Source organism: Piliocolobus tephrosceles, chromosome 4, assembly GCF_002776525.5.
Source record: "Piliocolobus tephrosceles isolate RC106 chromosome 4, ASM277652v3, whole genome shotgun sequence".
Taxonomy (NCBI): Eukaryota; Metazoa; Chordata; class Mammalia; order Primates; family Cercopithecidae; genus Piliocolobus; species Piliocolobus tephrosceles.
Window position 1 is genome coordinate 112,914,640 of NC_045437.1, and position 71,037 is coordinate 112,985,676.

At 47.2% G+C, this 71,037-nt stretch overlaps 2 protein-coding genes and 1 pseudogene across 4 annotated transcripts; all 3 read right to left on the reverse strand.

Annotated features, from left to right (window-relative positions):
• Positions 1 to 16,995: 16,995 nt before the first annotated feature.
• On the reverse strand, positions 16,996 to 33,641 carry LOC111521630 (annotated as a pseudogene).
• On the reverse strand, positions 33,380 to 43,433 carry B4GALT7 (beta-1,4-galactosyltransferase 7). Of its 3 annotated transcripts, none has more exons than XR_002724999.3 (6): positions 43,271 to 43,433; positions 38,698 to 39,060; positions 35,858 to 36,083; positions 34,762 to 35,044; positions 34,367 to 34,471; positions 33,380 to 33,887 (listed from the first exon to the last, which is right to left on the reverse strand). XR_002724999.3 is itself a non-coding variant. In XM_023185020.3 (6 exons), the coding sequence occupies exons 1-6, from the start codon at positions 43,318 to 43,320 to the stop codon at positions 33,732 to 33,734; spliced, it is 984 nt and encodes a 327-aa protein (XP_023040788.1). In that variant the 5' UTR covers positions 43,321 to 43,432; the 3' UTR covers positions 33,380 to 33,731. The 3 variants fall into 3 exon arrangements, 1 of the variants encoding a protein (XP_023040788.1); XM_023185020.3 differs by having other exon boundaries at positions 34,762 to 34,845; positions 43,271 to 43,432; XR_002725000.3 differs by lacking the exon at positions 34,762 to 35,044 and having other exon boundaries at positions 34,367 to 34,689.
• Positions 43,434 to 47,365: 3,932 nt separating this feature from the next.
• Positions 47,366 to 51,501, reverse strand: TMED9 (transmembrane p24 trafficking protein 9). Its single transcript, XM_023185019.1, has 5 exons — positions 51,256 to 51,501; positions 50,979 to 51,079; positions 49,855 to 49,980; positions 49,198 to 49,344; positions 47,366 to 48,228 (listed from the first exon to the last, which is right to left on the reverse strand). Exons 1-5 carry the CDS (start codon positions 51,437 to 51,439, stop codon positions 48,079 to 48,081), a joined length of 708 nt encoding a protein of 235 aa, XP_023040787.1. The 5' UTR covers positions 51,440 to 51,501; the 3' UTR covers positions 47,366 to 48,078.
• Between the last annotated feature and the right edge of the window lie 19,536 nt (positions 51,502 to 71,037).

Below are 71,037 nucleotides of genomic sequence, written 5' to 3' on the forward strand. Positions count from 1 at the left end.
GGCCCTGAGGGCCACGGTTCTTCTTCTGGCAACTTCTGGATGTTTTGTTTCTTGGTAAATCTCTGCATTGGGAAAGTTACAGATGCACAGGACCTGTGTGCTCACTCTCACGTGCAAGTCAAGTGGTTCTGCATGCTTCGGTCCCAGTGCAGGCCCTGTCCTCTTGTGGACACCCACTCATGCCACGTTTACTGGCCTCAGGATTTGGGCCGGTTGCTCCATGGGGCTTCTGCCGAGACACCTCCAGAGAGTGTAGCCTAGTCACAGTCCCAACGGCTCACACAAGTGTCCCCACAATCAGAGACACCACGTCATCCTGGTGTTGGCGTATCCTTGTCAGCTTTCACATGCTGGCTTCTATTTTCGCTTTTTTGTTTGAGATGGAGTCTCACTCTGTCACCCAGGCTGCAGTGCAGTGGCGAAATCTCGGCTCACTGCAAGTTCTGCCTCCCAGGTTCACGCCATTCTCCTGCCTCAGCTTCCCCAGTAGCTGGGACTACAGGCACCCGCCACCGCACCCGGTAATTTTGTTGGATTTTTAGTAGAGACGGGGTTTCACCATGTTAACCAGGATGGTCTCGATCTCGTGACCTCATGATCTGCCTGCCTCGGCCTCCCAAAGTGCTGGGATTACAGGCGTGAGCCACCGCGCCCGGCCATGGCTTCACATTTCCTTACTCCTTGCCCATCACGGGTGATCATTAGAGGCCTTAGAACTCTTAGGTTCTTCTTTTGAATTGAGAGGGTAAACACAGATGACAGCATCTACAATCCCCGTAATCTCTCTGTCCAGTAGAGATTTGCAGAGTGCCATTTTAAACATAAAAATCCACAATGATCTTAAATTAATACTGGTGCTGCACTGGAGAATCTATCAATGAAATGATGTGCCCCCAAAATATGCACAACGTTACCGAAGAATTAGTTCTCCCCCTACCAGTGCACTTTTTAATTTTTTTTTTTTTTTTTTTTTTTTTTTTTGAGACAGAGTCTTGCTCTGTCACCCAGGCTGGAGTGCAGTGGCGCAATCTTGGCTCACTGCAAGCTCCGCCTCCCAGGTTTGTGCCATTCTCCTGCCTCAGCCTGCCGAGTAACTGGAACTACAGGCACCCACCACCACACCCAGCTAATTTTTTGTATTTTTAGTAGAGATGGGGTTTCACCGTGTTAGCCAGGATGGGCTCGATCTCCTGACCTCATGATCCGCCCGCCTTGGCCTCCCAAAGGGCTGGGATTACAGGCGTGAGCCACGGCGCCCGGCCAAATAAATCTTTGAGAGAGTCTGAAGAGCCTTCACAAATTTTATTTCAATGTGGATATAGCTAATGACTCACATACATTAGCATATATATTTTTGATAATTCAATAAATTTTATCCCCAAGTACATAGAGATTTTATTTCCCAGATGACAAGAAAACCGGAAGATGGGAAATATGTTTTTTTAGCAACATGATTTTTCACTTGTATTTCTTTTAAAACCCTGGGGCGTCACATAGAAAAGCAATGGTGTGCAGGCTCCCCCTCCAGAAACTGCACATTTTCTTTTGTTATTGTATTTGTATAAATGTATGGGGTACGGGTGTAATTTTGTGAAACTGCTATGTCGTATAGTGGTGAAGTCAGAACTGCAGTGTCTCGATCACTGGAGTCATATTGCCGTTGCATCCGTTGAGTAAGTTCTTATCACCCTCCCCCTCCCGCCCCCAGCGCCCTCCAAGTCTCCACTGCCTGTCATTCCACATTCTACCTCCAGGTACACACATTATTTAGCTCCCACTTATACGTGAGAACGTGCTGTTCTTTCTGTGTCTGAGCTGTTTCACTTAAGATAATGACCTCCAGTTCCATCCATGCTGCTGCAAAAGACATGATTTTACTCTTTTTCATGGCTGAATAGCTCTCCACTGTGTATATAGACCACATTCTTGATCCAGTCCTCTGTTGATGGGCACGCAGGTTGATTTCATATCTTCATCTTTGTGAATAGTGCTGAGGTAAACAGAAGCGTGAACCTGCAGATATTTTTTATGTGGTTGACCCTCAGTAAGATTCATGATTACATGGACCAAGAAATATGAAGGTGGGCAAAGAATTCAGCATTGATGGGCGTCTCTCAGATGACTGTTTCATCACTAACAACAGAAATCAGGGATTTATTTTCTGTTTATTTCATCTGTTTTTTTCCTTTTGCATTCTTTCGGCTTTTAAAAATATTCCATTTCATTTTATTGAAGGGCTTTATGCTGTAACTATGTTTAGTGACTATTGTACCCATGATACTATGTATTCCAGAATTATTACGTTCTAATTACATTACAACCACAGGGGCTTACACCTTCAGAGAACTGCATCTTTGTGCAGACGTTGTCGACTGTACTTGCTGAAACCTGGATGGCACAGCCTACTGCTCCTAGACTAAAAAGCCATACAGCATTTTACTCTACTCAATTATAACATGATAGTAATTGTAACACTGTGGTAAATGTTTGTGTATCTAAACATATCCAAGCACACAAAAGGCAATGTACTGCCTTACAACAGTATGACGCCTATGATGTCGATAGGCAATAGGAATCTTTCAGCTCCGGGATCCATGGCCGTATAAATCTTTACCACTTCACAGACCATGTAAAGAACCTTAAAATAGTACAGATCAATACGCTGTTTCCCATATTGTATTCTATTAAATTTATATAATTTAATTCTGTATATATCATAACCCACAAAAATGCTGTTATTTTTTCTTTCTTTTTGTTTTGTTTTTTTGAGACGGAGTCTCACTCTGTCACCGAGGTTGGAGTGCAGTGGCAACATGTCAGCTCGCTACAACCTCTATCTCCTGGGTTCAAGCGATTCTCCTGCCTCAGCCTCCCAAGTAGCTGGGATTACAGGTGCCCCCCACCATGCCTGGCTAGTTTTTATTTAGTAGAGACAGGGTTTCACCATGTTGGCCAGGGTGGTCTTGAACTTTCGACCTCAGGTGATCCACCCGCCTCGGCCTCCCGAACTGCTGGGATTACAGGCATGAGCCACCGTGCCCGGCCTATTTTTTATTTCTCAAACTGATTGTCTCTTACAGGATTAGTAAGTGAGAAAAAGCATTTTGATTATGTATGTCCACAAGTTTCCACTCCTGCAGCTCATTATTCTTTATTATAAATCTGTTTCCCTCTGGTGTTATTTGCTTTTAACATAAAGGATTTCCTTCAGCTTTTTTGTACTACAAGTGCACTATTGCTTTTGATGAATCCAGCTTTTATTTATATTGAAATATCTTTATTTCACATGCAGTATTTCCTGGGCAGGGCATGGTGGCTCACACCTGTAATCCCAGCACTTTGGGAGTCTGAGGTGGTTGGATCACAAAGTCAGGAGATTGAGACCAATCTGGCTAACACGGTGAAACTCCGTCTCTACTAAAAAAAATACAAAAAAAAATTAGCTGGGCATGGTGGCGGGTGCCTGTAGTCCCAGCTACTCAGGAGGCTAAGGCAGCAGAATGGCGTGAACCCGGGAGGCAGAGCTTGCAGTGAGCCGAGATTGTGCCACTGCACTCCAGCCTGGGCGACAGAGCGACACTCCATTGTAGGGACCAGACCCACAGGGTCGGTAGGTTTTTCTCCCTGGGTGTGGAGATGAGAGACTGTAGAAATAAAGACACAATACGAAGAGATAAAAGAAAAGGCAGCTGGGCCCGGGGACCACTACCACCAAGACGCAGAGACCGGTAGTGGCCCCAATGCCTGGTTGTGCTGTTATTTATTGGATACAAGACAAAAGGGGTGGGGTGAGGAGTGTGAGTCATCGCCAATGATTGACAAGGTCATCAAGGTCATATGAGTCATGTGTCCACTGGACAGGGGGCCCTTCCCTGCCTGGCAGCCAGGCAAAGAGAGAAGGAGAGAGAGAGAGACAGCTTACGCCATTATTTCTGCATATCAGAGACTTTTAGTACTTTCATTAATTTGCTACTGCTATCTAGAAGGCAGAGCCAGGTGTACAGGATGGAACATGAAGGCGGACCAGGAGCGTGACCACTGAAGCACAGCATCACAGGGAGACAGTTAGGCCTCCAGATAACTGTGGGCGGGTCTGACTGATGTCAGGCCCTTCACAAGATGTGGAGGAGTAGAGTCTTCTCTAAACTCCCCCGGGGAAAGGGGAACTCCCCTTCTGCTAAGCAGCGGGTGTTTTTCCTTGACACTGACGCTACCGCTAGACCACGGTCCGTCCAACGGGCATCTTCCCAGACGCTGGCGTTACCGCTAGACCAAGGAGCCCTCTGGTGGTCCCGCTGAGGCATGACAGAAGGCTCACACTTGTCTTCTGGTCACTTCTCACTATGTTCCCTCAGCTCCTACCTCTGTATGGGCTGGTTTTTCCTTTTTTTTTTTTTTTTTTTTTTTTTTTTTTTGAGATGGAGTCTCGCTCTGCCGCCCAGGCTGGAGTGCAGTGGCCGGATCTCAGCTCACTGCAAGCTCCGACTCCCGGGTTCACGCCATTCTCCTGCCTCAGCCTCCCAAGTAGCTGGGACTACAGGCGCCCGCCATGTCGCCCGGCTAGTTTTTTGTATTTTTAGTAGAGACGGGGTTTCGCCATGTTAGCCAGGATGGTCTCGATCTCCTGACCTCGTGATCCGCCCGTCTTCTCGATCTCCTGACCTCGTGATCCGCCCGTCTCGGCCTCCCAAAGTGCTGGGATTACAGGCTTGAGCCACCGCGCCCGGCTGGGGCTGGTTTTTCCTAAGTTATGATTGTAGAGCAAGAATTATTGTAATATTGGAATAAAGAGTAATTGCTACAAACTAATGACTAATGATATTCATAATCATATCTATGATCTATATTTAGTAGAACTATTCTTATTTTATATATTTTATTACACTGGAACAGTTCACGCCCTTGGTCTCTTGCCTCCGCACCTGGGTGGCTTGCCGCCCACACTCTATCTCAAAAAAAAAAAAAAGAAAAAAATTAGCTGAGCATGGTGGTGGGCGCCTGTAGTTCCAGCTACTCGGGAGGCTGAGGCAGGAGAATGGCTTGAACTCAGGAAGTGGAGCTTGGAGTGAGCCGAGATTGCACCACTGCACTCCAGCCTGGGCGACAGAGGGAGACTCTGCCTCAAAAAAAAAAAGAAAAAGAAAAAGAAATGATGATCCGGTGCAGTGGCTCACGCCTGTAATCCTAATACTTTGGGAGGCCGAGGCAGGCGGATCACCCAAGGTCAGGAGTTTGAGACCAGCCTGGCCAACACGGTGAAACCTCATCTCTACTAAAAAAAATACAAAAATTAGCCAGGCATGGTGGCGGGCACCTGTAATCCCAGCTACGTGGGAGGCTGAGGCAGGAGAATCACTTGAACCTGGGAGGCGGAGGTTGCAGTAAGCCAAGATCACACCATTGGACTCCAGCCTGGGCAACAAGAGCAAAAGTCTATCTCAAAGACAAAAAAAAGAAACATTAATGAAACGTGATAAAACTAAAACCTTAATTAAATCTGTGTGGAGATGAAATGTAGATCATTCCATTGTATTTAGGAAAATAAAGTAATTCAAACATATTTATTAATAGTTAACTTCATTTTAAAAATCAAAAATAGGCCAGGCACAGTGGCTCATGCCTGTAATACCAGCACTTTGGAGGCCAAGGCGGGCAGGTCGCTTGAGGTCAGGAGTTCAAGACCAGTCTGGCCAACATGGTGAAACTCTGTCTCTACTAAAAATACAAAAAGTAGCCCAGCGTGGTGGCACACACCTGTATTCCCAGATACTTGGGAGACTGAGGGCAAGTATGAACCTGGGAGACAGAGGTTGCAGTGAGCCAAGATCGCACCAACGTACTCCAGCCTGGGCGACAGAGTGAGACACTGTCTCGAGTAAATAAATAAATACATAAAAATAAAAAATATATAATATTCTCATACTTTGTTAATTCTGCTCTAATAAAATAGCTGATACTAATTTCTAATTATTAGAAATTTATTTCTCACAGTTCTGTAGGCTTTGAAGTTCAAGATCAAGGGCCAGCATTCAGTGTCTGGGGAGGGTCCTCTAGGTGCCTCTCCCCTGGGCAGAAGGTGGAAGGGCAGAAAGGCAAGGAACCCACCCCCTCAGGCCATTTTAATAGGACAGGCCTCTCCCGCTGAGAACTCCACCATTATGAGTTAATCACCCCCCAAATCACCTCTCAGTACTATCTCATGGGCAATTAAGTGTCAACATGTGATATTTAGGGAACAAATTCAGCCCCTAGCAAATGCCAATTGATCATTTTTAATTTTTAAAATAAGCGATGCAAAATAATTTCAAATAGGTGGATATGTGTCCCTTACCCAATTTGTTCACCTGTCAAAACTAACTCATTTTCTCTGTAACCTTTTTTCTCTGTTGTGCCATCTTGTTGTTTTTCTGAAATGCATGAAAGTTACAGGCAGACATACTGTCATCGCTGATGAACTGTGTTTTCCGCGTGCTCAGAATCCTTCTGCATGATCTTACTACCAACTAAGCAAAACACAAATGTTCATATGTTACTGTCCAGTCCGCAGGCTCCCGTTAAATGTTTCCTCCTACCTGACAAATTCTTCTTCCCTTTCTGGTCCAGGGTCCCCACCCTGGAGCTTGTGCTGCATTCATAGGTCCTGCCTTTTCCTTTATTTTCCAGTCTCAAACTCTTCTTCACCTGTTGCCTCTCTCATTCCCAATATTCCGCATTCCTCAGAATGAGCCTCTCTGGGGCCTCGGAGGCTCCCTCACCACCAGGTTCGGTTGTGCTGTCCTGGCAGGAAGAACAAAGGAACCGCGCTGCGCTCTGCTCGGTGCCTCCCTCCAGGACCCACATTTGCCACCTGTCCCGGCCCCAGTGATGTCACCATTCACGGCCTGGTGGGGCGGCATCTGCCAGACCCACCCACCTTCAATTTATAATGGGAACTTTACTCTGAATAGTATTTTGTGGGGAGTTATTCTAACACACTGTGCATAAGCTGTTCCTCATCTAACCAGCTGGTCAGTTCCTTCACTAACCAGCCTCTTTGTACAACTCCTTTCTCAACCAACTAACACTGTGATAATTGCCTAACAGCAGCTCTGGGCTTTTTGTAGTTGCCATCTATTCTAAAGAAGAGTATTCCCTTCTCCTCTATCACCTATCTGTTTGTCTGTCTATCTATCTATCTATCTATCTATCTATCTATCTATCTAATCTATCTCCATCTATTACCTGTCAATCATCTATCCATCTATCTACCATCTATCTATCTATCACCTATCTATCTTCATATCAAAAAAATTCCTCAATCAGTATGTTATCCAATGAGCTGCATTTTGTTACAATCATTTATTTCATGCTTCTTTGCCAGATTTGGGAGGTGGGAGACTTCTAAAGCTTTCATATTTTTACACAAGGCGTCCTAGGCTCTTCATTTACCATTCCATGTGCCATGTTATTATCAGCAATTTCATCAAGATATGTGATTCCTTCTCCCAGAGCGTACTATGCAGAATTCAAGATCCAGTATTACCCGTGATCATTCCTACCGGTGAGTCACTGGGCCCTCTCAGTAGACATAGCCAATACATTTATATCTTTCCCACATACAAACATCTATACTATATGTTTCTATATTTCACTGTGTGTGTGTGTGTGTGTCTATGTATATATATAACCACAAGGTTTTCACAATGTCTCTAATTCTGATCCACCCCCTGGAATTCTTTATAGAGTGTTCCTTTCCCATATTTGTTAACGCCTCTTTTAACAGTGAGAAACTAGTTCTCATTCACCTCAATATATTTAGCTCTGTGCACCTTATGTGCTGAGAAAAATCAATCTCATATCCACACTGTGTGTGTTGTCTGCCTGCATCTCACGTTCTGCCAATACCTCCACATCCTCGGGTGCTTGCTGGATTGCGACCAACGTGCCTCCATGTGGCTCTCTGCCCCCGTCCCACTCCCTCACTATTGGGAATCCTTGGATGCTGGCGGATGCACCACTAACACACACCTGCTCTTCCCACCGTTTCCCTCACTGCCCTGCCTCCTAGGGTGCTCCAACCCCACTACCAAGGGAGCACAGCAACCAATGCCAACTCCTCCATGGCCAGGAGCAGAGGGAAGGAAATGACAAGCAGTCCAAGAAGAGAGAACGGAAACAGAAAGGGAAGAAGATTTTCTCTGGATATAAAGCTCAGGGATGAACACTCCTTTCTTTCCTGTCACTACCCCAAGATTGCATGGCTCAAGGGGCAGAGCCAGGGTTCAAATATACATGGGTCTGATTACAGTTAGTAAATATAGAAGGAATGATGGAATTAGAATACCACTATTTGGCAATCACCGTAGAAATAATAAATTAATCACATTTGACATCTATTTTCATGTCACTACATCCAGGTTAATCTCCTTTTCTTTCATCCCACAAAAGTAATTTTGATACATTTAATTTTTGTGACTCTAAGTGAATTACAAATGCTTACAGTGGGTTCACACGCCCTAGACAAGCAAAGTCCAATTAAATATCTCATCAATTTTGTTATGAAGGAAATTTTGTCATTTAAGCTTAAAGGTATAGGGCGACTTATGTATTTTCTTCCTACAGACTTGAGGACAATAAACCTCACCCATCGAGGGCCTCTTCTCCAACAGAGGGAAGCCGCGGAGGCAGAAGCTGTGTCCACTTTCTAAATACAAGGGCTTCTCAAGACAGGTCAAGCAGATAGGATGCTGGCTCGGTTCTTGCACTGTTCAGCTGCACCACATTCTGGGGACCATGGCAAGAATCTCCCCTTGGTTGCATTCCTTGGTTCACCACCCCTCTTCCCAGTGCCAGATTCAGCACCTCCGGCCCTACATGCTTGTGATGCTAAACAGGCCACGGGAGCTCCTTTGGGCCTGCCACCCGGCCCCCCAAAGGTCATGGCCGCATCAGCAATAGGGATGAAGCTTCTACTTTCTTCACTCCTCAGACTATGGGAAAGTACAACCATGAAGCACTTTGTGAGATATCACACTGTTGTCTGTCCAAAGAGAATGTCTATAAATGCTCTGCAGGAGGACTGAACCCAGCCACTCACATGGGCACCTCCAGGGCGCTGGTCACCCACATGCTGAAACAGAGGCAGAGGGATGGGGGATCTTAAGGATCAACAGGCAGAGTCCCAGGCCCCTGGGTCCTGGGAGGAGCAGGAGGTCTGATAACACAAGTGAGCCTGCCCCTACACCCGGACCCTCCGTGCCATCCAGACAGAACAACTCCACATTAAATGTGCACAGCTTTCTGGAGCATGTCATTGTTGTCCCCTAATAAGACTTGGTCATTCCAACATCCCCACCAACCCTGCCACCTTGTCTGCGCATTTTAATTTTAAAAATCATATGCTGTGCTAAAACAAATGCTCTCACTTTAGTATATTCTAGCACAAAATGCTTACAGAAGATACTCCTTTGTAAAGAGTAAAAAGACTACACACACACACGCACACACACACACACATATATATCTTTTTTTTTTTTTTTTTGAGACGGAGTCTCACTCTGTCTCCCAGGCTGGAGTGCAGAGGCACGATCTCGGCTCGCTGCAAGCTTCGCCTCCCGGGTTCACGCCATTCTCCTGCCTCAGCCTCCTGAGTAGCTGGGACTACACGTGCCCGCCACCATGCCTGGCTAATTTTGTTTTTGTATTTTTAGTAGAGACGGGGTTTCACCGTGTTAGCCAGGACGGTCTCGATTTCCTGACCTCATGATCTGCCCACCTCAGCCTCCCAAAGTGCTGGGATTACAGGCTCACATGAGCCACCGCGCCCAGCCTCCATCCTCTAAGTTCTCCATCTCTTCTCCTGGATGCAGCACAAGAGACTTTCTTGCGATCTGGAAGGAGGAGAACAATTGTGCATGTCTGGGTGGGGCCCAGCGCTTCGGACCCCAGCCTGGCCTCCCCACGTGGGCCATTCAGGGTTGCTTAGCACCATTCAGTGCTGCAGCCTGGGACCCAGAAACCACGGCAGTGCCAAGAAAGTGCGGGGCAGGGCTGCAGAGGGATTTTATAGACACTGAAGACCCGAGGACGTCAACTGCCGAGATGAGAACAGGTCCCTCAAGAAGACAATTATAAAAGAGGGAAAGAGGGAGTGGGTCAGAGCTAAAAGAGAAGCCCATGAGTCAGAGAGGATAAAAAGAGGAGAGGCTGGAAGTGGTGGGCTCACGCCTGTCATCCTAGCACTTTGTGAGGCCGAGGCAGGTGGATTGCTTGAGCCCAGGAGTTCAAGTCTAGCCTGGACAACATGATGAAACCCCGTCACCATTTAAATTTTTTTAATTAAATTTTTTTAAAAAAGAGGAGATGGGCCTGGTACAGTGGCTCATGCCTGTAATCCCAGCACTTGGGGAGGCCTAAGCGGGCGGATCACGAGGTCAGGAGACTGAGACCAATCTGGCTAACACAGTGAAGCCCCGTCTCTACTAAAAAAATAAAAATAAAAATAAAAATAAATAAAAATAAAAATTAGCCGGGCTTGGTGGCGGGCGCCTGTAGTCTCAGCTACTCAGGAGGCTGAGACAGGAGAATGGCGTGAACCCGGGAGGCGGAGCTTGCAGTGAGCTGAGATCACGCCACTGCACTCCAGCCTGGGTGACAGAGGGAGACTCCGTCTCAAAATTACAAAAAACAACAAAAACAAAAGAAGAAGGGCACTGCCAGTCCCTCCAGTAAATCCATGGATCCCAGCCTAGGTCAGGGATGTGGCCACAGGCCTGGGTTGTGTTGGGATCTGTGAGAGATGATCATGACCAAAGCCTGGGATGACCTTGGAAATGTGAAATATTCAAGCCTCACAAGAATCCCACTAGCATCTCAATGGCTGGCAAGGACGAGCGGGATTCCAGGGAAAGCCCCTTGTCCCATTGCCTTAATCCGCAGGTGAGACCGCGTTGTTAGCACATGAACGAAGGGGTCCTGCCAGGGTTTGCCTGAGCTGTGGGAGGACTGGGCAGGAGGGCGCCTGACCGGCCTGACACACGGAACAAGCTGGGCCTGATGGCAGCGTGGGGAACAGAACAAGGCTGGTGGGCCAGAGCAAAGGGCATGACAAAAAAGTGACCCCTGTGCCAACTGCCCAGTGGCCCTGTCCTGCGTGTGGTGGATTCCTGGAGCCAGGTCACGGGGAGGGTGAGAGCCAGTGCCTGCAGCAACACAGAAGCCCCTCCACGCGTGTCCCCTAGGATTCCTGCTGGCCATGGAGGGCCTTGGTGACAGCTGGACACTGACTTCTCAAACGAAACCCAATTCAGGCTTCATTCCTAACCCAGGGATTTGGCATTGGGTGAGGAGTGAAGGCCAGAAATGTGCTCAGGCATGGGTTTCCCCTCGTGTCTCTATGGTGGGGGCGGGTACCTATTAATCCCAAAGGAAAGATTCTCTGCATCATCCAACCCTGTGAGCGCCCCTCAACCTGGAGCCGATGGTGAGGACGGGACAGGAAGGTGCTGCTGCTGGTGCCAAGAGTGCAGAGGGAGAAGGTGGACTCCTCCCACCTCCTGACACACACATGGAAGACTTTGTCTCCAGGGAGACTTAGGGGCTGTGAGGGGCTGTGTCCCACATCACTCCCTGCATGGCACCAAGTGCCACACCCACATACTAATCCCGTGTTCTCCATTCACAAAGGATGCCAACCCATCAAAACCCAAGGATTTAGTGTTTTCTGTGGCACAGGCAGGAAAGATCTGGTTTTCTGCAAAAGGTCATCTTAAAACACCAGAGCAAGAAATGAATATGACAAGCAGAGCACACACAACGTCCGTGCAAACACAACCTCTTAGGACTTTGTCTTAATTAAAATACAAAAGGAGGCCGGGCTCAGTGGCTCCTGCCTATAATCCCAGCACTTTGGGAGGCCGAGGTGAACAGATCACTTGAGTCCAGGATTTCAAGACTAGCCTGGGCAACATGGAGGAACCCTGTCTCTACAAAAAGTACAAAACTTAGCTAGGTGTAGTGGCATGCACCTGTATTCTCAGCTACTCTGGAGGCTGAGGTGGAAGGATTGATTGAGCCCAGGAGATGGAGGTTGAGCCACAGTGGCACCACTGCACTCTAGCCTGGGTGACAGAGTAAGATCCTGTCTCCAAAAAAAAAAAAAAAAAAAAGGGAATAAATCAGACTTCTGCACCTACGCTTATTTCCTTTTCCATTTACTGATTTCATAGTCTCCATCCTACTACCCCCCCAAGAACCCTCTGCACGGGCCCCACCTGGAGTGCCTTCTCTACCTGAAGAGGCTTCATCCTCATGGCTGCACTCAGGCAGGCTGTTCTTGAGCCCATCTGTAGAGACACAAACATCAGCAGAAAGGTGATTCCAGAAAGTTACTCACCCAGGTCTTCTACTCTGTGTGCAACCATGTGGAGGACACAAGGTCCCCTGCTCTGTCCTCTGTGTCCTCAGATTCTCCCTGTGCTCTGTGGATTCAGAGGCTGTCAACAAGGCACGCTTCACAGTTGAGAGCCTTCAGGTGAGAGGGAGGAGCTGAAGACATTCCCTTCCAACTTTACACTTCCACTGGACCATTACACCTCTCACCCACAGTTCGATAACCCTGAAATTCCAGCTCTGATGCATGTGCCTTGAGCTGGATGAGTTCAGTGAACAGAATCGATGTCAGGCTCACAGAAGCTGCATGAGAGAAGGTTCTGGGAGGATGGAAATGTTTTCTGCAGTATAGACATATGTCTACTGTGTACTCAAAGTATGGCTCTGGTGAGGAGGTCCCGAATTTTAAATTTTACTATTTTATTTTATTTTTGAGACAGAGTCTTGCTCTGTCACCCAGGCTGGAGTGCATTGGTGTGATCTCAGCTCACTGCAACCTCCGCCTCCCAGGTTGAAGCAGTTCTCCTGCCTCAGCCTCCCAAGTAGCTGGGACTACAGGTGTGCACCAACACACCCGGCTAATTTTTGTATTTTTAGTAGAGATGGGGTTTCACCATGTTGGCCAAGCTGGTCTTGAACTCCTGACCTCAGGTGATCCGCCCACCTCGGCCTCTCAAAGTGCTGGGATTATAGGCGTGAGCCACAGCGCCCAGCCTCCTCCTGAAACTTTTGCAAAACATTTTGTTGACCAAGAACAGTACAGAAATTTTGTCTCCAATATTCAAATATGCATGTCAAGGAGGAAAACAAACTCTAAAGGAACTTTTTAAAAAGGCAACTACCTGAAAAGTTGTGATAAAATATGTATAACATGAAATTTCCATCTTCATCATTTCAAGTCTTCAGTAACGTTAAGAACCTTCAATTGGTGTGTGCTACCATCGCCTCCATCATTTCTGGAGCTCCTTCCTCATCCCCACTGAAACTCTGCCTGTTAAAACAGCCACTCCCCTTTCCTTCCTCCCTCCAGCCCCTGCTCCCTACCATACCTAGTATACTTCAAGTATGCCCCTGTATGCTTCATAGAGACACATTCTTCTTTGTGTCTCTATGAAGTATACTAGGTACCTCATATAAGTGGAAACATACAAAATTTGTCCCTTTGTGTCTGCCTTACGTCACTCAGCATAGTCCTCAAGGTTCATTTATGTTGAGACCTGGGTCCAAACGTCCTTTTTTTATAGGGTTGAATAATATTCCATTGTATGTACATACCACATGTTATTGATCCCTTCATCTGTCAATGGATATGAGTTGATCCCACCTTTTATCTACTGTGAATAACACGGCTATGGACATGGGCGGACGAGTGTCTCTTTATGTCCTTGCTTTCAATTTTGGGGGGATATATACCCAGAAGTGGAATTGCTGGCACGTCCCTAGGTATAATTTCTTGAGGAACTGCCATACTGTTTTCTAGAGGGGCGGCACTATTTTACATTCCACCAGCAGTGCACAACAGTTCCAGTTTCTCCACATCCTCACCGACATTTGTTATTTTCTGGTTTTCTTTGATATTAGTCAATGTAGTAGGAGTGAAATGATATCCTATTGTCATTTCCATCTCCCTAATGATTATGATGCTGAGTATGGAGAAATGTCTATTCAAGTCCTTTGCTCATTTGCTTTTCTTACTTTTCTTTTTTTTTTTAAGACAGAGTCTTGCTCTGTCACCCAGGCTGGAGTGCAGTGGCACGATCTCGGCTCACTGCAACTTCCACCTCCTGGGTTAAGCAATTCTCCTGCCTCAGCCTCCCGGGGAGCTATTACAGGCACATGCCACCACACCCGGCTAATTTTTGTATTTTTAGTAGAGACAAGGTTTCACCGTGTTGGCCAGGCTGGTCTGTGAACTCCTGTCCTCAGGTGATCTGCCCACTTCAGCCTCCCAAAGTGCTGGGATTACAGGTGTGAGCCACCGCACCTGGCCTTGCTCATTTCTTAATTTGATTGTTAGGTTTTTGTTGTCGACTATTTTTTTAATTGAAGTATAATATACCTACAGAGAAACCACCAATCTCCAGCAGGCAGCTTGGTAAATTATCGTAGAGTGAATACATCTGGACACCAGCCCTCAGCTCAAGAAATAGAATATTACCAGAGCCACCCTCCCCCAGAGCACTAAGATAATCGCTATCCTGACTTCTCACCAGATGTTTCTTTTGCTTGTTTTAGAGCTTCACAGAAACAGAATCGTGCAGTACGCATTCATTTGTGTCTGGCTTCTTCTGCTCAGCATTATGTTGCTGAGATTCACCAACTGTGCATGGCAGCTGTTAGTCCATTTTCAGTGCTGTAAGAATTTTACTCTATAAATACACCGAGAGGTACTTATCCATTCTCCTGTTGGAAGTTGGGGCTATTGTGAATTGTGCTGATATAAACACTCTAGTGCACAATCATTTGGTGAACACATGTACAGTGCACAGTTCTTTTGGGTCTATGCATAGGAGTGGAACGTGGGGATCACAGGTGCGGTCTCCTTTAGTAGGTATTACCCAAGGGTTTTCCCCTTAAAGCAGTTGTGCTATTTTACATTCCCAAAAGTAGTACATGAAGTTTCAGTTACTCCACATTCTTGCCCAAACTTGGTATCAACAGTGTTTTTAATTTTAGCCATTCTGGTAGGTGTAATATTGGTTTCTCACTGTGGTTTAAATTTGATGGCTTATGAGGTTGGGCATGTTTTATATGCCTTTTGGCCATTTGGATGTTCATTTGTTCTTTCCTCTCGCTTCCTCTCTCCTCCCTCCTCCCTCCCTTTCTTCCTTCCCTTTTTTGTCCCTCTTCATTTCTTTCACCCATTGTCCTATCGGTCTGCCAGCTGTTTTCTTAATTTTTAAAAAAATTTTATTTTACTTTAGGCCGGGCCCAGTGGTTCACACCTGTAATCCCAGGACTTTGGGAGGCTGAGGTGGGCGGATCATGAGGTCAGGAGATTGAGACCATCTTGGCTAACACAGTGAAACCCCATCTCTACTAAGAAATACAAAAAAATTAGCCAGGTGTGGTGGCGGGCACCTGTAGTCCCAGCTACACGGGAGGCTGAGGCAGGAGAATGGTGTGAACCCAGGAGGTAGAGCTTGCAGTGAGCTGAGATCACACCACTGCACTCCAGCCTGGATGACAGAGCAAGACTCTGTCTCAAAAAAAAAATTATTTTACTTTAAGTTCTGGGACACATGTACAGAACATGCAGGTTTGTTGCACAGGTAAACATGTGCCATGGTGGTTTGCTGCACTTATCAACCCGTCACTTAGGTGTTAAGCCCTACATGCATTTTTCTTATTAATGTGTAGGAATTCTCTTTATACTCTACCCGTGATTTATCTTTTCACCCTTCTCCAGTCCCGCCTCTTTTGTTTTTGAGATGGAGTCTCGCTCTGTCGCCCAGGCTGGAGTGCAGTGGCCAGATCTCAGCTCACTGCAAGCTCCACCTCCCGGGTTCACGACATTCTCCTGCCTCAGCCTCCCGAGTAGCTGGGACTATAGGCACCCGCCACCATGCCCGGCTAGTTTTTTGTATTTTTTTTAGTAGAGACAGGGTTTCACTGTGTTAGCCAGGATGGTCTCGATCTCCTGACCTCGTGATCCGCCCATCTCGGCCTCCCAAAGTGCTGGGATTACAGGCTTGAGCCACCGCGCCCGGCCCCACCTTTTTTTTTTAAGAGACAGAGTCTCACCCTGTCACGCAGGCTGGAGTGCAGTGGTACAATCATGGCTCACTGCAGCCTCAACCTCCCAGGCTCAAGTGATCCTCCTGCCTCAGCCTCCCAAGTATCTGGAACCACAGGCATGTACCACCACGCCCAGCTAATTTTTCATTTTTGATAGAGACAAGATCTTGCTAAGTTGCTCAGGCTGTTCTCTAACTCCTGACCTCAAGTGATCCTCCCACCTTGGCCTCCCAAAGTGCTGGGATTACAGCATGAGCCACCACACCCAGCCCCATCTCTTTACTGTCTTATTGATGAAAAAATTCTTAATTTTACTATCGCCCAACGTATCAATCATTTTCTTTGGGGATAGTGTTTTGTCTTATTGAGGAAATTTTTACCTGCCTCCTAAGGAGCCTTAAAAATCTCCATATGCCCACAAAGTCCCACTGTTCTAATGTGTATTTTGTGCTAGAAAATAAACAAGGCACTGTCCCAGAGGCTACGTCTATCTTGAGGGAAAACTGTCTTCATCATCATTTGCCAAGCCAGGAGATGATCAGGATGAGGACAATTTCCATGGCTCCCGGCATCTGAAACCCTTCCTGCATTAGAGAGAGTGGGCCTGATGCCATTGTGGGCCAGGCAGGTGCCCAGCCTCAACTGCACCCCACAGGGACAGGGCATGAGGAACGGAGAAGGTGTGGTGTCCTTGGGCAAAGCCAGGCCAGATATGTGGTTCTGCAAACAGAATGAGGGTACAGATGAGTCTGCCGGCATCGCCATGGGGCTCCAGGGGCTGCAAGAGGTGGGAGAGAAGCAGGCAGAGGAAGGATCCAGCAGAAAGAAGAGCAGAGCATTCTCCCTGGGAAGGGAGAAAGAGGGATGCACCTGGCCAGGCGCGTTGGCTCAGGCCTGTAATCCCAGCACTTTCGGAGGCGGAGGCAGACAGATCATGAGGTCAAGAGATGGAGACCATCCTGGGAGGCGGAGGTCCCAGGAGACTGGTTACACCCTGTCTCTACTAAAAACACAAAAATTAGCTGGACATGGTGGCAGGCACCTGTAGTCCCAGCTACTCGGGAGGCTGAGGCAGGAGAATCACTTGAACCTGGGAGGTGGAGGTTGCAGTGAGTCGAGATCGTGCCACTGTACTCCAGCCTGGGCGACAGCGTGAGACTCCATGTCAAAAAAAAAAAAAAAAAAGGACGCACCTTTCGTTTAACAGCTCAGTGTTCCGGGGACCGAAGATGAGGTCGCACCTGCTGGTTCCACAGCGCCTGTCTCTGGCATGAGTTGTTTAGATGTCAGAACTGGTGAAAAGTTTGAGATTGTACCAGCTGGTCCAGGAAAGGTAATGGGGGAGCTACAAAGCTTGTAGAACAGCAGTCAGGGCTGTCCTGTGCACAGGGGCTCCAGGGCACGTGAGCCACACTGTGGTTAGGGCCAGGCCTCCCAGGAGTGACCCAGACCAGCCTTTTCTTTCTCATTCTCTCACTCTCTGAGTTCAAAAGCCTACGCATGCCACGGAAGTTCCACCGAATAAAAAGAAAGTATTTGCCTCCTGGGCTCAGAAATGGTATTAAGGAAATTGCAAATCTACTGACTGTGACAGAAAGCAAATCAGTGGCTGCTTGGGATGGGGTGGGGTGGCAGGGGCTGTAGGGAGGGATTCCAAAGAAGCACGAGGAAGCTTTGGGAGTCGTGCTGCTCTTGGTCTTGACTATGGTCATGGTTTTGCGGGTGTGTACGTGTGTTAACGCTGATCAAAAAATATATATATATATATATTTTGAGATAGAGTTTCACTCTTGTTGCCCAGGCTGGAGTGCAGTAGTGCGATCTCGGCTCACTGCAACCTCCACCTCCCAGGTTCAGGTGATTAACCTGCCTCAGCCTCCAGAGTAGCTGGGATTACAGGCATGCACCACCATGCCTGGCTAATTTTTTGTATTTTTAGTAGAGACGGGGTTTTACCATGTTTGTCAGGCTGGTCTCGAACTCCTGACCTGAAGTGATCCACCCGCCTCGTCCTCCCAAAGTGCTGGGATTACAGGCGTGAGCCACCACACCTGGCCTTGTTCTCTTGTATGTCAGTTACCTCTCCATGAGGCTGCTAAACATCCTCCCGGCACACACAAGCACAGACACACACCTGCACGCCCTCACGCAGTTTGCAAGGCAGTTGTTCAAATTACACATTAATCCCTCAAGTGTGCTCATTTTGCTCTCCGAACCTGCCCTCTTGCAGGATCTACGGTTCTTCTAAGTATCCTGGTCACAAGGCAGCTGGATCAACACTCAGAGGTACAGAGCAGGGCAGAGTGTGGTCCCTGCATCTGTCTCGCCCCCATGATCTTGACACACAGAGATCTTCCCAGGAGCTGTGACATGAACTTCACAATCTGCAGGGCCCACCCAGGAGCCGCGTCCTCCTCACAGGCAATGAGATCCCCTCCTCTCTCCACCTGTGTGGGAAGATTGGAAACAAAACATAGAGAAGGTGGGAGGAAAACACTGAGGGGGTGGATGGGCCACATCCGAGGGTCCCCAGGACAGAGGGAAACACTGAGGGGGTGGGTGGGCCACACCTGAGCTTACCAAGGTGGGAGGGAAACACTGAAGGGATGGATGAACCACACCTGGAGTTCCTGGGACAGAGGGACACACTAAGGAGATGGATGAGCCACACCTGAGAGTTCCCAGGGCACACATAAAAACTATTGGGATAGACCAAACCTGAGAGTCCCCAGCATGAGGTAAACACTAAAGGAATTAATAGACATACCTGAGGGTCTCGAGGATGGAGGTAAAACACTAAGAGGATGGATGAACCACAACGGAGAGTCCCCAGAATAGAGATAAAACACTTTGGGGATCTACCACATCTGAGGGTCCCAAGGCAGAGGTAAACACTAAGGAAATGGATGGACCACACCTGAGGGTTCCCAGGATCGATGTAAACACTAATGGGATGGATTGACCACACCTGAGTCTCGAGGATCACGGAAAAACACTAATGGGATGGATTGACCACACCTGAGGGTCTCCAGGACCGCGGTAAACACTAATGGGATGATGGATGGCACCTGAGGGTCTCTAGGAAAGACGTAAAACACTAAGATGGATGGATGGATCACACCTGAGCATCCCCAGTACAAGGACCGCACTAATAGGATTGACCACACCTGAGGATCTCCAAAACAGAGGGAAACACTAAGAGGATGGATGGACCACACCTGAGGGTCCTCAGGACAGAGCGAGGGACGGCTGTTGTTGGGATGATAATTCCACATCTTTGGAGAACAAGAATTCCAGGTAGTTCTCTTCTCTCCAAACAGCGTGGTTATGAACTAGCTCTCACTCCAGGAGGCTTTAAAGCTTCAGATAACATCTGTGGCAATAAAGAAAAACAGGCCGGGTGCCACGGCTCACACCTGTAGCCCCAGCACTTTGGGAGGCCAAGGTGGGAGGACCACTGAGGCCAGGAGTCTGAGACCAGCCTGGGCAACATGGCGAAAGCCCATCTCTAAAAATAATTTCAAAAATGTAAAAAAAAAAAGTGGTAACTGTCACAACTAACATATTGTTACAAACAAAAATTTACACGAAGGTGAAAAAAATCAACTTTTTTTTTTTTTTACCAAAACGATGCCTCAGCCTAGGGAGAGGCGTTTCCTCTCTGGAAGCAGCTGAAGCCCTGAGCTGCTGTCCACAGGCGGACGGACTCTCCAGGAGCCCCCAGTGGGCCTCGGCTCCTCCACATCAGCTCCTCTCTTGTCTCTCTGCTGGTCCATGGGGGCCGCTGCAGCTGGCCAGGTCTCCTGGGAGTCAGAGGGGGCTGTGGGTTCCACCCCAGGGCCCACCTCATCAGCACTGTGCTCTCACCATCTGAGCACCAGCCCGGAGGAAAAGGAGAAAGAAAGGGTGATGCTGATCCCAATAAGGATTTTATCTCCATATGAAACCTACTCAGCCTGGACTTCATTGTCCATATCACTATCTGCATTTTGGTCACGACAATTTAACAAGTCTCCAGGAAGTTCAATTTTCTTCCTAATCTTCCTGTCTCCTGAGCCTTCCAAACCCCTACAGCCTCAGATTATTACCAATTCCAAAGCTGCTTCCATATTTTAAGGTATCTTCAAAACAGTGGCCCACTCCCAGTACCAATTTTTGGCACTAGTTCATTCCTGCATTCTTATAAAGAAATGCCTGAGACTGGTTAATTTCCAAAGAAAAGACGTTTAATTGGCTCATGGTTCCATAGGTTGTACAGGAAGCATGGCAGCATCTGTTCAGCTTCAATTATGGTGGAAGGTGAAGGGGAAACTGGCACTTCACATGGCTGGAGCAGGAGGAGGGGGCAGGCATTACACACTTTTAAACATGATCTCATGATAACTTGCTATTGCCAAGAAAACACCAAAGGGGATGGTGTTAAACCATGAGAAACTGCCCCCATGACCCAGTCACCTCCCATGAGGCCCCATCTTCAATACTGGGGATTATAATTGAACATGAGATTTGGGTAGAGACAGAGATCCAAACTATATGACTCTGTGAGCATTAAATATATGCAGAAAAAAGCATTTGACAGATTCAACACCTATTAGTGATGAAAGCTCTCAACAAATTAGGTATATAAAGAATGTGCAGGCCAGGCGCTGTGGCTCGTGCCTGTAGTCCCAGCACTTTGGGAGGCCGAGGCGGGTGGATCATGAGGTCATTATATTAATTCTGAGAGTAAGTTCTTATAGACCTTCCTTCAATGGTATTTATTAAATCTAAAAAGGGCTTATTTAAAAATCTGAGACTAGGTGCAAGAATAGCTAAAATCTCTTATACAGTTATTAATATTTTTTAGGCAATGGTATGTTTTAAATAATACTATAAAACGTTATTTCATTGTATACATTAAAATTTAACTGTATTTATGTGTCTTTTTTTCTGCTATAGAACTTAACTACAAGAAAAAGTATTTGTTTTCTAAGTTCTGGAAATGCTTTAATTGGACATTTAGTGTCAAATATCCATTTCAGTGAACAGATTCCACGGTACTGGACAGAATATACATTTTTAAAAACTTAATTTAACTTTTAAGTTCAGGGTCACATGATGTGCAGGTTTGTTATACAGGTAAATTGTGTCATGGGGGTTTGTGGTACAGAAGATTTCATCACCCAGGTATCAAGCCTAATACCCGTTAGTTATTTTTCCTGATCCTCTTCCTCCTCTCACCCCCCGCCCTCTGATGGTCCTCAGTGTGTGTTGTTCCCCTCTATGTGTCCCTGTGTTCTCATCATTTAGTTCCCACTTACAAATGAGAACACGCAGCACTTGGTTTTCTCTTCCTCCATTAGTATGTTAAGGATAATGGCTTCTAGATCCATCCATGTTCCTGGAAAGAATATGATCTTGTTTTTTATGACTGCATAGTATTTTATGGTATATATATACCACATTTTCTTTACCCAGTCTACCATTGATGGTGTTTAGGTTGCTTCCATGTCTTTGCTATTGTGAATAGTGCTGCAGTGAGCATATGCATGCATGTGTCTTTATGACAACAATTTATATTCCCTTAGGTATATACACAGTCATGGGCTTACTGAGTTGAGTGACAGTCCTTTCTTTAGGTTTTTGAGGAACTATCACACTGTCTTCCACAATGGTTGAACTAATTTACATTCCCACCAATAGTGTATAAGCATTCACTTTTCTTCACAACCTCATTGGCATCTGTTATTTTTCACTTTTTAATTATAGCCATTCTGACTAGTGTGAGATGGTATATTATTGTGGTTTCAGTTTGCAGTTCTCTAATAATCAGTGATGTTGAGCTTTTTTTCATATGATTGTTGGTTGCATGTATGTCTTTTGAAAAGTGTCTGTTCATGTTTTTTTGCCGACTTTTGTATGGGGTTATTTGTTTATTCCTGGTAAATTTGTTTAAGTTTTTTACAGATACTGAATATTAGGCCTTTGTTGGATGCATAGTTTGTAAAAATTTTCTCCCATTCTGTAGGTTGTCTGTTTACTCTGATGATAGTTTCCTTTGCTGTGCAGAAGCTCTTTAGTTTAATTAGATGCCATTTGTCAATTTTTGCTTTTGTTGCAATTATTTTTGGTATCTTTATTATGAAATCTTTGCTTGTGCCTACATGCTGAATGGTATTGCTAGGTTGTCTTGAAGTGTTTCACCGTTTTGGGTTTTACATTTAAGTCTTTAATCCATCTTGAGTCAGTTTTTGTATAACATGTGAGGAAGGGGGTCTAGATTTAATCTGCATATGGCTAACCAGTTATCCCAGCAACATTTGTTGAATAGGAAATCCTTTCCCCATTGCTTGTTTTGTCAAGTTTGTCAAAGATCCGTTAGTTGCAAGAGTGCTATCTTATTTCTGGAATCTCAGTTGTGTTCCATTGGTCTCTGTGTCTGCTTTTCTACCAGTACCATGCTGTTTTGGTTACTGTAGCCCTAAAGTTGGGTAGCATGATGCCTCCAGCTTTGTTCTTTTTGGTTAGAATTGCCTTGGCTATTAGTAGGCTCCTTTTTATTTCATATAACCTGCATTTAAATTAGATTTTAGAAATAGAATATTATTGCCTGATAACTAAATACATGTTTTAAGATGCTTTGGCTTAGTTTCTAATTGATTTTAATTTGGCTGTGGTTCATTGCACTTTTAAAGTTTTCCACTGGTAATCATATGTGGATGATTGGCATCCAAATATTTAACCAAATATGGATACTTATTATTTAAAGGAATCCAGGATAAACACTTTATGAATTAAATAAATGTGTGACACTAAAAAAGATTAATTTGTCTTTAAGTTATAAGTTTTGTGATTTTGTTACATTAAGTTCTGCCTTTTCTATTGCCTTTAATTGTTAAAGATATTTATCTGACGTGCGTGTGTGTGCGTGATTGCTGTTAAATTCATATTTACTCACAGTTTTACATATATTTAATACATGTGATAGAATTGTCATACTCACACACATGTCCTATCTTTTTTTTTTTTTTTGAGATAGAATCTCGCTGTGTTGCCCAGGCTGGAGTGCAGTGGCACGATCTCAGCTCACTGCAAGCTGCGCCTCCCAGATTCATGCCATTCTCCTGCCTCAGCCTCCCGAGTAGCTGGGACTACAGGCGCCCGCCACCACGCCCGGTTAATTTTTTGTCCGTTTTTAGTAGAGATGGGGTTTCACTGTGTTAGCCAGGATGGTCTCGATCTCCCGACCTTGTGATCTGCCCGCCTCGGCCTCCCAAAGTGCTGGGATTACAGGTGTGAGTCACTGTGCCCGGCCTGTCCTATCTTTACAATAGTTTTCAGTGGGAGGTCTAATCCAACAGAAGATACTTTATTATTACAAGCCTGTTTGCGACTTCCATTCTTGACCCTTGGTTTTCTTTCATAGCTTATCTGTTGTCCATAAATCTGCATTTCCACACTGAACTCCTATAAACCTTAAAATCATTAATACCCTCCTGCTGCCATTTTTCACTCCTGTGTCCCAAAGTTCCTGATTCCCATTGTCATAACTTCCATTTCCATGTCTCAGGTTTTTGATATCCAGTCTCAACTGTGATTCCCACATCCCAACATATCTGATGCCCACATCCCAAACACCCATCATGATTTCTGACCTCTGTTAGATGTCTGCTGCACAACACCCCGTTGTTTTAACTGCCTGCTGCCTTTGCCTAACTTCTAAAACCCAACCACCTTTGAAAGCTATTGTTTTAAAATGGCATTTTTATCACCTCAAATTTTAGGTCCTTGAGGGAAAAACAGTTATTTGAGTTTTGAATCGTTTAATTTTTCTCCCACTCCAGAATATTGTCACCAGAAATATAGGGTTGTGAAAACAACAGAGGAGGCCAACGACTCTGCGGATTCACCAGGCAATTCTGGAGACAAGGAGACAACTGTTGTTTTTTTTTTTCCCCCCTTTTAAATTTGAGTGGCTGCTTAAGATTTCTGTTTCCAGTCAACGCTCTCTTCCATGAGTGTCTAATAACAAAATACGCATACAACTCCATCTCTTTTATGTCAGTTAATAAAATTTAAGATAGAATTATGTCACTACAACTATTAAGATTAGCACAGAAGATGCTCCAGGATGTCAAATAATTCATTTCTATCACAAAACTCAATTAAAGGAAGGACATTTAGAACCCTTAGGAATTATAAAATTATCTTCCTTTATGGAAACTAGCCTTCTAAAAAAGACAGATGGATCTTTGATCTTTGTACTTTTCAGGAGATTCAATTAACATTTGTAATTTCCATACCTTAGGAAATTCATCTAACATCTCAGAGTTTCCATTTGTTATTTCTAAGATCAGGATGACAGTAAGTCTGTAATTCAAATAATTTTCTGAACCAATAACATGAGATGAAGCAGGAGAGTACAGTGGTTAAGAAAACAGAATTGACTGGGTGTGGTGGCTCACGCTTGTAATCCCAGCACTTTGGGAGGCTGAAGTGAGTGGATCACCTGAGGTCAGGAGTTCAAGACCAGACTGGCCAACAAGGCAAAACCCCCTCTCTACTAAAAATACCAAAACTAGCCAGGTGTGGTGGCTGGTGCCTGTAATCCCAGCTTCTCAGGAGGCTGAGGCAGGAGAGTTACTTGAACCTGAGAGAAGGAGATTGCAGTGAGTCGAGATTGTACCACTGCATTCCAGTCTGGGCAATAGTGTGAGACTCCATCTCAATAGTAATAATAATAATAATAATAACAACAACAACAACAACAACAAGTACATCCTCTCCACCCAGCTTCTAGAAAGTGACCCTAAGAAATCATCTAAATTGCAAAAAAATATGTGAAGGTATTTATTACAGCTGATTTATAACAGAGAAAAGCTGGAAAGGTTAAGTGACAGTACAGCATATGGCAGAATTTTATATAGTCACTAAGAATTATGTTTATGTTGTGCTAAGTGAAATAAGCTAGGCACAGAAAGACAAATACCTCATGTTCTCACCTGTGGAATCTAAAACTCATAGAAGCAGAGAGTAGAATGGTGGTTACGGAGTCTGGGAAATACGGAAAACGGGGAGATGATGGTCAAAGGTACAACATCTCAGACAGGAGGAACAGGTTGAACAGTGTAGTGAATATACTTAACAATAGTATATTGTATGTTTCAAAATTGCTGAGAGTAAATTTCAAGTGTTCTCACCACAAAGAAAAGATTCCTATTTGAGGTAATGGATATGTTAGTTGGCTTGATTTAATTATTCCACATTGTACTCATAAATCATAAAATCATTTTTTACCCCATAAATATATACAACTATAAATTGTCAATTTACAATAAAATTTAAAAAAGAATTATGCTTATGGGCTGGTTTCATAAAAACAAACAAACAAAAATGCCAGGTTAGAAAGTTAAGTGCAAAAAGCAAAATGCAAAATTTGAGTCCAGTGAAAAAAGGCATAGAAAAAAACCACGGAACAGAATACAAACAAATGTTAACATTGCTGTCTTGTGAATGGTAATGTGGAATTAACAGGTGACTTTTTTCTTCTTCATAATGTTTCTGTATTATCAAGGTTCCCTAAAATGTACATTTTTTTTTTTTTTTTTTTTTTTTTTTTGGAAGACAGAGTGTTTCCAGGCTGGAGGGCAGTGGCATGACCTTGGCTCACTGCAACCTCTCCCTCGCAGGTTCAAGAGATTCTCCTGCCTCAGCCTCTTAAGAAGCTGGGAATACAGGCGTGTGCCACCACGCCCGGCTAATTTTTGTATTTTTAGTAGAGACGGGGTTTCACCATTTTAGCCAGAATGGTCTTGATCTCTTGACCTCGTGATCTGCCCGCCTCGGCCTCCCAAAGTGCTGGGATTACAGACATGAGCTACCGCGCCCGGCCATTCATTTTTATAATAAGAGAAAAACTTATGGTGTAACAAAGTCAGATCTAAACACATTGCCTTAATGCTTATTTAAAAAGCACTTATTAAAGAAACATGGATGGGTAGTGTGTAGAGGGCAAGGCCAATCAGAAAAGGTGACCTTAACCAGGTAGCTACTGGCATTGCCACAGGTTTTTGTTTGTATGTTTTTGGTTTCTTTTGTTTTTGAGACGGAGTGACGGAATCTCGCTCTGTTGCCCAGGCTGGAGTGCAGGGGCACGATCTTGGCTCACTGCAACCTCTGCCTCCTGGGTTGCCAACTTATCTCAGACAGAATCCTATTACTGATTTTGCCAATGTTTCTGATCAAAAGCATTGGGATCTACATGAAAGAACTGCTTTTGTCATGGTGGGAAAAATTTGGAAGTTCGGTTAAGAACAGAATATTTACATAGTCTCACTGCAACTCTTCACAAAAGACTCATTACAAAGCAAAATAAAGTAACTTTTCAATACAAAAGTCTGGCATATACAGTCATAACTGAGTGACTGATGTGGCTACTATTAGTAATGGGACAAGTCTAAATCATGTACTATCTGATAGAATGCAGGAGGAACACACCACCACCTTGCCGATGGTCCAGCAAAAGATGAGCATCCTAAATCTAATCATGAGGAAACATCACACTAAAATAGAGAGACATTCTACAAAATAACTGGCCTGTACTGTTCACAAGTGTCAAGGTGACAAAAGTCAAGGAAAGACTAAGGAACTATCTCAGAAAAATGAAACTACAGAGATGTGATAAATGCAGTGAACAATTCTGAACTGCATTGTTTTCAATAAAGGACGTTTTTGGGTTACTTGGGAAAACGCGAATGAGATCTGAGGATTAGAAAGCAGTAGTGTATCAATATTAATTTCCTAATTTCATGGTTGTATTGTAGTTATGCAAAAGAATGCCCTTGTTTGTAGGAAATACTCACTGATGTTTTTGGAAATTACGGTCATCAGTTTGGCAAATTACTTTCCAAAGTAATTCCACAAATCTTCTGTAAGTTTGTGTAAGTTCGTGATTGTTTTCAAAAAGAGGATTCTAAAACACAAGAAATACACCAGGACAATTGGCATAAGCTAAATTGTTCTAAAAGACTGGATATCATCATCATCCAACTTAAAAGTAGGTTTAGTAATTAAATACTTCTTCAAGAGCAAGCATATTTACCTAGTATCACACCAAGGTATTAATATGTTACCCAAAGTTGTAGTAAATCTTTGCTTTGGTGAAATGAAATTATTTATCATCCATTATAGGAATTTATGAAACTGTCAGTATTAGGTGTGATGGAGGACTTCTTAGAATGTTTTATAAAACATTTTACTTCACACCTGGACTTGCATCCTGAATCCTCTTCATCCCAGCAAACCCAAGGAAAATTACTTAATCCCTGGAAGCCGTAGGAATGTAATGCCAAGCTCTCTGCAAAACTGTGTGAAAACATCTGACACTATGTGAAAGTTTAAAGTGTCCAGCACGCAGTAGTTAATGCCATATTTTACTGATTCCAGATCAGTTTTCACAGCATCCTTTTTCACATTTTGTGATTTCTGAGGTCAGGATGTACCTTACAATGAATGGAAGGCCTTTTACAGTTGTGAACAGCCAGAGAGAGGCCAGAATGACTAGTCACTGTCCACATGTTTGCCAAGTTGGATGTAAGTACTGGCAGCCTGGCTGGAAAACTACAACCCTTCAATGTTCCAGTCAACAAACTCTTTTAGGTTCATTTGAGGAAGGAACATTCGTATTGGTTGTAGAAACCTTTTCTTTTTGGCCGCTTCGGGTAAGATCAAGAAAGTGCCGTCCTAAGAACTTGCAGAATGAGAGTCAGTGGCTGTGATGGAGCCCTCTTTTCCAAAAATGCCCAGGCTGGGGTGCGGTGGTGCAATCTCAGCTCACCGCAACCTCTGCCCCCTGGATTCAAGTGATTCTCCTGCCTCAGCCTGCCGAGTAGCTGGACTACAGGTGTGCACCACCATGCCCAGCCAATTTTTCTATTTTTAGTAGAGACGGGGTTTCACCATATTGGTCAGGCTGATCTTGAACTCCTGACCTCGTGATCTGGCCGTCTCAGCCTCCCAAAGTGCTCTTTTAGGTTCATTTGAGGAAGGAACATTGTATTGGTTGTAGAAACCTTTTTTTGGCCCCTTCTGGTAAGACCAAGAAAGTGCCGTCCTAAGAACTTGCAGAACGAGAGTCAGTGGCTGTGGTGGAGTCCTCTTTTCAAAAAACGCCATGTCCCAAGAGGACATTACTAATTGAAAACACATGGACACCAACAATTTTGAGTTGAAGTGGTTTGGAAGATTCAAATTCAATGTGCGAAAAAGTTTTAGGGATATATATATGTATGTGGTTTTTTTTGCTTTTTTTTTTTTTTTTTTTTTTTTTTTTGAGACAGAGTCTCGCTCACCCAGGCCAGAGTGCAGTGGCGCGATCTCAGCTCACTGCAACCTCCGCCTCTCGGGTTCACGCCATTCTCTTGCCTCTCCAGCAGCTAGGACTACAGGCGTCCATCACCGCACCCGGCTAATTTTTTGTAACTTTAGTAGAGACGGGATTTCACCGTGTTAGCCAGGATGGTCTCAATTTCCTGACCTCATGATCTGCCTGCCTCGGCCTCCCAAAGTGATGCGATCACAGGCATGAGCCACCATGCCTGGCTGTTTTTGGGATATCTTAACCAATTAATTTCACTTCTGTTTTCCTGTTATGCACATACAAGAATGAATAAAGGCGTCTAGGCATAGTGACTCACCTGTGTAATTCCAGTACTTTGGGAGGCCAAAGCGGGTAGATCACCTGAGGTCAGGAGTTTGAGACCAGCCAGATCAACAAGGCAAAAGCCCGTCTCTACTAAAAATACAAAATGAGCCGGGCGTGGTGGTGGCGCCTGTAGTCCCAGCTGCTTGGAAGGCTGAGACAGGAGAATCGCTTGAACCTGGGAAGTGGAGAGTGCAGTGAGCTGAGATCGCACCCCTGCATTCCAGCCTGGGAGAGACAGTGAGACTCCATCTCAAAAAGAAAAAAAAAAAAAAGCATAAAGGTAAAATCCAGATCTAAATAAGTCTAAAAGATCTCTTTCAATAAGTACTTAGTAAGAATTCTATGTTGATATAGTTCAATTGTCAGAGTTTTTCTTTCTTCATGGTATATAAAATAATTAGGCTTATCACAATGGATATGTGCCTTAGATTTGAAGAATCAGTCAGTGGTAATTTTTATTTTCCTTGAAATGGCATCATTAAAAACAGTTGCCACACATAGACAATAATCTGCAAAAACATGCCAGGTCCCTAGGATCGGTTCCTTATTATGGCAGAATTCACTTGGAAAAAATGTGCAACCTTTGAGAGACTGTCTTTACCTAGGAGAACTAACGTGGTGCCCATCATGTCTGCATCATTAGGAATATACTTGAATTGCTGTTTAATATAGGAAAAAATGAAGATATAGTCTAGGCACAAGTTAGTAACATTCATCATTAATGAAGTAATAGGGTCTCACTGGATGGTTGTCTGAGAAGTCAAAATACTGGCCTCAGGGGGCCAGGAGAATCTGTGCAAATATGGATGTATTAATATAATCAAATTTTAAAGTGTTAAAGGAGACCATGGCTGGCTAACGTGTTGGTCACATGACTAAGAAGGGACTTCATGACATGATAAAACAACACGGAAGCACTCTGTGGACTGACGTATAGCTGGCCACTCTGTATAGTAATATTGAAACCTCCTCTGCAGGGATGCACTGACAAAGTGATAATCGACTCCATCTGGACAGTGGTTTTTATTTCTGTGTGGTTTACCACAACCAGCATATTTGAGACTGGGGAAGAATGTATGGCATTTCCAAAGTCCCGGTTTGAAACCAGATCGTTTGAATTTAGACTAAAGCAGAGGCCCTTTGCCAAGGGGTTACCATTTTACACCTTCGGCAATGACCCAACACTGACCATTTTACATTTGTCTAGCACTGGACATTTCCTGTGCGGAACCCCCTGGACTACCTCACCTGCAAATAATCTGGTATTGACTGTTTTACAAAAGAGATACCAGAATTTTGAAAATCGACCAGACAAAGGCATTTTTTTTTTTTTTTTTTTGAGACAGAGTCTCACTCTGTCACCCAGGCTGGAGTGCAGTGGCATGATCTCAGCTCACTCTGAGCTCCACCTCCCGGATTCACGCCATTCTCCTGCCTCAGCCTCCTGAGTAGCTGGGACTACAGGTACCCGCCACCATGCCCGGATAATTTTTTGCCCAGCTAATTTTTTGTATTTTTAGTAGAGTCGGGGTTTCACCATGTTGCCCAGGCTGGTCTTGAACTCCTGATCTCAGGTAATCCACCCGCCTTGGTCTCTTTTTAAAAGTGCTGGGATTACAAGCGTGAGCCACTGTGCCTGGTCTCACCGTTGTTTCTGATCAGAAATCAGTGGCTAATTTTATCGTGGTACTCTTGTACATGAAGAGAAGTTTTTGTCTTACTGTTTTCAATGTTTACTCTTTGTCTTTTCATAGCTTGACACAAGTTGTATAGGAATGGATATCTTGGTTTTTATTTTACTGAAAGTAAACATTGATTCTATAGATTAATGTTTTATATCAAATTTGGTAAGTTTTCAGCCATTATTTCTATAAATAATTATTTCTTTCCTCTTTTCTTTCTTGCTGAGACTCTCATTCTACATATGTTGTGCTTGATTTTTCATAAGTCATTTTTTTTTCTTTTTTTTTGAGACAGAGTTTCACTCTTGTTGCCTAGGCTGGAGTGCAGTGGCGCAATCTCAGCTCACGGCAACCTCTGCTTCCCAGGTTCAAGCTATTCTCATTCCTCAGCCTCCCGAATAGCTGGGATTACAGGCCTGCGCCACCACGCCCAGCTAATTTTGTATTTTTAGTGGAGATGGGGTTTCTCCATGTTGATCAGGCTGGTCTCAAACTCCTGAGATCAGGTCATCCGCCCGCCTCGACCTCCCAAAGTGCTGGGATTACAAGCGTCAGCCACTGTGCCCAGCCCTTTTTTAGTTCTTTTAACATACAGTAACTGCTTTGAAATCTTTGTTTGCTAAGTGTGACATCTAGGGACACGTAAAGACAGTTTCTAGTAACTGGTTCCCCCCACATTTTCCTATTTCTTTTTGTTGTGTAACTTTTTTTTTTTTTCTTGAGATGGAGTCTCAGTCACCCAGGCTGGAGTGCAGTGGCGCAATCTCAGCTCACTGCAACCTCTGCCTCCCAGGTTCAAGCGATTCTCCTGCCTCAGCTTCCCAAGGAGCTGGGACCACAGGTGCCCGCCACCACGCCCGGCTAATTTTTTTTGTATTTTCAGTAGAGATAGGGTTTCACCGTGTTAGCCAGGATGGTCTCAATCTCCTGACCTCGTGATCCGCCCGCCTCAGCCTCCCAGAGTGCTGGGATTAAGGCGTGAGCCACTGCCCAGCCTTGTCTTGTAACTTATCATTGAACACTGGGTACTTTAGGTTATAGACTGTTCTATGCTGGATTCTGATTCTTTTCTCCTGAGAATTGTTGTTACTGTTTTGTTCATTTGTTTGTAACTTGCCTGTACTAAATTTGTAAATTCGGTCAGCAGTGTGTAGCCGCAGCCGCCTCTGCTCATTTTTTGTTTGTTTCTGTTCTTATGCATGGCTTCCCAGGAACCGCTCCTTTATCTGTATGCATGGTATTCCGCCAATAGTTGTGTGAATTTGTGCACTAACACCTTGAGTCGGTGAGGCTTCCATTGCTGCTGATGGATCTCCCCGTGGACTGGGGCGTGCACACAGAGCTCAGGCCATCTGCTTTCCACAGGCATCTCCCCTCGCTGTGTCTTCTCTTCACATGCACTGAGGCATGTGGATCAGCATCATCAGTCAGGGATGCTGGGTGGTTTGGGCGGGTTCTGGTCTCTGGGGAGACGAGCAGAGCTACTGGTCCTTCCTGTTTGTTTGCATCAATATCCCTACTTGAAAATTCTCCAAATCATGTGAGTCCCTCTGGTGGTGACAGCAAAGCTGCTGGTTTCATGGCGTTCAACAAATGTGTTTTATATTTAGGTCTCTGGCCCCGGAGTGGTGGCTCAGGCCTGTAATCCCAGCACTTTGGGAGACTGAGGTGGGCGGATCACCTGAGGTCAGGAGTTCAAGACCAGCCTGGCCAAGATGGTGAAACCCCATCTCTACTAAAAATACAAAAATTAGCCGGGCATGGTGGCGCACATCTGTAATCCCAGCTACCTGGGGGGCTGAGGGAGGAGAGTCACTTGAACCCGGGAGGTGGAGGTTGCAGTGAGCTGAGACTGCACACAATAAATAAATGATTTAATGCCTATACAATGGAGTGCTGTGTAGCTCTTAAAAAGAATGCCATGAGGATGATCAACAAATACTATTCTCCTGGATGAGGATTATTACCATCAGCTCCATTTTTCAGATGAGAAAACCGAGACTTAGAGAGGTTACATAATTTTCCGAAGGTCACTCCCTACTGAACGTAGGAGCGGGGATCTGACAGCCACCTGATCACACGCAGGAACAGCATTCTCTCCTCTGCTCTCCTCCATGGCCCCCTGTGACTCCCAGGAGACCTCCCCAGCTCTGCAGTCCCCAGGGCCCTGGTGTCCATAACCCGAGGAAGGGGAAGGGCCATGAGATCTTGGGCTTTCTCGCTCTCGGAAAATGAGCAAGTGAGAACGAGACTTTGCTTAGAAGTATAAATAAATGCGACATTTATTGCCTATCAAATATGAGAAGCAGTTTCTCTGTTTAACACGTGTTAGTATCAGTGTCCCTTGTTATTCAAACTCTCACTATTGAGCTCAAGAATCAAAGTCAGATAACTTTGTCGATAAATCCCTTCCTCTCCACACCCTTGCTACTCACTGTCTCAAGACCCAAACTCACTGGGACAAGGTGCTGGCCCTCCTGATTCAAGCCTGGTGTCTGCCTCTCACTACACAAATTGGGAGGCAGAGAGCAGAGGAGGGGCGGCTGTGAGTGCACAGAGCACACGTGTGCGATGGGATCGCCCCCACCCCGCCCCCATTATCTCTATGGGTGTGATGATGAGAAACTTTCACCTTTCCAGTGAGCTACTGTGCTGCTTTGACTTTCACAGGCGTGTTTACTTGATGGATTTTTGTAAATACAGCCGTCAGTGGAGGCCTCTTGTCCCTATCTTGGGAACCATAACCCAGATTCCCAAAGGGGAGCTTGCCCTCATGGATGGAAACTGAGGCCCTCAGAGATGCCATCGGCCTTGATCCCTTGCTCCTATTCAAAGATCTCGACATTACCGGAGATTCCTTGGGGCAGCCGGACATTCCCGTGTTGAGGAAGCATCCACTCACGCACCGTGGGAACTTTGTAGATTTTACTGTGATGCAAACAATTCCCTATGAGGCCCCCGGTGCCCAGGGTCCATTGTTGGGTGCTTTTGAGGGTGGGAGGTGGAGGCGTTTCCATTTTGCTTGGGGGATCCCCAGCCGCTCTCTGATCACTGTGCATGGCTAGCAGCGTCCCAGGCACCCCACGTGTCCTGGCCCAGCTCAAGCCCGCCTTGGCAGCCAGCTGGCTGCAACTGAGTAGCTTGCTGTCTTGGTCATGGCCACCCCACATCCTGTCGGAGCTGGGCCTGGGACCTGAGGCCTTGTCCTGAGCCTTAGCAATGTGGCCTGTAGGTACAGGCTTCCTCACTGTCCATCCAACTCAGCTGAATGTGCACCAGGGCGTGGCGGTCTTGTCACAGTCCAACATGATGTTGAGGACAGTACAGGGGGCCCCGCCCACGGACAGGGCAGTGCGGGAAGCCACTTGGTACTTCACAGTGTTCAGGCCTCCCTCCCTGTCCACCTTGAACTGCTCCTGGGAAGGAAGGGAGGAAAGAGCACGGACTCAGGGCTGCATGAGTACCAGCTACCCACCGACCCCACACAACCTCGCCATCAGAGGCCCTGTGGTCCCCACTGGAGAGGAAGAACCCGTAGCTCAAAGCAGTGAAGCCTCTTGCCCAGGGCTGTGCCCCACTAGGAAGCAGGAGAGCCGGGATCTCCTGTTGGATGCATATGCCTCCTAGAGAAGGGGCTGTTTGAGGGCAGGATCCTTGCATCCCGGGTGTGGCTCCCCAACCCCACTCTGCCAGCCTGCATGGACCCTGAGGTCTGGGCTGACCCACAGTGCCCAGGGTGCCCACAGCAGCCACCAGAGCAGAATGCCTGTCAATGACCTGGGCCAAGCAGGGGAGGATGGGGCCGTTTGGGTCAAGGAGAACTTGGTGAAAGCTCGGGCCTGCTGGCTCCCCACATCACCACCTATCCGTCCCCGATGAGGAGCCCTGCCAGCACCTGTTTTTGAGCCGCGATGCGCTTCTGGTCCCTCTTCCGCCAGGCTGGGTCATGCAGGTGGTGAAATGTCTTGTACCCAGTTGTGATTCCCGAGGGGCGGAAAAGCTAGGGAGGTCCAAGGAAGTTGGGGTCAGGCTGCCCTTCCTGGAGCCTCAGCCCTCACCACCAGCTCCTCTGTGGTCCCACAGGCAGCGGCCTGCACTCCCAGCCTGCAGGAGAGGAGACTGGGGCCCACAGGGCAAGGAACTGGCTAGATGACCACACGGGGCAGGGTTACGGCAGGGGTCAGAACCAGGGCCATCTCCAGACCCCGGGAGCTTCATCTGAGGAAACAGAAGAGAATCTCTGGGCAGCCACTACAGCTGAGGTGGTGGCAGGGCCCCGGGGAACCTCACCTGCAGCCCAGCTCCTTTAATGCGCCGGTAGAACTCATCGTCCTCGCGGCCCCAGCCCCAGAAGCGGTTGGACATCCCATTGCACTGACACAGAGACAAGCAGCGTCACTCGCCCCATCCTCCCGGTGGGGGCCTTTGGTCTCCTACCGCTTGGGAGTGCCCCTCTCCCCGGGCGGTTCTGAGTAAGCGCCAGGTGCTTACAGGCTCCTCCACCTCTGCAGTGCTGGGGGCGGCAGGAAGCAGTACATCCCAGTCCCTCTCCCGCTCTCATGGGGCCTGGAACCTGTGTGAGATGCTCACCTTCTCAAAAATGTCTGGCTGGCCAGAGGGGACCTCCTTGGGGAACTATCGATGGGCAGAAGCACCAGCTCCTCCTTGATTTCTGCTTCCCCCATTTCCCTTTCTCCTGGTGGCCCTGCCCTCATCTCTTCCTGTGTGTGTGTGAGAGGGGTAGCTGGGTTCCATGACAGACACCCATTCTTGTACCTGGCTCAGGGGCTTCATTTACATAAAGCTGGCTCCTGCCATGGCCTGGAGAGGAAGAGACCCAGGCCTGAGCCACCTGGTTCTTCCTGCCTGCCCGTCCACCAGCCAGTGACTGGCTCAGGGGTGGGCTCAGCACTCAAGCCGGCCAATCAAGAGCCAGTGCAGCTCACTGCCGGACTCCTGCCTGAGCTATGAGGGAAAGGCCCCATCTCCCACCAGGCTGGGGCCTAGATGGATACAGACTGCAGTGACAACCACCATCTTGCCAATAAACCCAGTGTACAGAAGGCAGAGCTGAGAGATGGACAGAGAAATAGGGTCCTGGTGACACTGTCTGAGAGGTGGGCAAGCTGCACCTGAACTGCCCCCTACACTCTTCAATGTTAAGGGCCATTAACTCCCCAGGCTTCTGAAGCCAGCTTGCAAGTGGTTCTGCCGCTGCAGCTGACTGGCTCGCCTGCTCCTCGCGCTCTGGCTGCTCTTAGGTTCCCCTGCTAGGCCTGGGCAGGGCTCCATTTGCTGGGCCCCAGAGGCACTGCCCCATCCTGCCCACCGCCTGTAGCCCAGAGGGAGCTCCCGACTCTAGCAGAGCGGGCTGTTGGGGCCTCACCAGCTGGTAGTGCTGCTTGGAGAGCAGCAGGATGCCGCCGACATAAGTCTTGTAGTGGTAGAGAGGGTGGAGCTCCGGGGAGGCCACATGGAAGGGCCCAGCCTCAGGAAAGCCATAGTCTAGCTCCTCGTTGAGAGGGAGCAGGTCAACGTCATGCATGGCAATGTAGTCCGTGCTGTTGCTGCTCTCCAGGAAGCCCACGTTGATAAGCGCCGCCCGGTTGAACCTGTGCAGGGCGGCCAAGGCTGGGCAGAGGCAGCACACGGGTTCACTGCCTGGGGCTCAGCAACCACTTGGGGGTCCCCGTGGTGCCTATGCTGTCCTCTGGCCCAGCACTGACTTCATTCAGCCTGTGGGGCTGTCCCCTCCACTCAGTGCACAAATATTTACTAAGCACCTACTATGTGCCAGAAACCATTCAAAGCACTGGAGGTACAGCAGTGAGAAACCAGGCCCTGCTCTCAACGAACTGAGATTCTAATAGAAGGAAACAGAAACAAACAAGTAAACACAAAGCGAGGCCGGGAGTGGTTAGTGCTGGGTTTTGGAAAAGCAAAGCAGACGAGGAAGGTGATCTTGCTGGGGGTGGAGGTGGCTCTTGTCCTCGATGGGGCCGTCAGGGAGGGCCAGGGGAATTGAGTGACAGAAACCTGAAGGCCTGAAGAGATGACTCACCGGGCAGCGGGTGCCTAGGGCTCTGCATAGGGGAGATAGCATTGCCACAGCAGGAGGCAGGAGCAGACAGCAGGCAGCTGGGCAGGGCGAGGGCAGAGGAGGGGATGTTGGGGGTGACACAGTGACTGCACAAGGCCCAAGGGCCACTGAAGGATGGGGCTTTGACTCAGGTGAGATAGGGTGCCATGCAGGCTCTGAGCAGGGGTGGGGTGTGCTGTGACTTATGTCTGGATAGGACCGCCCTAGCTGTTGTGCTGGAAGAGACTGTTGGAGCAGGGGTGAAAGCAGGGAGACCAGCTGGGAGGCTATGGCAATAATTTAGGTGACAGACTGAAAGATGAAGGTGGCCTAGCTCAGGATGTGGCAGTGGCAATAGTGAGAAGCGGCAGATTCTAGATGGATTTTGCTGACGAATAGAATGTGGTGTATGACAGAGAAGGAGCGGCTAAGGATGACCACAGGGCTTTTGGGCTTGAGCAATGGGAGAAAAGAGCCTCCATTCCCGTGGGGAAGAGGGGAGAGCTACAGGTCTGGGGCAGGGCAGGCCACCAGCAATTCAGCTGTGATCACGGAAGCTTGCAGTAGCTCTGAGGCCACCACATGCAGGGACTGTGTAGATGGCTGGGCTGGTGAGCCTGGAGTTCAGGAGAGAGGTCTGGGCTGGAAAGAGCCTCAGGAATCATCAGAGTAGAGATGGGGTTTAATGCTGGGAGATGACACGAGATGCCCCAAGGAACACCTGGAGTCAGAAAAGGGGGGCTGCTGAAGCACTGAGCCCGGAGAAGCCCTGCTGGTGAGAGCTTGGGGAGACAAGCGGAATCCACAGACACAGAGGCCCAGCTGGTGCAGAGGGAGGACCAGAGGGTGCTGCCCCAAACAGGGGCATTTTACGAAAGAAGATGCTGCTGGCAGGTCCACAGGATGAGGGCCCAGCACGGCCTCTGGACCAACAGAGTGGAGATGGCTGGTGACCTCAGTGAGAGCTGCTCTGTGCCATGGTGGGTGCAGGAGTCTGAGCGGAAGGGGTTCAAGAGAGACAAGGAGAAAGAACGGGAAGGAGGTCTGCAAGAAAGCAGAGAAGGGTGACAGCCTCGAGGTATGGGGGATCCAGGGAGTCTTTTTCCTTTGAGAGAGGAGCCACTTCAGTGTGTGTGCTCACGGGTATGCCCCAGGAGAGGAACGCTGATCGAGAGGGAGAGGAAGGGGCCAGCTGTGGAGTGGGGGAAACACTGAGAGGTGGGGACGGTGGAGAGTCAGCTCAGACAGAAGCTGGGACAGCCCTGAGTCCCTGTGCACAGAGGCTGGGAGGTGACTTGTGGAGGGAACTGGGGAAAGTTCTCTTCCATTTCATTCTGTGTGGCCGCCTCATGTGTTGTCTTTTCTCTCCGCACCCTCCAGTGCCCAGGCATAAGTGTGGGGCAGACAGGTGGAGTAAGTCAGGCTGGAATTATCCCAGGAGCAACGGGCCAGAGGCTTGAGGGAGTATGCCAGGGAGGATTTTAATGGCAGACCTTGGACTCCAGGTTGGGTAAGGAGGAAGTAAGGACAAGGAGGGTGGCAGGGAAAAGGTGGGGGACCTGAGGATCCGGATCAAAGGGACTTGAAAAGGTGGGAAGATCAGGCTGGTGGGGCTAAGAATCCATCTTCCAGTGGGAGTTACCTAGAGAGAAAGGAGGTGGGGGCTGGAGGGTGAGATGCCGAGCTGTGGTCAAGGAAGGGAGCACTTTTTGGTAAGGGCGGGGATTTTAGGATAACGCCAGACTCTGGGCAACTTTAAAGCCATGGCCTTGACCCTCCCTTTCCCTAATCCCCGGGCCAATCCCCAGGGAGTCCTGTCTGGACTCCCTCCACAGCACCTCTCGCTACCCACCCCCCACCACATCATCAAGCCACTGTCACTGCAGATCACAGCAGTGACCACCTAACTGGTCTCCCTGCTTCTCCTCTTGCCCTGGTATAATCCATTCCACATACAGCAGCCACAGTGAGCTTTTCAAAATGGAAATTAGATCAGAGCCCTCTCCAAAGATTCCTGTCACACCCAACGCGAGGGGTCTGCCACCTCCCGCCCTCCCGCCCCTGCCCCAGGTGACCTCTCATAGGCCCTGAGAAGCCTGAGCCTGGGAGGGGGTGTTGAGAGGGGAGAGGGCGGGGGCAGGCGCTACCTGAAGTGGTCCACCTGGTTGAGTACATAGATGTGGTGCTGGATCTTCTTCCTGCTCAGGAAGCGGTGCATGTGGGGCACAAAGACCAGGAGCTCCTCGAAGCGTTCGCGGAAGGGCACCAGCACTGCCAAGCGGTGGGGGCCCCACGATGCGTCTTCTTCCCACTGCTCAGGGGGTGGCTCTGGGGGGCAGGCCCGAGGAGGGCCCGAGGTCTCCTGCCCTTGTCCCCTGGCTGCCCGGCCTACATCACCAGAGCAGCTGAGCTGCAGCCAGAGTAGGGAGAAGAAGCCCAGTAAGAGACAGGCCACGAAGAGGTGGAAGACGGAACATTTCCGAGGGAGGCTGCCGGACAGCAACCTGGACCTGAGACAAGAGCAGGGACAGGGTCAGAAGGGCAGGGCAGGGCTGGCCCTCTGACAGACCCTTTCTCTGGCCTCCCCACGAGGAGGCGGCACATAACTGCTCTACCCAAAGCACCCGGGAATTAGTACGAAAGCAACTTTAATGTTTTTGCTCATGCCACCACCATGCATCAGAATTCTGCTTACCTCTCTAGATCCAACCCATGCCACCCGCTCCTGGGAAGCCCTCTGAACCACTCCCAGGTCACAGAGCTGCCCCAGCTCCTCAAGGCTCTCTTACTTTCTGTGACTAAGTCCTGGTCAGAGCTGCTCAGGACAGGGATGAGGAGGCTCCTGTCACTTGTATGTGCTCCTCGCCACGACAGTGGCTCAACGTCCTGAGCCAATGACAGGAGTCCCCACCTTAGAGATGCAACCCACTGCTTTCCAAACCCACTCCCCTACAGATCCAACCCAGCAGAAACCGTGGCTCCATCCTGCTTCCCAGAATGACCAAAGGCCACCCAGACACGGGTGTGTGCTGGCATTAGTCCAGGTAAAATGACCAATGTTTACTCTGGGAAGATCACACCTGCCCCCGAAGCAATGCAAGGCCCAAACTCTCAGTGGCAGTTCACTGAATGAGCCTCAAACCTTTAGTCCAAGAGGCAGCTCATGTAAAAGACAGGAGACAGAGAGGGAAAGAAAGATGAGGGTTGAGTACAGCACAGGCACTGATTTCAGAAACTGGAAAAACAGCAGCTGAACATCATAGACACTGGGGTGATGCCAGGAGACAGTCTTTTGGTTAGCAAATACAAAGAAACAGAATTCAGCGGACTCCTTTGCCCCTCCTCTGGAAATTCCTGAGTATGCTGAGAGAGGGGCTGAGGAATCCAGGAAGGGGGAAGGTTCCTCGTACCCCCCCTACCTTCTCTCCAAAATAATCTGCAAAGGAATCCACTTCACAATCTTAATTTAAGAGTCAGCGATTAACTATCAGGTCTTATAAATTCTATCTCAAGGCCGGGCACAGTGGCTCATGCCTGTAATCCCAGCACTTTGGGAGCTCGAGACCAGCCTGGCAAATATGGTAACACCCCGTCTCTACTAAAAATACAAAAATTAGCTGGGTCTGGTGGTGCGCACCTGTAGTCCCAGTTACTTGGGAGGCTGAGGCAGAAGAATCGCTTGAACCGGGAGGTGGAGGTTGCAGTGAGCTGAGATCATGCCACTGCATTCCAGCCTGGGCAACAGAGTGAGACTCCGTCTCATAAATAAAAAAACAAATAAATAAACAAATTCTATCTCCTAAGTTCCCCTCTGATCCTTCCTCACTCATCTGTTCCTTGCCCTGCTCAGACCCCTCCAATCTTCTGAATGACCCTCCTATGTTTGCCAGACACAGGCCAAGCCCTTTGCCCCGACAGTCAAAGCCCTCCGTGACCTGGCCCCAACTCCAGGAACTCCCAAGCCTTCGTCCCATGTTCTCATGCTGGGCTCCTCGGAGCTTCTCCACTTGCTATATTCCTTCCTGCTCCAGCCCTCACACAGCCCGCTCCTTCTGCCTGAAATGTCCTTTATCTGCCTGAGGCCCCCCGTTGATCATTTAGAGCCAAACTCCAATGTCATGGCCAGCACTGCCCCCTGCCCCCATAACACTTCCCCTTTTGTATTCCCACGGCATCTTACTTCCTACTTTTTTGTAATGCCTTGTGTCCTTGCTTCTCAGGCCATGTCAGATTCATATCTGTGGCACAGCAAGCACAGGTCAGACAGCAGAGAGCTTGCCAAGTGAGTTACAGAAAGGGTTAAAGCAGTCAGGGCATGCCTTAAGTCACACGCTAAAGCCAGACTAACTCCTCCCTTTTCCTAGAGAAACAACTGCCAACCTGGAAGCCAGTAGCCTTGAAGCCGGGCCCAGGTTCCACATGCAGCTAAGAGGTGGCCTGGTAGGATACTCCCCAGGGCTTCTGACTTACCCCCCATTATCCTGTGGTGGTGGATTCAGCCAGGGAGGCGCATAGCCCAGTCCTGAGAGTGGCCTGGGAAGGCTGGAACCTCTACAGATTTTCCCTTGCCCTCTGGGCTTTTTCTGGGGGCAGGGTAGATTCTGGAGAGATGGATATGGGGTGATATCCCTTCAGGAAAAGAAGCAGTGACTATTATCCAGGCGAACGGCGTGGACTGGGCACTCCAAGCACTTTCACACACTATTCCCTCCGCCCTGCTCCCCTCTCCTATGAGGAGTACATCCCCGCAGGCATCATCCTGTGCTCTAAGGGCACAAACCGCTGAGCAACTGAATTGAACCCAGAGTCCCAATTCCTCGGGACAGTGGACACTGAGAACAGTTGCTCCTGGTGCCCCCAGGTGGCAAACTCCAGATTTGCAGTCCCAGCGGTTCCCAGGCCCAGGCCGCCCTGACTCTGAGGAGCAGTTCAGAAGAGGCTTTGTCTCCCTCATCAATCACTGCCCAAGGCTAGTAAGAGGCGGATTCACACCCAGGCAGGCTGGCTCCAGAACCTACACTCCAGAGCTACACTAGCCTGCATCAGTTGCGTGGATCTTTGCACCACCCCTGTGTCAAAAGCACAGAACTGACATCAGTAAATTTCTCTGGGAACAGCTACAGAAAGGGATCAGGAAATAGAAATGCTCCTCTATTACCTTTCCTTTCTTGTCTCATACAAACTTCATACTACAAGGTTTGAATCCTCAGCTGCTCTGGTTACAGCACCTCAAAACTGCAAACGTAACTGGAAGACAACTGGCACCTCCTCTTGTGCCAGGCAGTGCCATGGTCTTTACATGGATGCTCTCCTTTAATCCTCACACGGCCCTGCAGAGTCAATATGGTGACAACTGTCTCAGCAATGGAAAGGCTGCGGTCAGAAAGATGCAGGGGTCTCTGCTCATATAATTAACGAGGACTCCTGCCCAGGTCGAACTCTAGTCCATGCTTTCTATTATATTCCTGTCTTCTCCTTTCAACACCAAGTCTGAAAAATCCCCAGAAGTAAAAGTTGTGCCCACTAAATTCCAGAATCTTTTTTTTTTTTTTTTGAGACGGAGTCTCGCTCTGTTGCCCAGGCTGAAATGTAGTGGCGCAATCTCGGCTCACTGCAAGCTCCGCCTCCCGGATTTACGCCATTCTCCTGCCTCAGCCTCCCGAGTAGCTGGGACTACACGCGCCCGCCACCACGCCCAGCAAATTTTTTTCTCTATTTAGTAGAGACGGGGTTTCACGGTGTTAGCCAGGATGGTCTCGATGATCTACTGACCTCGTGATCCGCCCACTTCGGCCTCCCAAAGTGCTGAGATTACAGGCGTGAGCCACCGCGCCCGGCCAAATTCCAGAATCTTATGGCACCTGACAAACTTAAGAAACATGAAGGAAATGAGGTGTCGTTCACTGGGAGGAGATCCTGTCATGTGTTATGTGAGAAGACTTGCAGGGACACATCTCAAGCGCCCCCCAAATGGAGGCAGTCAAATCGCTTTCCCCATTCTGCTCTAGTGAGAAACATCATTAGCTAAGGTGTGGGCCAAGCTCCCATCTTTCACGTAGGGCCAATACAGCTGCACAGGAAACGGACTAAAGGGTGTATAAGGAGTGTCTAGTATGTGCCAGGCAGTGACCAGCCAGGCAGAGCACGGAGCTTCTCTGGTGGGTTCTGCTGGAGACCTGCGAAGGATGGGGGGGAAGTGTTAAGGAGGGAGGGTAGGATCTGAGGCTATATGGATGTGATGAGGGAGGCAGAGACCAGAGAAACGGAATAAATGCCCTCAGGGATCAGAGACAGATTGAGAAACACAAATCCATGGTGACAGGTCAGTGGAGTCAGAGACCCGTATGCAGACAGAGGGAGGCTGGTGGAGACACACAGACACAACGAAACACATAATGAGAGAGACTAGCAAAGAGGGGATCAGAAACTCACAAAGGGAAGTCAATGGAGAAACACAGACCCACGGGCGCGGGGGAAGGTGCTGGAGGAAGAACGAGTGCAGCGAAGAGGCAGAGAGGGGGCGGGGAGTGGCGGAGGGCGGGAGAGGCAAAGACCCACACCGACAGACAGAAACCGGAACAGAGCGCCAGGGACCCACACGCCCTCACAGAGACCCGCAGACGTGGAGACGTGACGGCCTCGGGCTCCCAGATTCCGCGGGCAGCCGAGGAAGGAGCGGCGCCCGGGAAGACGGGGCCCGGGCCGGCCGCCGCCGCTCACCTGCCGTCCTCCCAGGGCAGCTGCGCCGCTTTCCTCCGCGAGGGGAACATCGTGCGGGGAGGCGGCGGCGCATGGGGCAGGGGCCCGCAGCCCGGCCGGCCCGGCCTCCCGGGCCTACGCGGCGCCTCCGCCTCCTGCTCCGCCCAGACCTGTCCGCCCCGCCCCCCGGTCCGCCGGGTCCGCTGCTCCGGCCGCGCCGCCTGCTCCCGGAGCCGCCGCCTCCAAGGTTCTGCTTGCGAGCAGCGCGGGCGGGCCTCCCTCGCCCGGCGGCTCCTTCCTAGCCGCCCCGGGACCCGCCTGACAGCCCGAGAAACTGAAGCCCAGACGCCTAGGGCCTCCCAACAAGTCAATGGGCTGGGACTGGACCTAAAAGTCTAGACTTCCAAACCAGCGCTCGGGGAGAATCTGCATCTCCGTCCTCTTCCCGAGGGGAGGCGGGAGCGTCCCAGGGTCCCCGTCTCGGCCCAGGCGGCGCGTTTTCCTCCGCACAAGCTTGGAGGGGCAAAGCCAAGTTCATGCCTCGGCGCTGAGTTCAGCTGACAGCCCGAGCAGACGTTAGGAGCCGAGTTCTGAAGTCAAGTTGACGGAATTTGAAACTTGACTCTGCCAATTCAGCTGTGTTTTGAGCAAGCCACATCTCTGCATCTGTTTCCTCACCTGGGTATATCAATGGCTCCCATCCCATATGGTAGCTGTGGGGATTCAAGGAGAAAGTGCAAACACTTGGACGGCGCTAGGCACACAGTTCAACGCCATATAAATGACAGCTGTCATTCAGGAAAAGGGTACTTTGGTGGAGCTGAGAACTGAAGAAGGGAATAGGAGACTGAGTTCCCGTATCTGCCCCGTCACCGTGGGAATTTAACCATGCCCCGCATCCCAAACCCCTCCCCACCCCTCCTGCTAGCCTCCTACCTGGAGAAAGAAAGCGGCAGTTGTTAGATTTGACCTCCTCTGCTCTTCCAGGCAAACTTTAAGTTTCCTAGTAGATAGCAAACATCTGTTCTTATTATGTGCCAGTCCTTGTTAATAGTTCTTACTGCATGAGGGTTATCTCAGGTAGTCCTTATCGGTAGGTGCTTATCCCCAAGTTAAAGTTGAGGGAACTGAGCCACAGAGAAGCAAATCAGGTAGTTTGGTGGCACAATCTATATGGGTTTGGGGTTTTTATTTTGTTTTTATCTCCCCACAATCTATGGTCTTAATCACTGCTTCAGAGAGAACGTCACTCTGGATGGGAAATGAATCATTCCCAGTAACCCCTTTACCCCTTAAACCTGGAAGTATATAATCCACCCATTCCCCTTCCTGTTGACTCCCCCAGGGCACTGCAGACCCTACACCAGAACCTTGACTAATCCACAGCCCATCTAAAGGGGACCACTCCATCCGGTTAAATGTTACTACATCAGGATGAAGTCCTACTTCAGATTTTCAGATTCACGATCTCAAGAAATCAGATCTCACATAAAACCCAAATTATCTTTTTTTTTTTTTTTTTTTTTCGAGACGAAGTCTCACACTGTCGCCCCGGCTGGTGTGCAGTGGGGCGATCTCGGCTTGCTGCAGCCTCCAGCTTCTGGGTTCAAGCGATTCTTCTGCCTCAGCCTACCGAGTGGCTGGGAATACAGGCGCACGCCACCATGCCCGGCTGATTTGTGTATTTTTAGTAGAGATGGGGTTTCACTATGTTGGCCAGGCTGGTCTCGAACTCCTGACCTCGTGATCTGCCCACCTCAGCCTCCCAAAGTGCTAGGATTACAGGCGTGAGCCACCGCGCCTGGCCCCAAATTATCTAATTTTTAAATGTGATATCCAGCTATAAGCCATGTTGATAATGACACTTCAACTCTGGTATCTTTTGTTTTGCTTTTGTTTTTGTCTTTGTTTTGAGACAGAGTCTCACTCTGTCGCTCAGGCTGGAGTGCAGTGGCATGATCTCAGCTCACAGCAACCTCTGCCTCCCCGGGTCAAGCAATTATCCTGCCTCAGCCTCCCTAGTAGCTGGGACTACAGGTGCCTGCCACCATGCACGACTAACTTTTGTATTTGTTAGTAGAGACGGGGTTTCACCATGTTGGCCAGGCTGGTCTTGAACTCCTGACCTCAGGTGATCTGCCTGCCTCTGCCTCCCAAAGTGCTGGGATTACAGGCATGAGCCACCACACCCGGCCTGTGGTCTCTTTTCAGAAAACCACAACCCTAGTCTAATTATGAGAAAAAACATCAGACAAACCCTAGCTGAGAAATTGTACAAGATACTTGACCTGTACTCCTCAAAACAGTCAAGGAATCATCAAAAACAAGGAAGGTCTAAGAAACTGTCACAGCCAAAAGGAGCCTAAGGAGACACAGTGACTAAATGTGATGTGGAATCCTGGAACCGAAAAAGGACAGTAGGTTAAAACTAAGGAAGTCTGGATAAAGTAATGCATGATGTTAATAATAGGGAAAATGTCTTCACAATTTTTCTGCAATTTTAAAGCTGTTCTTTAAAAACACTTTTTTTTTTTGACACAGAGTCTCGCTCTGTTGCCCAGGCTGGAGTGCAGTGGTGCCATCTCGGCTCACTGCAAGCTCCGCCTCCCGGGTTCACGCCATTTTCCTGCCTCAGTCTCCCGAGTCACTGGGACTACAGGCGCCCACCACCATGCCCAGCTAATTTTTCATATTATTTTTAGTAAAGACAGGGTTTCACCATGTTAGCCAGGTTGGTCTCAATCTCCTGACCTCGTGATCCGCCTGCTCAGCCTCCCAAAGTGCTGGGATTATAGGCGTGAGCCACTGCCCCCGGCCTTTTTTTTTTTTTTTTTTTGAGACAGAGTCCCACTGTAGCCCAGATTGGAGTGCAGTGGTACAATCTTGGCTCACTGCGACCTCTGTCTCCTGGGTTCAAGTGATTCTCCTGCCTCAGCCTCCCGAGTAGTTGGGATTACAGGCACATGCCACCACACCTGGCTAATTTTTTGTATTTTTAGTAGAGATGAGGTTTCACCATGTTGGCCAGGCTGGTCTCATGGTCTCAAGCCATCCACCTACCACAGCCTCCGAAAGTGCTGGGATTACAGGTGTGAACCACTGTGCCCGGCCAAAAACCTTTTTTTGCATGTGGAAGAATTAGTTGGCAGCATGAGCCCAGATTGCATCCTCCCAGTAGGGGAAGCAGCCCCCAGACTTGTCTCCTCCTTCCCAGTCTTTCTCACACACTGCTGTAACCTTCCTCACATTTCTTGTCAGAAGGTTCTTCTCAAAACTGCCTGCCCATTTGCCTCACCCAACCCCCAACAGCAACCTCACATCCCTGATCAGTAACACTGTGATTCTGAGGTGCCAGTAGGGCTCTCAGTGGCTTTACCAGCCCCTGGGTGTTTACTGCAAAGGGCCCAGAGGCCAGAGGGAGGGGGCAGGCATTTACCCCACCACCCGTTCAGTATTAGCCAGCCAAGCTGCTGCCTTCAGCTTGTGCCTGTGGGTGCCTGCAGCCCCTCTTGAAAGGTGGGCATATCCAAATCGCTTACCTGGGGCTCAAGGCTTCTCTAACGCTAATCCAACCTTCCTTTCCAGCTTCCTCACAACACCCTCTGCAGCTGAAACAAAACACCCATCCACCTCCATTCCAGCTGTTTACTTCCACTTCTCCAGTCACCTCTGTCCTGCCATCTCTTTCCAGCAGAATCCTTCCTCTCCTTCATGGTCCTGGTTGAAATCACTTGCTGTTGGTTTAGCCCATCAACATCCTTGTCCCTGCCAGCCCAGGGTGGCTGTCCTGTAGCACTCCCTGCTCAATGCACCTCCTGACCCGGCACTTCCTCGCAGCACCCGTGACAAGGCTCACGGTCTCACTGACTCTAGAAACAGAGAGGACTTCACCAGGGAGCTGGCATGGGGGAAAGGGTGTAGATTTGAGCCCCAACCCAACTTACTTGTATAATCTTGGACAAACCTACTATTCCCTGCCACAGGAAGGCCTGGAGAAGAAGGAAAGAATGAAGCCGACAGGCGGGAATCACTTTGGAATGTGAAGTGCTTTGCTCTTTGGAAGAACTGACATTCTCTGAAGCTTCTTGCAGTTATGCCCACTGATGGTTGAGTAACTTGCACTGGACAAGGTTTTTTTTTTTTTTTTTTTTAATTGGGAAACTCATGTAACAAACCTAAATTTATTGAAAATGAAATCAGTAAGACTCTGCAGGCCCCCACCTCAACCAGCACCAAGGCCTCTACTTGGTCTGGTCCCAGTTCTTTAAACCCCAGAATGGACAACCATGTGAAGAAGCTGAGGTCAAACGCAGGGCCACATGCCCACACTGCAAACCCCTCCACCCACCCTGAACTCACACACACCCTGGGATCAGCAGGTCTAGGCTGAAATAGAGAACAGTGAGTTCCCAGGGTGGCAGGCAGGTATGACAGGCACCATACCCCAACCTGCTCAAAACCCTAAGTTAGCAAAGGAAGACAGAAGACTGGCTTGCCTGCCCATTCCCCTCCCCCCACCCCTGACAGCAGCCTCACATCCCTGATCAGTAACACTGTGATTCTGAGGTGCCAAGAGGAGGGACTTTACCAGCCCCTGGGTGATTACTGCAAAGGGCCCAGAGGCCAAAGAGAGAGGGCAGGAATTTGCCCCACCACCTGCTCAGTCTTAGCCAGCCAAGCTGCTGCCTTCAGCTTGTGCCTGTGGGTGCCTGCAGCCCCTCTCCCTTCCAGAACAGGTATGGCTGGAAACCAGTCCTCCTGCCAGAAGTCAGTTCCAGGAGGTCCTTTCTCCCCCAGCCTGGGAGGATGGGTTGTGACACCTGGGACAGCTACACAAGCTTCTTGGCTTCAAAGAAGCTCTTGAGGTGCCGCATCTGCCAGACACCAATGGCCACGAGGATAAGGGTCTGCAGAATGGACCACCACAGCACCCGCTGGTTGGTACTCTCACTGGTCTGCCGGAAGCGCTCCTCTCGCCACTGTAGGGGAATATAAGGTGAGCCTGAGTTGGCTGGGTCTGCTAGAACTGCTGCATTCCCAGCCCAAGAGGATGCCCAAGGTCAGCCAGCTTTTCCCAGATTCCAACCAAGTGCCTGCAAAGTGTCACTCTACCTGGGGACTATCTTTACCCTCAGGCAACCTACTCATTCTCCCAAGTCTGTTTCTTCATCTGTCAGGCATAGGCCTCACCTAGTCCTGCCCTGGTGCCTGGGAGAGAGATAAGGTAGTTGTGGTATCACCCCACGAGGCAGAGCTGTCCTGGAGCATGCAGCAGTGGACGTGCTCTAAGCCCTCTGCCTAGGTCTCCAGATTGCTCCTTGAAGATGTTGGGCACAGGCTGTAAACTGGCAGGCTGGGGGCTGGATCTGGCCTTTATGTGTGTTTTGTTGGGCTCACACAGTGCACAGTCTTTTGTCAACACTTAAAACCCAGACAATTTGTGCAGCAGCAATAGAAAAAAATAAAAAATAAATTAAAATGTTCACATCAAAATCTTGGCTATTTCCTCTTGAAAAATGGGACATCTGTAAACTCAAGGCTGGTATTTCTGCAAGGAGGCCCCCAGGTGACACTGAATAGTGGCTGTGCTTGTTTGGATGGGTCACTGCCCTACTAGTCCTTCAGGTCACAGATTCATTCATGGTACTCTCTGGTTCCTGGTCACTGGTTAAGTTGAGACCCTGGTCCTGGGAGCATGTGGACCCACTGAAACAGCACCCAAGGTGTTGGTATCAAATCCTACTGTGCCATTCTGTGTGTAAGTGTGATTTAGGGCAATGACAGCCTCTTATGAGGTGGAGTTAGTAATACCCACCCCACCCCATGGCCTACAATGCAGTGCAGGTCAGTCCCTTGGGGGTCTCAGAATGAATCTGATGTGAAATTCCTGGCTGAGCCAGTGGGCAGCTTCTAGGGAGAAGCCCACTGCTCCTGGCCCAGCCACTCACCCGCTGGTAGTTCTGCTCTTTCTGGATCTGCTCCACTTGTTCCACCAGCTGTCGCACTCGTAGCTGCAACTCACTCAACTTGTCTTTAGCGGCAATTTCTGCATAGTCGTTGGCATGTTCACCTACCTGGATGTCCAGGTGAACTCTCTGAGGACGAAGGAGATAAGGGAAATCTGGCAGCCCTGTTCCATCTTCCTGCCAGAGACTGACAGCTCATCCCTGACTTTCCTTCATCTCTTCATTTAGCCAACAGACTGGGCCCTCTTCAGTGTCTTAGCCCATGGGGCTCTGGGTACACAAGCATGTATTAAGCTTGGGCTGGTGCTCTGAGTGAGGCATATACAAAGAGCTCAGTCATTGTGTCCTGGATATCCACTAGAAACCCAGTGTTCTTAGGAGACACAAAATCTGACACAATCCTCTCACACCCACAGCACCACCAGTCCCCCAGTCCTCACCAAAGGATGAAAGCTGAAAGCTACAAGTCTCATATAGGCCCACTTACCAGCATGCCTCCAGCAGAGGGAGAACTTGGGGAATTGGAGTGAAGACAGACCTGGTGCTCTCCAGGGGTATGTGAGGTGAAACTGAATCTGCCCTTGGAGCCATACAAAGGATGAAGGCTGAAAGCTGCAACTCCCATGTGGGCCCACTTACCAGCATGCCACCAGCAAAGAGGGAGAACTTGGTGGAATTGGAGTGAAGACAGATCTGGTGCTCGCCAGGGGTATGGGAGGTGAAAGTGAACCTGCCCTCAGAGCCATACTGCCGGGCCAGGATGACCTGGAGGAAGGGAACAAGCTTCAGTCAGTGTTATGGTAGGGATGGGAATGGAGGAAAACAGTGCTTAAGACTCTAAGTACCACAAAAGTTGACAAGCACACCCTCTGGCACCTCACAACACTAAAAGATCCAAAGCTGCTCAGCAGCTCTTGCCATATACTTGTCTGAGAACTCTCTGGGGCAGGTGTTTAGAGTCTGAGAGTCTGACATCAGGGTGGCAAGTGACTGACTGCTCTTGGGAAAGGCTTTCCTTTATAGTTCATGCCCTTTCAACTCTTTTGGTGTGAGTTGTTTTTTGGGTTTTTGTTTTTGTTTTTGAGACAGTCCCACTCTGTCGTCCCAGCTGGACTACCATGGTGCTATCTCAGTTCACTGCAGCCTCAGCTTCCCAGGTTCAAGCGATTATAGTGCCTCAGCCTCCCAAGTATCTGGGATTACAGGTGTGTGCCACCACACCTGGCTAATTTTTTTTTTTTTTTTTTTTTTGTATTTTTACTAGATATGGGATTTGCCAGACGGGGGTTGCCCAGGCCGGTCTTGAACTCCTAGCCTCAAGTGATCCACCCGCCTCGGCATCCCAAAGTGCTGGGATTACAGGCATGAGCCACCACACCCCTCGGTGAGTTTGGTTTTTAATGAAAGTTGACAGAAGGTGACAGCTGAAAGATTTTGCCGTTCGTTTCCATATCCTTATTTGTGAAGATTAAAAGCTGCTCATTTTGTGGGGAAAGTATCGTGTTCTGTGAAATCTTAAAGTCTAGATGGCTTTAAGAGTTGACAAAACTCTTTGATTTTTATCACAATTAATCCGCCCACTTCACAGACCGGGAAAATGGTTTCGGGAAGGTAAGTAACTTGGCAGGGTCATGCAACAGTCAGGATATTCCCACAAAATCAACTGTTTCTCCCTTTAGCAGATGCAGGAACTAGAAGAGGAAGTGCGGGAGCCTGCTTAGCTGAAAGCTTCATGGAAAAGAAGAAAGGGGGGATTGGCTCACCTTGTCCTCTGGGTCCTTCACCTCCACAAACATGCCAAGCCCCGGGGTGGCCGGCTGGTACTCCTCCCGCTGCTTGTCATAGAGCTGCGTCCGGTAGTTTCCTGGAGAGAAGCAGGGCGAGCCCAGGTCAGAGGAGCGCGAGGTGGCATGGGCTCCCCGACCGCCTGGGCACAGCGAGGCCGTCTCCTCTCGGCTCTAGAGAGCTGACTGTCGCGCATCCCCTGCCCCAAGACCACGGTCACGTCCCAAACTCGCCCCTTCCTCCCCGCCCCCGCACCTATGACCATGGTCTCGTCCGGGATCTCCTCAATAAAGCACTTCTTCTCCGTCTCTCCGATGTGAAAGTAGAGCGCGCTTCCGCGCGTCGCCACCCACAGTAGCAGCAGGAGGGTCCGCATCACTCTGCCCAGCCCGGTTCCGGGCCAGGGCCGGACAACCAGCACGCCCAGCTCCACAGCCATCTTGCTCCACCTGCCTGCGCAGCCGCAACTGGCCGCGCCACGTCGCTCTGCCGCCGCCGCGGTGCCTGCCGGGACCGCGAGTTCCGCCGGTGGACCACAAATCCCGAGATGTCCCGCGACCCTGGCGCGGCAGTACCTGATTGGGGCGCGGCTTTTACCTGAGAGAGAGCGGATGCCCTAGAATAAAAACTTATTTCCGTTGACTCTCTTCATGGCCTGGCAACTGACGATGGTTACCAGTTTTTTATAGATGAAACTGAGGTGGTTGGTTTGAGGTCGCGGAGCGAATTGCGAACGGAGACAGGATTCGAACCTAGGATCCCTGACTTTCCTTGGCACAGCATCTACCACTCTTGATTTGCTTCTACCTTTAAAAAATGAATTTAAAGAGAACGACAAAATAATGCACAAATGGATTATCAAACAAGATGAAAAAAAAAAAAAAAAAGGTCTCCCATTACCACTTATTTGTCCTCATACCCTGTCCACTCCTAAATCGGGTGTTATCCTCTCAAGCATTTCTCCGACCACCAACACATACACACACACACACACACACACACACACACACACACACACACACAGCCTCTGCTGCTGGATCCCGACTGCAATGACTCGTTACTATCAATTCTACAGAAATAGGATCATAAGAGAGTACTATGAGCAAATATAAGCCAACAAACTGGATAAAGTAGATGAAATTTATAGAAATGTAAAACTGACTCAGAGTACATAATAGAATCCGAATAAACCTATAACTAGTGAGGAGATTGAATCAGTAATAAAAATCATCCTTACTTAATACAGTTAAGATATCAATACTACCCAAAGCAATCTACAGATTTAATGCAATCCCTATCAAAATCTCAATGACATTTTTGTAGAAACAGAGAAACTCATTCTCCAATTCATATACTCTCAAGGGATCTTGATTAGCCAAAACAATTCTGAAAAAGAAGAATAAAGCTGAAGAACTCACATTTCCTCATTTCTAAACTTACTTCCAAGCTTCAATCATCAAGACAGTGTAGTACTGGTGTATAGACAGACATATAAAAAAAAAGACAGACATATAGACCAATGGAATACAATAGAGAGCCCCAGGATATGCCCTCCCATATATGGTCAAATAATTGTTAACAAGGAGGCCAAGCCCATTCAATGCGGGGAGGAGGGACAGTCTTTCCAACAAATGGTGCTGGGAAAACTGGATATTCACATGCAAAAAACTGAAGGTGGAGCCTTCTCTAACGCCATATATAAAAATTCTCTCAAAAAGATGCAGAACTTTAAAAATCCCAAAGCATAAAACTCATAGAAAATATATGGCAAAGGCTTTACCACATCGGATTTGGTAACAGACTCCTGGATATGACGCTAAAGGCACAGGCCACAAAAGAAAAAACAGACAAACTGGACTTTATGAAAATTAAAACATTTTGTGCATCAAAAGACACTGTAGCAGAGGAAAGAGGCAACCCATAGAATGGGAGAAAATATTTGCAAATCATATATCTGACAAAGGATTAATAGCTGGAATATGCAGAGACTTCTAAAACTAGCAACAAAAAAAAGAACTAATTCAAAAATCACAACACAGGACTTGAATAGACATTTCTCCAATGATCAACAAGTGGCCAGTGAGCACACAAAAAGATGCTCAACATCACTAATCATTAGGGAAACACAAATCACAATGAGATAAAGAACAATGAGAGACTACGTCATATACCCATTAAGATGACAACTAGAAAAAAAGAAGGAAAAGAAAGAAAGTACAAACATTGGCAAGGATGTGGGGAAATTGAACCCTTGTCCCTTGTGCACTGTTGGTGGGAATGTAAAATGATACAGACACTGTGGAAAACACTATAATGATTCCTCAAAAAAGTAAAAATAGGCTGGGTGTGGTGGTTTATGCTTCTTCTCTCTCTCTCTTTGAGACGGAGTCTCGCTCTGTCACCCAGGCTGGAGTGCAGTGGTGTGATCTTGCTCACTGCAAGCTCCGCCTCCTGGGTTCACGCCATTCTCCTGCCTCAGCCTCCCAAGTAGTTGGGACTACAGGTGCCCGCCACCACGCCCAGCTAATTTTTTGTGTGTGTTTTTAGTAGAGAAGGGGTTTTACCATGTTAGCCAGGATGGTCTCAATCTCCTGACCTCATGATCCACCCGCCTCCGCCTCCCAAAGTCTTGGGATTACAGGCGTGAGCCACTGAGCCCGGCCAGCTTATGTTTATAATTCCAGCACTTTAGGAGACAGAAGCAGGAGCACTGCTTGAGCCCAGGAGTTCGAGACCAGTCGGGGCAACATGACGAAACCGCATTTCTACAAATAATACAAAAAGTATCTGCATCTGGTGGCATGAGCCTGTAGTCCCAGCTACTTAGGAGGCTGAGGTGAGAGGATTGCTTGAACCTGGGAGGTCAAGGCTGCAGTGAGCTGTGATCATTCCACTGCACTCCAGCCTGGGTGACAGAGCAAGATGCTGTCTCAAAATAAATAAATAAAAATAGAATTACCATATGATCCAGCAATTCCATATCTAGATATATGCTCAAAATAATTAAAAGTAGGGTCTCAAAGAGATAGCTGTACACATATGTTCACAGCAGCATTCTTCACAAGCAAAAAAAAAAAAAAAAAAATGGAAGTGATCCAGTTGTTCATCAGTAGATGAATGAAGGATAAGCAAAACATGGTATATCCACACAATGGAAAATCCTTTCAGCCTTAGAAAGGATGCAAATTCTGACACATGCTACAACATAGATGAAAACATTAAGCCAGACATGAAATGATAAATACTGATTAATTCTATGTATATGAGGTACCAGATACGTCAAAATCACAGAGACAGAAAGCAGAATGGTGGTTGCCAGGGACTGGAGGACAGGGAGAGTAGGAAGCTATTGTTTAATAGGTATAGAGTTTCAGTTTTCCAAGATAAAAAGAGTTCTGTAGACGGATGGTGGTGAGAGTTGTATGGCAACATAATGTACTTAATCCCACTGAACTGCACACTTAAAAACAGTCAACTTTATGTTATGTTTATTTTACCACAATAACTATTGGAAAAAATCCACTAAGTAATAACCATTGCATGATGTGCCACAGTTTGTTTAATTATTAATCATTGAAGGACATCTGAGCTGTTTCCAGTCTGGCACTATTATAAATAAAAATGCATAGTGGTGGCCTGACTCAGTGGCTCATGCTGTAATCCCAGCACTTTGGGAGGCTGAGGTGGGTGGATCACCTGATGTCAGGAGTTTGAGACCATCCTGGCCAACATGGTGAAACCCCATCTCTACTAAAAACACAAAAAGTAGCTGGGCGTGCCACGCCTATAATCCCAGCTACTCAGGAGGTGGAGGCAGGAGAATTGCTTGAACTGGGGAGTTTGAGGCCGCAGTGAGCCATGATGGTGCCAGTACTCTCTAGCCTGGGAGAAAGACCCTCCCTCTAAAAAATAAGTAAATAATAACAATGACAAATAAGCCTATGAAAATATGTTCATCATCATATGTCATTAGAGAAGTGTAAATTAAAGCAAAAATGACATAAATACTAGTATGCCCCGATTAGAATTGCCAAAATCCAAAACACTGACAACACCAGATACTGGCAAGGATGTGGAGCAACAGGAACTCTCATTCATTGCTGGCGGGAATACAAAGTAGTACGGCCACTTTGGAAGAGTTTGGCAATTTCTTACAAAGCTAAACACACTGTACTTTTTTTTTTTTTTTTAATGGAGACGGAGTCTCGCTCTGTCACCCAGGCTGGACGCTCACTGCAAGCTCCACTTCCCGGGTTCATGCCATTCTCCTGCCTCAGTCTCCGGAGTAGCCAGGACTGCAGGTGCATGCTACCATGCCCGGCTGATTTTTCTTTTTGTATTTTTAGTAGAGACGGGGTTTCACCACGTTAGCCAGGATAGTCTCCATCTCCTGACCTCATGATACGCCCCCTAGGCCTCCCAAAGTGCTGGGATTACAGTTGTGGGCCACCGCGCCCAGAATAAACATACTCTTATATGATCTAGTGATTGCACTCTTTGGTAACTACTGAAATGAAGTAAAAATTATGTCCACACAAAAACTTGCACACAGGGCCAGGCACAGTGGCTCACACCTGTAATCCCAGCACTTTGGGCCGCTGAGGTGGGTGGATCAACTGAGGTCAGGACTTTAGGACCAGCCTGGCCAACATGGTGAAACCCCATCTCTACAAAAATACAAAAATTAGCCAGGCGTGGTGGCAGGTGTCTGTAATCCCAGCTACTTGAGAGGCTGAGGCAGGAGAATCACTTGAACCCAGGAGGTGGAGGTTGCAGTTAGCCAAGATCGTGCCATTCCACTCCAGCCTGGGCGACAAGAGAGACTCTGTCTCAAAAAAAAAAAAAAAAAAAGAAAGAAAAGAAAGAAAGAAAGAAAAAGAAACAATTTTATATAATACTACAATGGTGGATACATGCCAATATAATATACACTTGTCAAAACCATAGGATGTATAGCACCAGGAGTGACCCTAGTGTAAACTGGACTTTAGATGACAATGATATGTCTATCCAGGTTCACTGATTGTAACAAATATACCACTCTTGAGTGGGATGCTGGTATCAGGGAAGTTGTGTGTGAGAGGGTGGTGGGGTAGGGAGTACATGGGAAATCTCTGTGCTTTCCATTCTATTTTGCTGTGAACCTAAAGTGCTCTAAAAAATAAAGTCTATTTTTTAAAGACTATCTTTCCTCCATTGAATTGCTTTTGTACCTTTGTAAAAAATCAAATGGGCATATTTATGTTGGTCTGTTTCTGAGTTCTCTATTCTGCCCCATTATCTATGTGTCTATCCTGCTACCAATAGCACACAGTCTTGATTACTGTAGCTATATAATGTCTTGACATTGTGCAGGAAGATTTCTCCCACTTTATTCTTCCTTTTCAAAAAAGTTTTAGCTATGGCCAGGTGTAGTTGTGTGCCTGTTGTCCCAGATGCTTAAGAGGCTGAAGGTGGAAGGATCACTTGAGCCCAGGAGTTCGAGGCTATAATGCACTATGATTGCACCTGTGAACACCCAGTTTGATCCAGCCTGGGCAACATAGTGAGACCCTATTGCTAATTTAATTTAATTTTATTTTATTTCATTTCTTTCTTTCTTTCTTTCTTTTTTTTTTTTTTGAGACGAAGTCTCGCTCTGTCGCCCAGGCTGGAGTGCAGTGGCGCTATCTGAGCTCACTGCAAGCTCCGCCTCCCGAGTTCATGCCATTCTCCTGCCTCAGTCTCCCAAGTACCTGGGACTACAAGTGCCCGCCACCATGCCCGGGTAATTTTTTGTATTTTTAGTAGAGACGGTGTTTCACCATGTTAGCCAGGATGGTTTCAATCTCCTGACCTTGTGATCCGCCCGCCTTGGCCTCCCAAAGTGCTGGGATTATAGGCATTAATCACTGCACTCGGCCTCATTTCATTTTTTGAGATAGAGTCTTGATCTGTTGCCCAGGCTGGAGTGCAGTGGAGCAATCTCAGTTCACTTCAACCTCCGCCTCCCAGGTTCAAGTGATTCTCCTGCCTCAGCCTCCCAAGTAGCTGGGACTACAGGCACGTGCCACCACGCCCAGCTAATTTATGTATTTTTATTAGAGACAGGGTTTCATCATGTTGGCTGAATCACTCCTGACCTCACGTGATTCACCATCCTTGGCCTCCCAAACTGCTAGGATTACAGGCGTGAACCCCATGCTTGGCCCCTTATCTCTAATTTTTTTTTTTTTTTTTTTTTTTTTTTGAGACAGAGTCTCTCTGTCGCCCAGGCTGGAGTGCAGTGGCGTGATCTCGGCTCACTGCAAGCTCCGCCTCCTGGGTTCACGCCATTCTCCTGCCTCAACCTCCCGAGTAGCTGGGACTACAGGCACCTGCCACCATGCCTAGCTAAATTTTTTTGTATTTTTAGTAGAGATGGAGTTTCACCGTGTTAGCCAGGATGGTCTTGATTTCCTGACCTCATGATCCACCCGCCTCAGCCTCCCAAAGTGCTGGAATTACAGGCATGAGCCACTGCGCCTGGCCTAATTTTAAAAAATGTTTTAATTATGCTTGTGGAGTTTTGATAGAAATTGTGTTAAACTGATCAGGCATGCTGGCTCATGGCCTGTAATCCCAGAGCTTTGGAAAGCCAAGGCCAGAGGATTATTTGAGGCTAGGAGTTCAAGACCAGCCTGGGCAAAATAGCAAGATCCCATCTGTACAAATTTTAAAGATTAGCTGGATGTGGTGGCTCACACCTGTAATCCCAGCACTTTGGGAGTTGAAGGCAGGAAGACTGCTTGAAGCAGGAGACCAGCCTGGGCAGCAAAACAAGATCTCATTTCTATCACTGCCAAAAAAAAAAAAAAAGGTAACTGGGCGTGGGAGTGCATGCCTGTAGTCTCAGCTACCTGGGAGGCTGAGGTGGGAGGATTCCTTGATCCCAGGAGTTCAAGGCTGCAGTGAACTATGGTTGTGCCACTGCACACAGAGCAAGACCCCAACTCAAAAAAAAAAAAAGAAAGAAAGAAATTGTGTTAAACCTGTATACCAATTTGGAAATAATTTCCATTTTTACCATGTTAAATGTTCCACTCCATGAGCATGGTATGTCTCTGCATTTATTTGAATCTTCTTCTATATCTTTTACCAGAATTTTATAATTTTCAGCACACAGATACTATATATGTTTTGTTAAGATTTTACTTAAGTAATTATTTTTTTCCAGAGTGATTGTAAATGGTATTGTGCTTTTAATTTTGGTTTCCTCATGTTTATTATTATATTTATATAGAAATGTGATTAATTTATATATGTTTCTCTTGTATACTGCAAACTTGCTTAACTCCTTTATTAGTTCTAGGGGATTTTTGTAGATTCCCTGGGATTTTTGTATGGACAATCATCTCATCTACAAATAAGGACAGTTTTCTTTTTTTTTCTTTCCAATCTGCATGTCTTTTATTTCTTTTTTTCTAGTCTCATTACAGTTGCTAGAACTTCTGATATTATGTTGAATAAGAGTGGTGAAAGTAGACATCTTGCTTTCTTCTTCATCTTAGAGAGAAGGCATTCAATGTCTCTCCATGTTTACACTTTTTAAAATGTCATTGCCTTAATTTGGACCCCTCCCCTCCCCCTTCCCCTCTCCCTCCTCCTCTCTCCCCCTTCCCCTTCCCCTCCCCTCTCCCCCCTTCCCTCCCCCTTCCCTTCTCCTCCCTTCCCCTCCCTCCCTCCCTCCTTCGTTCCTTCTAGATGCAGTTTACCTCTTGTTGCCCAGGCTGAAGTGCAATGGTGCCATCTCAGCTCATTGCAACCTCTGCCTCCCAGGTTCAAGCGATTCTTCTGCCGCAGTCTCCCGAGTAGCTGGGATTACAGGTGCCTGCCACCACACCTGCCTAATTTTGTATTTTTAGTAGAGACGGGGTTTCACAATGTTGGTCAGGCTGGTCTTGAACTCCTGACCTCAGGTGACCCACCCATCTTGGCCTCCCAAGGTGCTGGGATTACAGGCGTGAGCCACCACATCCGGCCAAATCTGGGTTTTAATTTTTCTTTTTTTTTTATTTTTTTGAGACAGAGTTTTACTCTTGTCACCTAGGCTGGAGTTCAATGGCATGACCTCGACTCATTGTACCTCCGCCTCCTAGGTTCAAGCGATTCCCCTGCCTCAGCCTCCCAAGTAGCTAGAATTACAGGCACCAGCTACAACGCTTGGCTAATTTTTTGTATTTTTAGTAGAGATGGGGTTTCACTATGTTGGTCAGGCTGGTCTTGAACTCCTGACCTCGTGATCCGCCCACCTTGGCCTCCCAAAGTGCTGGGATTACAGCCATGAGCCACCACACCCGGCCCAAATCTGGGTTTTTCTGAAGCACTTTTAAAGGAAGTTTCTTGATTTACTACCTCTTGTAAAATGAGAAAAGGGGCATCCCTTCATCTCACACACAAAATCTTTCCTAAGTCACACTAACACCAACCTCTGTATTCTTTGCCTGACATCCTCGCTTGTCTGTTCTATTGATTTTCCTTTAGTTCTGTAGGTCAGGATCTCCTTTGTGAGAGTTATATCTGCAAGATGTAGGCAACTCTCGGCTCACTCTGTCTCTGTTGCAGTGGAGGAAAAAGAAAAGGTTTTCTACAGCCTCTTACCTGTTGTGTTGGAAATCTTCCCACAGGGCATGGGACACAGTCAAAGTAGCAGATGGGTTTCAGGTCCTAGAGGGTTTTTCTAAATACGGGGTCCACAGTTCTGAGAACACTCAGAGGTGGGAGTCTGAACAGTAACAGGGAAAGAGAGTTAGTTAGTTAGTTAGTTAGTTAGTTAGTTAGTTAGTTAGTTGGTTAGTTAGTTTGTTTTAGAGACAGAGTCTCACTCTGTTGCTCAGGCTGGAGTGCAGTGGCGCCATCTCTGCTCACTACAAGGTCTGCCTCCTGGGTTCACGCCATTCTCCTGCCTCAGGCCCCCAGGTAGCTGGAACTACAGGCGCCCGCCACCACGCCCGGCTAATTTTTTGTATTTTTAGCAGAGACGGGGTTTCACTGCATTAGCCAGCATGGTCTTGATCTCCTGACCTCGTGAGCCGCCCACCTTGACCTCCCAAAGTGCTGGGATTACAGGCATGAGCCACCACGCCTGGCCGGGAAAGAGAGTTTATGAGGGATTTCATAATAGAGGGAAGTAGGGATGGTGGCAGTAGGAGAATATGAATGTGTATGTATGTGTGTGTGTGTATGTAATTTGGAACATAAGTATGTAAGTTGTTCCAGAAATGTGTTCAAGGAAACAGGGAATTAGAAACTAAGTGCCGGGCGCGGTAGCTCACGCCTGTAATCCCAGCACTTTGCGAGGCTGAGGTGGGCGGATCACGAGGTCAGGAGATTGAGACCATCCTGGCTAACATGGTGAAACCCTGCCTCTACTTAAAAAAGTACAAAAAATTAGCCGGGCATGGTGGCAGGCACCTGTAGTCCCAGCTACTTGAGAGGCTGAGGCAGGAAAATGGCGTGAACCCGGCAGGTAGAGCTTGCAGTGAGCCGAGATTGTGCCACTGCACTCCAGTTAGGGCGACAGAGCAAAACTCCGTCTCAAAAAAAAAAGAAAAAGAAAAAGAAACTAAGTAAGTCAGTGTTGATGGTAAATGGAGATCTTAATGTAAAGTACCTGAGTGTATTCATATTCTGCAGACATGTGACTGGAGAGCCTATAATAGGCTCTTATTTTAAGAGGAAGTTATTTTAAGTTACATCTAGCTAGACAGTAATTCAACGGCTGATAAGACCTACTGTAAGGTTTTTTAGTGAATTATAAGATAACTTTAATGACAGCGCGGTGGCTCACATCTGTAATCCCAACACTTTGGGAGGCCAACGCAGGAGGATTGCTTGAACCCAGGAGTTCAAGACCAGCCTGAGCAACACAGTGAGACCCTGTCTCTACAATAAATAAATAAAACTTTAATAGATTATTAACTCACATAGACAAAATCTTTACACGATTGTTCAAGTTGGTTTGGCATGTTATTAAAAGAGTTGACTACAAATACTCCAGTATTTTGAAACTTATACTTGAACATGTATGTTCTTGCTTTTTATATCAATAGTGTCTTTTGCATTTATTTAGATCTTCTCAAATTTTTTAAACCAGCTTTCTTGTCGTTTTTAGCATGTATGTCTAGTGCATTTTTGCTAGATTTATACCTACATATTTTACCTTTTAGGGTTATTATAAATAGTATTCTACTTTAAATTGCTGTGTTCATGTGTGAATTGCTAGTATATAGATATACAGTTGGGTTTTTTCTTTGTCTTACATCCTGCAAACTTGTTAAACTCATTTATTAGTTCTAGGAATATTCTATAGATTTTCTGAGATTTTCAATGTAGACAATCATAGCATATGCAGATAGAGACAGTTATTTCTACCTTTCTTCTCCTTTCTTTTCTCTTTTTTTTTCTTCTTAGACATGGGATATGGCAACAAAAGTGACTCCATCTTGGATGCTAACCTGCCATGTTGACTTTTGATTAGTCCCAGTCTCAGGAATGCCTCCTGATTCCTACTTTATTTACTGTCCTTAGAGTCCCTAGTTTACTTGTCAACCTTGATGTTATCACACCAATTATAGGCGATTATGCATATAGCATTATTGCCTGTTCTGGCAGGTTGCCTCCCATTGCCTCCCTGGAGCACATATCCCCTTTTCCTATGATATATAAGCCCTGGATCTGGGGAGTAATTGTGGAGATCTACCTGTTTTGCAACTTCCCAAGACCATGCTACTACCTGTAAGTTCCCCCCATAAATCACCCAATACCGACAAACAGGATTTGTGTGCCTCCTTCTTTGATTCCCTGGCTCTTCTGGCATTTGGAGATCGTTTTGCGTATAAGGCCCTTTCATGGAACACAGGGTCTCACTCTGTCACCCAGGCTGGAATGCAGTGGCGCCATCATAGCTCCAACTCCAGCTTCAAACTCCTGGGCTCAAGGGATCCTCCTGCCATAGTCTCCTGAGTCTCTGCTATTACAGGAGCATGCGACCACGCCCAGCTAATTTTTTTTTTTTTTTTTTTTTTTACAGAGATGGAGTCTCCCTCTGTTGCCCAGGCTGGTCTCAAATTCCTAGCCTCAAATGATCCTCCTGCCTTGGTCTCCCACAGGCCGTGGTTACAGGCATAAGCCACCGCATCTGGCCCTGTGTCTTCCTTTCTAATCCGTATGCCTTTATTTCCTTTTTCCTGTACTACAACTATAACTATAACTTCCAGTGCTGTGTTGAATAGCAGTGGTGAGAGCAGACTTCCCTGCCTCAATGCTAATCTTAGGAGGAAAGCCTTCCGTTTTACACCATTAAGAATAATGTGAGGTCGGGCACGGTGGCTCATGCCTGTAATCTCAACACTTTGGGAGGCCAAGGTGGGTAAATCGCTTGAGGTCAGGAGTTCGAGATGAGCCTGGGCAACATGGTGAAAACCCGTCTCTACTACAAATACAAAAATAGGCGTCGTGGTACATGCCTGTGATCCCAGCTACTTGGGAGGTTGAGGTGGGTGGATCACTTGAGCCCAGAAGGTCAAGGCTGCAGTGAGCTGTGATCGCACCACTGCACTCCAGCATGGATGACAGAATGAAACTGTCTCTCAAAAAAAAAGGTGAGCTGTAGCTTTTTTATAAATGTTTTTTTTCAAAGTTGAGGAATTTTCTCTCTATTCCCATTTTTTAAGAGGTTTTTTGTTTTTGTTTTTTTGCCATGAGTGCATGTTGAATTTAGTCAAATGCTCTTTTTCTTTTTTTGCATTGATATGATTGTGTGATTTTTATTCCTTAGGCTGTCAACATGGTGGATTACAGTGATTAATCTTTGAATATTGAAATCGTCCTTATCCCTAGAATAAATCCCCACCCAGGTCATGGTATATAATTCTTTTTATATATGGCTGAATCTGTTACGCTAATAACTATGCTAATATGTTAAGGATCCTTTTATCTAAATGCTATTAGTCTTCAGTTTTCTTTTGTTACACTGTTTTTGTCTGGCTTTGGTACCAGGGTATTTGTTACTAGCTTCCTAAAATGAATTGAGAAGTATTTCCTCCTCTTTTATTTTCTGGAAGAAATTGTGTAGAATTGATGTCAATTTCACCCGGAAAATGTGGTAGAGGCCGGGCACAGTGGCTCACGCCTGTAATCCCAGCACTTTGGGAGGCCGAGGTGGGCAGATCACCTGGGGTCAGGAGTTCAAGACCAGCCTGACCAACATGGAGAAACCTCGTCTCTGCTAAAAATACAAAATTAGGCTGGGCGCGGTGGCTCAAGCCTGTAATCCCAGCACTTTGGGAGGCCATGACGGGTGGATCACGAGTTCAGGAGATCGAGACCATCCTGGCTAACACGGTGAAACCCCATCTCTACTAAAAAATACAAAAAACTAGCCAGGTGAGGTGGCGGGCACCTGTAGTCCCAGCTACTCGGGAGGCTGAGGCAGGAGAATGGCATAAACCTGGGAGGCGGAGCTTGCAGTGAACTGAGATGGCACCACTGCACTCCAGCCTGGGCAACAGAGCGAGACTCCGTCTCAAAAAAAAAAAAAAACACAAAATTAGTCACTGTGGTTGTACATGCTTGTAATCACAGCTACTCAGGAGGCTGAGGCAGGAGAATCACTTGAACCTGGGAAGCAGAGGTTCGGTGAGCTGAGATGGCACCTTTGTATTCTAGCTTGGGCAACAAGAGGAAACTCTTTGTCTCAAAAAAAAAAAAAAATGTGGTAGAATGCTCCAGTGAAATCATCTGAGCCTTGAAATTTCCTTTTGGGGAGTGTTTTAATTATGAATTAAATTTCCTTAATAGCTATAGGGCTATTCAAAGTATCTGTTTCATATTGGTAAGTTGTGATAGTGTGTGCTTTTTGAGTAATTGATCTATTTTGCCTAAATTGTTACATTTATGTATGTAGGGGTTCAGTCAGGATGGTAAGAAAAATTATAAAATAAAACACAAACCTTGGAAGGCCAAAAGGTTTTTGCATAGCTTCAGATAGTTTGGCTGAACGTGGCCTAATCCTCTTTGAGTGATAGCAAGGGTAATTAACATAGGAATGTAAAGGAGTCTATCTAAATATCTTGTTTACTTGTGTGGTTCTAAAAGTTACCTTTAATCATTTGCCGGCAGGATGGGGCTCTCAGGGAGGCAGGGAAGGTGACCAGGTTGATTACCCTCTAATGGTGTTTACTTGTGTTTGATGTGTGCTAAATAAATGTGGAGAAGGCCAGCAAGTTGGGACCATGGTTGCAACTGTTTACAGCACTCTCCTGGGGGTCTGTAAGGGGCCCAGACACTGGGCCGGACTGACAAGCAGAATATCTGTGTCGGTGTACGTTATTCATCCTTTGTTGAGTCAAGGTCTGCAGCACAGAGCCCCACATATGTATGTAAAGTTGTCCATGGCTTTATTCTCTTATGATCTTTTGAAGTGGGCAGGGTCTGTACTGATGTCACCCGTTTCATTACTGATACTGGTGATTTATGTCTTCTTTCTTTTTTCTTTATCAGTTTTGTTAGAGGTTTGTCAATTTTATCAGTCTTTTCAAAGAATCAGCTTTTTGTGTCATTTATTTTCTCTGTTGCTCTTCTGTTTTCAATTTCATTGGTTTCTGCTTATTTTTTCCTTTTCTGCTTGCTTTGGATTTACTTTGTTCTTTTTCTAGTGACTTGAAGTATGACTTTGCAGTTTTTTTGTTTTGTTTTGTTTTGTTTTTTGAGACAGGTCTTACTCTGTCACCCAGGATGGAGTACAGTGGCAAGATCTTGGCTCATCACAGCCTCCACCTCCCAGGTTCAAGCTATTCACCTGACTCACCCTACCAAGTAGCTGGGATTACAGACGTGTGTCACCACGCCCTGCTAATTTTTGTATTTTTAGTAGAGATGGGGTTTCACCATGTTGGGCAGCCTGGTCTCAAACCCCTGACCTCAGGTGATCCACCATCTTCGGCCCCCCAAAGTGCTGAGATTGCAGGCATGAGCCACCGCACCCAGCCAGAAGTAGTTTAGATATTGATTTGAGACTTTTTTAGTTAGGATTTTGGTTGCACTTAGCTGGAGGAATGGAGAAAAGTATGTCTATATCATCTTCTCAGAAGCAGAAGTCCTAAACTATCAGGTATGTTTTAAAGAAAAAATTATTCCAAAAAAAATTAAATCCTTATTCTCTCCATACCTTTTGCAGATGCAGCTACTTTAATAACTTTGATTTGTACCTATTCCACTAATAAGGAATTTCAAAAACAGGCTGGGCGTGGTGGCTCACATGGGTAATCCCAGCACTTTGAAAGGCTGAAGCAGGAGAGCTGCTTGAGCTCAGGAGTTCAAGACCAGACTGGGCAACATGGTGAAACCCTGTCTCTACAAAAAAATACAAAAATCAGCCAGGTGTTGTGGCTCGCACCTGTAGTCCCAACTACTTAGCCAGGCGTGGTGGCGCATTGCTGTAGTCCCAGCTACTTAGGAGGCTGAAGTGGGAGGATAGCTTGAGCCCAGGAGGTCAAGGCTGCAGTGAACTGTGATTGTGCCACTGCAGTCTAGCCTGGGTGACAGTGAGACCCTGCCTCAATAAATAAATAAACAAAAATAAATTAAAAGAAATAAATTATGGACCAGGCGCAGTGGCTCACGCCTGTAATCCCAACGCTTTGGGAGGCCAAGGTGGGTGGATCAGTTCGAAACCAGGCTGGCCAACATGGTAAAACCCAGTCTGTACTAAAAATGCAAAAAGAAAATTAGCCAGGCATGGTGGCACACACCTGCAATCCCAGCTACTCGGGAGCCTGAGGCAGGAGAATCGCTTGACCCTGGAGGCAGAGGCTGCAGTGAGCTGAGATCGTGCCACTGCACTCCAACCTGGGCAACAGAGTGAGACTCTGTCTCAAAAAAATAAAATAAAATAAATTATGGCATACTTCTATAATTACATATTATATAGCCATGAAAAAAGAATGGGCAGGTTTATAGGTGCTAATTTGGTAGATCTCCATCATAAATTATTACATTAAAAAATATAAATGCATACATATATAATTGTGCATAATGCAGTGTTCCATTTATGGAGTAAACAAAGGGGCAGATATATGCATATGCACGTACTTGTACAGACAGAATATTTCTGACTATCAGTAAGAACTGGTGACTGCGCTTGCCTGTATAAAAGAGGAACATGGGTTTGGGGATTCATAGTGGGAGAGGAACCTGCTTTGTAAATGTTTTACTGAAGCATAAAACAAACGCAGAAAAGTGCATAAGCTAAATGTTTACATCTCAGTGCATTTTCATAAACTGAATACAATTTGTGAAAATACCAATACCAATACCAGATGCCATGAATTTGTTTAGTTGCTGCCTCTGCATCTATTTTTGGGTCTGACGTAAGTTGTCTGAAACCCAGCCATACTCTTTCACCTTTGGCCTAGTTAAAACCTCCCGTCCCCATGTAGTTGCTTGTGATATAATTCACTCATTCCTCTTCCCACTGACTAAAAACCCAACACACCCCATAGCTGCTGACCATGATGAAACCTAATGGTCATCACTAGGGTCATGTAAATGTTTCCCCCTTCATGCATGCTTTCTTTAAAATGCTCAACATCACTAATGATCAGGGAACTGCAAATCTAAACCACAATGCGATACTATCTTACTCCTGCAAGGATGGCCAGGATCAAAAAATAATAGATGTTGGGAGGATGCAGTGAACAGGGAACACCTCCACACTGCTGGTGGAAATGTGAACTAGTGCAGCCACTATGGAAAACAGTGTGGAGATTCCTTAAGGAACTACAAGTAGAACTACCATTTGATCCAGAAATCCCACTACTGGGTATCTACCTAGAGGAAAAGAAGTCATAATACAAAAAGATACTTGCACATGCATGTTTATAACAGCACAATTCACAATTCCAAAAATGTGGACCCAACTCAAATGCCCATCAATAAAAGGGTGGATAAAGAAACTGTGAGATATATACACACACACACACATATATGATGGAATACTACTCAGCCATAAAAAGGAATGAGTTAATGGCATTTGCAGCATCCTGGATGGAACTGGAGACTATTATTCTAAGCGAAGTAACTCAGGAAGGGAAAACCAAACGTCATATGTTCTCACTTATAAGTGGAAGCTAAGCTATGAGGCTGCAACGGTGTAAGAATGACACAATAGACTCTAGGGACTCAAGGAGAAAGGGTACGAAGGGAGTGAAGAATAAGAGTCTACAAATTGGGTTCAATGTATACTGCTTGGGCGATAGGTGCACCAAAACCAAAATCTCACAAATCACCACTAAAGAACTTACTCATGTAACCAAATACCACCTGTTCCCCACAATCTTATGGAAATTTTTTTAAAAAAGAAACTTTTTTTTTTTTTTTTTTTTTTTGAGGCGGAGTCTCACTCTGTCACCCAGGCTGGAGTGCAGTGGCCGGCTCTCAGCTCACTGCAAGCTCCGCCTCCTGGGTTTACGCCATTCTCCTGCCTCAGCCTCCGGAGTAGCTGGGACTACAAGCGCCCGCCACCTCGCCCGGCTAGTTTTTTGTATTTTTTAGTAGAGACGGGGTTTCACCGGGTTTGCCAGGATGGTCTCGATCTCCTGACCTCGTGATCCGCCCGCCTCGGCCTCCCAAAGTGCTGGGATTACAGGCGTGAGCCACCGCGCCCGCCCAAAAAAGAAACTTTTTAAAAATAGCCAATTCACACTGCCTGCAGGAAAGCCTAAAGAATAAAGCCCATTTACTTAATAAAGGCAGGCCCACAAGTCCTGTCTCATGCACCCCCACCCCACCCACTGGTTGCGTTCCCCACTGTCTCTGGACTTTCCAAAGGACTTCACGGCACCCCTCTTCTCTCTGGGGTCTGTGAGTAATCAGCTGCCACTGCTATTTCATGTGTTTTATTGTGCTGTCCCTGCTGTGTCTCATCCGACTGACACACCCGAACCCAACTCTCCTGACTAACTTGCTAGGAATAAGCTGGACACAGTTCAGACAAGGGCCACAAGGGTGTGTGCCAGTATAGACAAGTTTCCTGTGACAGGGACACCAGTCACAGGCTGGACACTTGAGTGTCCATCTGCCAGGATAAAAAAAAGTACCCTGGCCGGGCGCAGTGGTTCATGCCTGTAATCCCAGCACTTTGGGAGGCCAAGGTGGGTGGATCACAGGGTCAGGAGATCGAGACCATCCTGGCTAACACAGTGGAACCTCATCTCTACTAAAGATACAAAAAATTAGCCGGATGTGGTGGTGGGCGCCTGTAGTCCCAGCTACTCGGGAGCATGAGGCAAAAGAATGGTGTGAACCTGGGAGGCGGAGCTTGCGTTGAGCCGAGATCACGCCACTGCACTCCAGCCTGGGCAACAGAACAAGACTCCATCTCAAAAACAAACAAACGAACAAATTAGCCTGGCATGGTGGCACGTACCTGTAATCCCATCTACTGGGGAGGCCGAGGCAGGGGAATCACTTGAACCCGTGAGGCTGAGGTTGCAGTGAGCCAAGATCGTGCCACTGCACTCCAGCCTGGACAACAGATTGAGACTCTGTCTCAAAAAACAAACAAACAAACAAAAAAACTGATACAGCATGGCCTAGGGCCCCCACCATAAATCGTACTATTAGCATAAACTATCTGGTATGGCCCAAGACCTTGGGAATACAAATATACTCTTATCAGGTAGGATATTCCAAGGACTTACACATTGTCTCCCAGGAGTCAAAGGCCAGTTTCTTTGAAACAGACAGGGTTTGAAAAACCTCAGACTTGCTGAGTTAACTGTTTGCAGCACAGAAACTTACACTGTAGCAAAATCATTTCTGTGACAACTATAACCATATTGTTTGAATCACAAGTATTGTCAAGCTGCTTTATACCTTTCCCCTGGTATTAGAAGTTAATTATGTGCGAGCTCTATTCCCACACACATTTTTAGGGGATATATGTTTCAAGTTCGAATCACAGAGTCAGCAGCATGTTTGGGAACTTGCATGCAAGCGCAAAGGAAATTTCCGTATTTCTAAATCCATTTAACAGTGCAGTTGAAGAGCTTCCACCTAACCTTCAAATGGAAATGATTACTCTGCAATGTAATCACGTGCTAAAAAGCAAATATAAAGAGAAAAAAACTAATCGAATTCTAATATATATATGCCTAAAATGCCTTCCAAGCAATGAATGTAAGTGTGTGTTGATACTGGTATTTGGCAGTACTATGGGAAAAGATATTTTCAAAGATAATGTAGTCATTTCAGATCAGCATTAACTGACAAATGTTTGCAGTCAATTTTGATGACAGAGAACAATAACTGATTAAGTAAAATGTGATTCTCTCCCCATATAAGAATTCCAGTCTTCTGGCCCGGTGCAGTGTCTCACGCCTGTAATCCCAGCACTTTGGGGAGGCCTCGATGGGTGGATCTCCTGAGGTCGGGGGTTCGTGACTAGCCTGATCAACATGGAGAAACCCCATCTCTACTAAAAGTACAAAGTTAGCTGGGCATGGTGGCACATGACTGAAATCCCAGCTACTCGAGGCTGAGGCAGGACAATCACTTGAATGCGGGAGGCAGAGGTTGTGGTGAGCCAAGATTGCGCCATTGCACTCCAGCCTGGGCAACAAGAGTGAAACTCCGTCTCAAATATATATATATATATATATAAAACGAATTTTTTTTCTGTCTTGCTATATAAGTTCCCAGATCATATACTCGATTTTACCTCTTGGCCCACAATATCTAAAATATTTACTATATGACTGTTTTCAGAAAAAGTTTGAGGACCCCTGGTCTATTCACAAACTAAGGTCTCAGTTTTACTTTGATTCCACTCACCTGCCCTTAAGGCAGAAGTTCCCCAGGAGAAGACCCGCGAGGAGGAAGCAAATGCCAGCTCTGCGTCTCCCTACACCACATGCCTAGGGACCAGTCTTGGGCTCCCTTCCTCCTCTCCTGTGGTGGCTCAGCCCATGCAACCCACCAGCATTCACGCAGTCACAGCCTGCGGGCTGGACCAACCTACACAGTCCCCAAGAGGCAAAGTGCTCCGTGAGGTGGACACTAGCCACAGTAGCTGAGCCCTCACCCAGAGCAGCCTGGGAAGGTCACACAACCTACTAATGGTAGAACCAGGCCAAAATCCCAGATCACGGATTCCAAGATGGTGATGGGGAAGAATGGGGACCAGGATCCACCTCGAGCACTTTGAATCTGTTCTTCTAATACTGAAGCATGGTCAGGGCCGTATGGGGCTGGGTGTGGCAGTTTTCTGGCCCTGCAGCAGTGGAAGCCCAACTGTCTTTTTTTTTTCTTCTGTCACCCTGACAGATGACAGGGTCTGACTCTGTCATCCAGGCTGGAGTAGAGTGGTTTGATCATAGCTCACTGCAGCCTTGACCTCCCAGGCTCAAGCGATCCTCCCATCTCAGCCTCCCACGTAGCTCGCTCTGTTGCCCAGGCTGGACTGCAGTGGTATGATCTCAGCTCACTGCAAACTCTGCCTCCCGGGTTCACACCATTCTCCGAGTAGATGGGACTACAGGCACCCCCACCACGCCCGGCTAATTTTTTTGTATTTTTAGTAAAGACGGGGTTTCACCGTGTTAGCCAGGATGGTCTCGATCTCCTGACCTCGTGATCCACCCGCCTTGGCCTCCCAAAGTGCTGGGATTACAGGCGTGAACCACCACACCCAGCCAAAGCCCAACTGTCTTACTTTAACCTGGGCTACTCCAAGGGTTGGATCCTGCTTTCCCCCAGGCCAAGAGGAACCGAAGCTGCCTCTCACCTTGCTCCTCCCCACTTCTGCCCTCACCCTTTCCCCAGCCTGGCTTGTAAAGCCCTCGGTGTGGGTGGGAGAACACTACTTTGGTCCTTTGGGAAAGGTCGTGTGAACTCTGGGTGGGGGGTGTATGAACTCTATTTTCTTCTCTCCTGTATTCTTGATGCTTTGGCATCTAGGGCCTCGCTCACCAGGAGGGACTGCCCCTCCAGGATTTGCTAATCCTTGATGGCAAAAGA

Coding starts and splice junctions, on each gene's coding strand:
- B4GALT7 (XM_023185020.3), bottom strand. CDS start 43,320: ATGTTCCCCTCGCGGAGGAAAGCGGCGCAGCTGCCCTGGGAGGACGGC. Junction 39,061..43,270: donor CTGCCCTGGGAGGACGGCAG/GTGAGCGGCGGC, acceptor CTCTTGTCTCAG/GTCCAGGTTGCTGTCCGGCA. Junction 36,084..38,697: donor AACCAGGTGGACCACTTCAG/GTAGCGCCTGCC, acceptor CGCCCTGCACAG/GTTCAACCGGGCGGCGCTTA.
- TMED9 (XM_023185019.1), bottom strand. CDS start 51,439: ATGGCTGTGGAGCTGGGCGTGCTGGTTGTCCGGCCCTGGCCCGGAACC. Junction 49,981..50,978: donor TGAAGGACCCAGAGGACAAG/GTGAGCCAATCC, acceptor CCCTTCCTCCAG/GTCATCCTGGCCCGGCAGTA. Junction 48,229..49,197: donor AAGAGCAGAACTACCAGCGG/GTGAGTGGCTGG, acceptor ATTCCCCTACAG/TGGCGAGAGGAGCGCTTCCG.